The following is a 72089-nucleotide window of genomic DNA, read 5'->3' as shown; positions in this document are numbered from 1 at the left end:
CTCATTTTATCTTCCCTTGGACTTGTGTCGAAATCTGGTACGGATTGGAACCATATGTTCATCATGTTAATTCTCCTTAGGACTACAAATCCTAAACGGAATAATTGAACCATTGAACTATAAAAAACTGATAAAATAAAATGATTTATTCCTAAATCTAAAGATTGAAGTATAGAGGTATTTATTCCTAAATCTAATAATTGAAGTATAGAGGCGTTGCGGCTCCGTGGATAAGTCTTCGGACTTTGAACCACAAGGACCGGGGTTCAGATCCCACCGCAGCACTAGCGTCCTTTGGCAAGGCGTTTATCTACATTTGCCACTCTCGACCCAGGTGTAGTAAATGGGTACCCGGTAGGAAGGAATTCCTTGCATGCTCGATGCGCCCAAAGCCGGGGTAATAGTAATGCAGCGCTTAGAAACATTTGCATTAAGCGCTATATGAATGTTGCATATTATTATTATTTTCTGTATGGTAGTTTTGTGAATCAACGATGCATTGAATTTTTAAAATTCAAGGGTAATTCAGTTAATTAACATGAATCTGCATGCAACTTTAACATGGATTTTTTTTGAAATGTTTTCCTTGAATTCGAATTTGTTTTAATGAAAATTGATGCAGCATTGTTCGAGCGGATGACACAAGAGATGAAAGCACTTAAGATTTTCTCCTAGATGTAAGCAAGAGGGTGCATGATCCCTCCACCTTAGCATTTCAATGTTAACAATTTGCAACATTTCCGTTGTAGATCACTCGAACTTCCTGTCATTTAGATGTCAACAAAATGTCCATCTGAAAACCCTTTTTGAGGGAGAGTCTCTACTCTTTTCCAGCAAGCACCAAGTATTTTCATCGATGCCCATCCAAGTATAGCTCAAAGATAATGATGAGAAATGAAGACATTGCCGGGGGAATGATTCACTTTTTGTCATGCTATGTTCAAGATCATTATTCCACTTGTTCGTGATTCAGTGTAGGTTCGATGATTTCAAGGATATGGGCCCCGTTGCACAAATGTTTGGTTTGCACTCGAATGGCAATGGCCAATCAACAATAGTTTTGCATGTGTATTTTGTTCAGGATTCTGACTGAGGACCACTCGGGATCGTTCTTACATAATTATTGGCAATCCATCCCAACCCTTTGCGCTACAGGGGCTCTACTGTCTCATTGCAGATACTCTGTGCATACCAAAAAATACAAATTTTGCCCCACTTACACCAATAAAACCGACTCCAAACCGACCAATAATTGTTTGTCATTTTTAACGTGAAAACTTTTGTCGGTCTGGGTCCCGTAACACAAATGTTCGCAATCAATCGTACGCTTTTTTTTCACGGTGAATTGTACATTGTAGTCAATGCAATCAATCGTGGAAAATGTTCTACGATCATTGCTAAACTTTGTGTTACGGGCCCCTGCTATCGGTTCAGACGCTGTGACTGTAACATAGCGAAGCCCGAGAAGCAAAAAAAAAGCAAACGAAATGATTAGGTTGGCTTATAAAGCGGTTACCTCCCTTAAAACTCATGTTGTTGATACCCTTGATCTTGCTGATATCATAGTCTACGAACTACCAAGGGAGATCATTCCATCATGTCCACAGCCCCAGACTGGATGCATAAACTTTCCATGACTTCGACCTTCAATGGCAGTTTCTGTCCCATTTCCCAGATCGGCGACATCGGCTTGATCGGTGAATGACAAAACTCGGCCATCTTGACATCGGTTTTGCCCGTCATATACTTGACAGAATCGTGTATTCTTATTTCTCTTGACAGAATGAAACTCTGCCCACAGCATTGATAGAGTTCATTGGCCAATTTAAATTATAAGATGGAGTTCAGTGTCCATTCGCTTTTTGTGTTTTAATGTCTCACCGGGAAGCGAGAAGCAGAGGTCTTCAGCCGATGTGTCAAGTGTTTTTAGAAACAAACATATCACACCTCAACACAAGGTGATTAAGGGAGGTGGAAAAAGGGGAAACTTGTTTCTGATTTGTTGTCCAAATTGGAAGCATATTGACAAAAATCCCCGCCTTATTTTGCAGGAAGTGCTCGTCATAAAGAGAACAGCCTCTTTTTTTGCAGGTGGGTGCATGTGGTATCATATTAGGGATGATCAAAGACGATGCCGCACTACCAGCTTTGACCAAAATTAATAATAGGCAAATGCTAAACAGGAATAATCGTAAAGACCCTCAGACAACGGATGTAACCTTGAACTTGTACCTTTCAAAACCAACAAGCAGAGCTCATTTTTGGCTGCAACTATGAACACTAATAAGAAGTAATTCATACCTTTAATTTTACTCTATTAAGGTGCAGATTTATACCTGTAGAAAAAAAGACATCTTAGGGTGCATACTGGTATTTCCGTTGCAAACTAAAGGTGCCCCTTTTTACCCTTTTCCACTATGGTGCAAGATTCAACGCCAAAAGATGCCAATAACTTTGCATTTAAGGTGCAACCTTTAACCCTTTATTCTAAGTGTGTTCAACAAGAGAAAAGGGGTAAGTCAGTGGATGGAATTACTTTTGTAGAGCAGAAAGCTCACTTAACGGAGTTCAAGAAAAGACAAAACCCATGGGTATAGTTTAACAGCATTTGCACTTAGCCGTCACTTTGTGGACAGGGCTGAGTGCTGTAAGATCGAAAACATTTCCGAGCTGTCAAGCTGGACATAACCGCTAAACATCACCAGACGGTGAGTAAAAATTGACAAAACAAAGATGACCTACGTAATTCGCCTAAAATGTCTTGTTTCTTAACGGTCTCTATAGGTCCTTTATACAGACTGCTTGTAGCAGAAATAATTACACATGATTATGAATTTGTCAGCTTTGTGTTGTCTAGACAAACATCTGTTTTTTTTTCTAAGATGTCATCTTCTGATGAAGTAAAGAAAACATTACTCAGATTTATATTTTTTGGGGGGTCATATTCTTAACACTGGCGTACTGTATGCTTATTTTTGAAAGGGAAGGAGACTCCATTTTTTTTTTTACAAAAGTGATATTTTTGGTAAATCTTCATGAATAAAGTAGGCAATACAGTGTGGTAGATTCACTTTAAAATATCTTTGAATATCACACAATTCTTAATTTTCCAAACGCCAAACTAAAAGATAATAACTGTATAACCCACCCCACCCTCAAATTTTTCGGGTTCACAAGTTTCACTTACTCAGGAATTTGGCAGCACCATATACAATTCCGGCGCCCTCAATTTCTGGGGTCAGGCCCAGTAATGAGCCAAAGACTTTGAGAGGGCAAACTTGGCGGAGCGGAAATAATCTAAAAAGTTTGAGTAGTCGAAGCGAGCGATCCAAAAAAATTCTTTTTTGTACAAAAATCTAAATTTGTGATACATTTTGACATATTTGATAAAGATATTGTTATCATATTTCACCCTTTCCCTTTCCTCTTTCTTTTCCTGCCTGTTTTTTTCTTGTCATGTCACTGGTCATGGTCCCCAAGCCCCCTTTTTTACGCTAGTGGTCAAGCCTGGTATTCACAAACTAAGTCACGATGGATTTTGACCAGTAGACACTTTCAAGACGGAACTACACTTGATCTAGTTAAGAACTTTCCTCCCCTTCCATGACTTTTCAAAATCTTGATTCCAGGAGAAGTTCAAAAGATCAGTCGTAAATCCCAAATAAATGCACGCCTTTGATAGGTTAAAACTTAGTTGCGTTTGATTTCTCCTGTAGCGTGCTCCTGTCCAGTGAAATGTCAATGTGCTTCTGGTTTTGATTGTTGCAGTAATTCACTTCACGTTCGTCTCTCTGTCCATCGCACATTACTAGATAAATTACAAGGAGACTCCTTGTGAGATTCGATGACAGATGTATCGCACGAAATCTTTTTAAAAATGGAACGGAAAGTATTACAAAACTGTCATAAGTTCCTCCACTAGATACACATTTTGGCCTTTTAACAGTAATAACATCAATGCATTCAACGAGCCTTAACATTTTTTTTTCATCATGTGCACTTCTGAAGCACACTCGAATGAAACCGAGGTAGAGTCGAATTCAAAACATGATTTCTCAAATTCTCAGAGAATATGCTCTGTAATTCCATTATATCAGTGAATTAAGTTCTTACGATTTCCAATTAGTATTTTCCGTGAGGTGAAAATTTTAATCACATATTCCGGTTTGATTTCGATAAGCTTTAAGAAAGAAAAATAGAAGAGGAGGAAATGAGTGTACGATTCTTTATCAAGATGGAGATGGGTGCGATATATTTATAAATAAATCGAGTACAGTGAAGACATTTTCCCCAATTTGTTATTTTATAAAAAAAATCTCAAAGTATTTCTTCGCAAATATAAAATGAGATGAATGGGGAGTGAGGTACATGAAAGCTGCCCCCCTTTAATATCGTCCGTGAAGTTATGCAAAACAAAATGTAAAGAAATGTTAAATGAAAATAGCGTGCGATTATTATTATTATTATTATTATTATTATTTCTTTTTTTTGGGGGGGCACATATCTTATTCAGTTAGTCAAGACAATCCAGCTCCAACCCCATCCCCAAAAAAGGAAGGGGTAAAGTGTGTCAAAATTTAGAGGGGAGGAGGCGAATTGGTATAGAGATTTGATGTGTAGCCTGTCGTTGACCATGTAGTCCCATGGATGTACAATTTTGTAGGTGTCCCCGAGTGGCTATAGTATTGGACCGGCGTCGGGCACTGTAAGGGAGGACTCGGACCCTAATTAGGAACCCTTGGGAAAGGGGCAATTTCCGATATTAACAAACGAAAGGATTTCCTGAAGTAGGGTTAGAAATTTGGCCTCGGTTTGTTCTATTGCGGGCTGATGTAGTTTACGAAAGAGAGATTACTGGGCGAGAAGGGTAGATCTCGCGTTCTGTTAGAGTATGAGCCTCATATATAGTTATATTATAAAGTCGATATTTCTTTTCCTCCAAGCACATGTATAGGTCGGTCTACGTGTACGGTTATTAGCGGCACACTCTTAATATGCCCTGGCATCAGATGAAAATGTAAATAATTATGAAGATTTGCCTTTAGGCCATATGGCCATTGACAAAGAAAGCTAAGCCAAATTATACATAGGCTTGAAATCATTTCGTATGTTTGTCTCTAATACACCTGTCCTCGTTAAAAGATCTCGAGCTCGAAACTTATTCTCGCTATTACACTTTTTTTCTTCACATCCCCTTTTCTGGATTACATCGTGAAATAGCCATTATGAAGTTTTCGCATAGTGTGCAGGACGCTTTCAAGAACACAGTAAATACTTTGTCGAATGTCTTTCATGACAAAGTGCAACCAAGAAGTCTTTGTCGAATAGGTGAATCGAAACAACAGTTTCATAAAGCTGTTCGTTAGTTAAGAGTGACTTTAAGAACGACTGGTTGTCCTTTCTTGTTGTATATTGGTACACACCATTGGCGATGATTTAGCGTGCAAGAAAGGATCACCAGTCGTTCTTAAAGTCGCTCATAACTTGCGATCAGCTTTATGAAACGGCCCCCTGGTGGGTGTTTCATAAAGCTGTTCGTGAGTAAAGAGCGACCTTAAGAACGACTGGTGATCCTTTCTTGTGGTAAATGGTATAATCATTAGAGATGACTTTGCGAGTAAGAAAGGATCACCAGTCGTTCTTAAAGTCGCTCTAACTTACGATCAGCTTTATGAATCGGCCCTCTGGACTCTGGACAAACAGCATACAGTCAAAACTGTGTTAGTGGCCATCTGCCTATAGTGGCCACCTGTCTATAGCGATCACCTGTCTATAGTGACCACATGTCTTTAGTGACCACCTGTCTATAAAGGCCACATTCTGTGTTTCCCTTGGGTGGTCATTTTTTTCCATCAGCTACGAAAATTAGGACCAAACTGCTGTTCTTGTTCACTGATTTTCGATAAAGACTACTCAGCTGTTTTTGGTCATTTGACGGATACTTGTAATGCTTTACTCTGTTCTTGAATCCGATCTGCGTCGCGATGCATGCGAAAACTCACCATTTTTTTTATTATTATTGTTTTTACCAAAACTGATAATTCTCTGACTACTTTGTGTTTTCTCGATTGTAGTTCACACTTAAATACCTAAACCCGTATACATTCCCAATCAAAAGATCAATTCAAAGTAATCAACATCGGCTTCTTGTAACCTTTCTTGTTCCACCTATGCCCTTGAAAAAAAGTCCTTACTCATTGCTCAAAAGTTCACTGACCGTCCTCACAACTACGTCAGGCCAAGATTCCATTTAAAAAATCCAAAACGTCGTCAAATTCATATGATACAAGTTTCTGACGCAGCCGACACGTCTGATTGCGTATAATTTCCACTTTTTCTTCTCCCGCTTGCAGAAAAAATTTCATTAACCCCAACACAATTATTAATTGGTGAAGTAGGTGTAGCCCTTTTAAGGGGTCGCCTTTCTTTCATTAGGAGATATATGGGATTATTTCGGAGAGTCATCTTCATTATTAAGGTAATTTATTGCCAGAAGATTGTGATGGTAGTGGAAGTAGGAAAATAAAAAATAGATACTCTAAACTGTATTAAGAAAGGGACGCCTGATAACTACAAATCATAATTCCGATAACCTTTTCAACTTTGATTTGGGGAGCTTGATTTATTTTATTTTTCTTTAAAATTTAATGTCATTGGTGGTGCCAAGTATACTTTATTTGCCGTTAGGAATTAGGTGCCTGCGTAAATTCAGCGTAATCACATTTACTGAAACATGATTAAGCAACAACTTCAAGAAATGAAAATTAAGGTGTATTTTAGAATTGTGATACAATTATTGATTAACTTTAACATGCGTGATAAATAAATTTAACCGTGATTTTCTTTTTATATCAGCTTTTGTATGAAATATACTCAGCTACAGTTATTAGTAACATTTTTTTTAATACTTTATTTGGCGAAAGATACGGTAATTAACTGACTAAACAGATATTATTTTGGAATCGAAAAAAATAATGAATCTCTTTCATATTAAACTATGCATCGAAAAAATACAATGCTAAATAATATAATAATAATAACGTTTTATTTATCTAGGATAGCCACTTCAGTTAGGAAACTGCTCTACCAGCGGGCCCTGCATAACATAACATGTTATTGTTACCCTTCTCCAATCTAAATGCTGAGCGCCTAGCAAGAAGGCAGAAGGTCCCATTTTTATAAGTCTTTGGTATGACTCGGCCGAGGATCGAACCCACGACCTCCCGTTCATGAGACGGACGCTCTACCGCTAAGCCACCATGCCCGATATCACAATATAAACAAAACGTGAAAAAGGGATAAAGAAAAGAACAAAAAAGCACAAATATAACCCAGGTGGTCTAAAATGTATTGCATCGACATCATCTATGTATGAACTACAAAAAAAAACTCGTTTGTATGTCGCATAAGGTGAATGTCCTTTAGAAAACAAGAAAGCGCGTTTATGAATTGTGTAGAGAGATAAAAAAGAAGAAAAAAAAACTCTCTGAGAGGGGTCATCAGCAAGAACTCCTGTTTATTAGTACAATATCATAAGAGCATCGCCGCTCTTAATATAGGGTATTTCCTCAAAACAAAAATACTCGGGCGATATTTCATCGGTAGATAGCTTGTACTTCTCTTCCGAAGTTTCGAGCGCATCATTCATTTCCATATTATCTAAATACGATTGACTCTTTAGTCCTTATTATAGCCATCGCCGTAGGGCTATGGGACTATAGGAAATCATTTATTACAAGTGGGCGACGACCTTTTTTCATATTTACCATTATGTTTGAAGCAGCGGATTTGGTTGCAATGAAAAAGCGTTGCATATTTCAGGAAGCAATATGATTGAAGTAGTATAGCATTGCTTTCCGTTGTTAATTTCTCTACTCAAATAGGGGGCGGAGCAAGAGGTTACCATGGTACCAAAGAAGAATAACCATTGCCGAATATGAACTCTAAAACCACTATATTCAAATTTGGAAGAATGTCATATAATAGGGAAGGCAAATTGAGTTTAAATCAAAAGAATCAAGATTTGTGTCGAAATGAATAAGTTTTATTTGTTTTAAAAAAAGGGGTAAACTCTCATTGTTTGTGTGTTTAAAAAGCCATTCTAGAAATGTATATTTTAGATAACTACTAACAAACAGGGAATCAATTACACTATGATTTTATTTCTATAGAAAAACTAAAACATGTTAAGAATAAATGGACCCTTTTTCGCTTATAATAGACCAGTTCGTAGTTACTTCATGGACAGTTTTGGTCAAATGACCTTTCATTTCTTTCATTATGATAATCAGATTTAAAATCAAGATATTACGTAAGCATGTCTTACATAGCAGTATGAAGAAATTGAATAGACCAAGTGACTAGAATTGCACACCAATGAACACTTTATGAAGGTATTTGTTGCATTTCTGCTATGGGTGCAATAGCATGTTATATGAACGTACTTGGCCAACTGTGGAATACTAGTCGCTAATGGACACATTGTTTTTATGGATCTAATGAAAAACCAAATTCAAAAGAATATATGAATCAAAATAATATATGAATAATCAAGACATCAAAGTTGGTGCTTTTCTCATTAAATATCAAACCACCATGCCACTTTAGTACAAATTACCTTCTTCTGATCATGCGCAGAATGGAACTCCGAACTGGCCTGTCTTTTCGAAAAGAAACTTTTCATTGTCCTGTTCTAATCGAACTTTCTTTTAAGTGACTTTCTGACATGGTATTTATTTAAAATAAGAAGGTTAGTTTTCCCACTCTGCTGACATAACCAAGGTAGTATACCAAACGGTTACGGAATGACTTCTTTTTAAAGTATAATGGTTGATTTCCACTCTGTTTACTTTGTTACGGCTAACTTAATAAAAGGTTCTATGAGATAATGTCGGTGACAGACAAATAACAAAGAAGTATCAAATAGCAAAGAGTCAGACGTGTTGATTATTCTAACAAATGTAAGTTACAATACGTTCAACAATAGAAAGCTTTGTCTGGCAGGTCACAAAAAAGGTAAAGTCGCACTTTGAAATTGTCACTAACCTAACCTTAACATGTTGATTTAACGCTTAATTATCTAACAATCAAGTCAAGAACGTATCATCATACGTGTATGCTTCTGTTAACTGTATCAATTACAAGCAACATGCAAGGTGATGTAAATTACAATACTTGAACGTGACAGACGTAATTTATCATCATAAAGGAGTTTTCGTTCCAAGCCGCACGACGGATTCTAGAACATAGAAAATCTATTGTCAAATGCTCTTCATGACAATGGGCAACCAAGAGGTCTTTGTCAAAGATTGGTGAATCAAACCTTCTTTTTTCGTTCTCGAGACTTATTTTCGATTTTTGTTTTTTGGTCAGCTCCGAAACGTGAGACGAAACTGTTTTTCCTGCTCAGCAATTATCGACAAAGACCTCCCAGCTGTTTATTGTTATTTGACAGGCATTTTTAATACATTTACTGTGTTCTTTAATCCGTCGCACGTCGTCGAGCGAAAACCTCCTATCCTATTAATATGTCACGGTCACATAAATAAAAAAAACATAAATCAAACAGACCAAGTATATGCCATTGATCATAATCGTTTTTTAGTCGGTTTCGTTGGTGTAACTGACTGTGACAATATGCCTTTACGTGAAGGTGTCATATACAAACTCAGTTCATCAACCCGTCTGACACCAAATTACAGTTACTTGGTATCCATTTCCATCAAAGACAAATTCAAAGAAAAGGAAGAATAATTAGTTTGAGGTGAAATAATGTAAACTCCTCCTCAAAAATAAAGTTTAGAAACTTGAATTCGGTGGATAATTCTCCAATCTCAGTAGCAATGCATGCTTATTGAAATAGCCTGCTTGTATTAATTACCAGATAATTCTATTTTGTTAAGATCTGTGAGAGTATCATTTGTTATCACATTCCCATGTATTATAAATGGTGTCATATTTTTGTCTCACACTTCACCTGGAATTGACAAACTGAAACTTCTTGCAAAGGAAGTAAGATGGAACAAAATTAGGAAATGATTACCTCTCTCGACATGAAACACAACTTAAATGATAAGATTATCTTGGTAATTTATGGTGTTAGGACCACTCAAAAATATGAAGCAGCATCAAAGCAGCTCTTCTTATTTCACTACAATTTTATTTAATTAATGGTGTATTTTCTTTTTCCAACAATAAGTTTCATTTTAACTACATGAAATAAAATCAAATGATATGAAAATCAATAATAATTTGGAGTTTAATCATTAAGAAAAAAAGGCTTTAAAATTGTTTGAATATATGATTTATTCGTCAAAGGGTTTTTCAAAATAACGAGTCCATTATTACTTACGATTCATGGTCATTTCTTCAAGCATTATCTTAAAAAGAATTTTATTCCTATTGCAATCTATTAGTCTTGGAGATGTATAGGAAATGCCCATTATGACGAAGGTTTGTTTTGTTTTGCGTTGTGTAATTATTACCTTACTGTTAGAATTTACCAGAAAATTTCGCCTATGAAGGCAGCTAATGTTCGAGAAGAGAAAACCTCAAATTTCTGACAAATTGGTGAGCTATTTCTTTTACATGCATGTTTCTTTTCAAAGTTCCGAATCTCAATATAGGGATTTCATTTTCTTCAAACTTTTTTTATATTGAACCCAATTTTTTTCAAATTTTCACAATTTTTGTCTCATATATATCATAGATAGATCCATATTTTTCTCATATCTAACGAACTTCTAGTCTGGCTGCACACGAGGTGATTTAGCGTGGTTCAAGTAATTAGGTCATTGGGTTAATTAGCACTCGCTTGGTGACTGACAACCCCGAGGTACTGAAAACAGTGCACTATGACGTAACAATAACCCTATATTGACGTAACAAAAACCCAATTTAGTGAATTATGATACCTGACACAGTGCACTATGACGTAACAATAACTCTATATATTGACGTAACAAAAATCCAATGTTTAAAATTGTAGTGAATTACGACACCTGCAGTTCTCCATGGTTTGACTATAACACGACATGCCTGATACGACATGATAATTCGAAGGAACAGCTGGTAAAAATTTAATTGCAGTTATCAGATATCAAATAATCACGAAGAAAAAAAAATGTCAGGAAAAGCGAACCCCTAGACGTTCGGGCAATGAACTTTTTCTCTCTTAGCTACCAGCCCTGGGTGACTTTGCCTTTTAGTAGCCTCCATATGAGCTAGAGCGTTAATTTTTATCCTTGGGGGACTGATGTATCCCTGGGGTGCGCCCGGAGGCACTGTGCTCTGAATTGGGGCGCGAAGAGTCTTCAAATGTTATCAAAATCATGACGTATTGACTTGAGCATGCTGCATGCAAAAGACACGGCGAACCTCGCCCTAACACATGAGAGCACATTTAACTTTTTTGACAAGTTTTCCAGGAAACATTAAAAAGACATGCCTCGGTATTTTCAATGCGAAGGACATGATTGTGTGGGATTATTCTCAGGCTCGGAATTAGTTCTGCCCAATTTTAGCTGGTAGGCTAAATTTACCCCCTTGTATTTGACATACAACATTACATTCTTTATGCATTCCTTTCTATATATATTCTAAAGCTGCAACTTAACAATATTTGAAATAGATTATTTGGAATCTTTGAAAGCACATGCATTTTTTAATGAAAGATTTGTACAGCGACATGCACCCCTTTCATTAAGCATAAAACAATCTAATGGAAAGAAGGACCTCAATTTTCCTGTAAATAGAAGTGAGATTGAACAAAAAGAAGATGGCATAATGTCTTTTTGAATTATCATTCTATTGTTTCTAAGCACGATGTGTTTTAGAATTTCATCCGATGCCTGATATCATACCGTTTGCAATATTTGAGATCGAAATATTGCAATCTGATATTAAATAATGTCATTATACGACGATATATCTTCAGTTTTCAAACTACAAGTTATCAATTTCTACTCCTTGTTCATGTCATTATAGCATAAAAGCCATTTATCATCTGGATTGCTTCTACTCTCAATATGTTTGAAATAGCATATCAACATGCGTTATGATTCATTTACAATTGAGAGGAAAATGGATTTTGGATGGATTTCTCCCGCGTGAAGAATGATTCCATGTGAGACAGAAGAATAAATGGTAGAAAGGACAAATAATTCCGAAGATTAGTGGCCAATTCGATGTAATCCCAACTCCTTTGGTTATTTCACTCGTCTGACAACGGAAATCATTATTACAAGGATGATAGATCGGACGTATAGCGTTTGATTGACAAATCAGTGCGGTACGGTCACTAATGAAGACGATAGCATAGTATTAATTGGAAACGGTTGCAAGTTAATTCTATCAGAAGATGGTGAAATTAAGATATTTTCAAAACAAATAAATGAAAAAAAAAATACTTGTAAGCAATCAGGATCTCAAAATGAAATTCATTATGAATTACTTTTCCTGATATTATGAGTAGGGGGTTGAACATAATTTATTTCAAATTCTAGATCTTTGTGAGCATGATAACTTTACATACAGTAATGTTTGAAAGTCAATCCATATACATGTGCAATTATTACGTGTCACATCGTTGGACAGGTTTATTCCAAAAGGAGTGGAGAATGAACATGCATTTCAATGTGGGCATTCTCAATGCGACGAACATGGTAATTAGATTGAATACTGGGAAATATGCAGTTGCATTATCCGCCATAATTTTTCTAATTTATGCGGTGATCATTAATATTATTTTTCATTCGTAGAATGTGAGAATTTCCCATGAATAATCGCCATATTTAAAAAGGGGGTTGTTAAATTTCATATTTGCCTTTAGACGATTTTATTTAACTTCGTGTTCCCAAATAATGTTTTCGTGCATTTGATTTAAATTTCGCTAATGGACTATTCCCCATCTCAGTAAACTTCATGCAAATTTTCTGTCTTCCAAAAATCACCCAGTGTTATTTTCAATAACCTTATGTCACATGTATGCGTCTATATACATGTGTATATTCTTTATTTGTCTAGCTCAAAACAATTTATCAGACGTGGAATCTGAATCTATCAAAACGAGTATCACCAAGTCCTGAACTCAATCTATATGGGGACAAAGGACGGTATCATGTTCAAGTCAAAATTAACAAAAACCTGACAGAAATGCAGCAAATGTTTCTTTAAGACAAACAATTTAACCCATGCTTCTTTTGTTGTTGTTGCTTGTTTACAAATAGTCATTCGTCATCGTTCAAGACGAAGGACCCATTTCAATATATCAATATCAAGAAGACACATCGCATTGTATGAATAGCCCTTTTAAAGTTTATGATATGACGTCATCATAGACGTCATGGACATCATTCTATTCGATGCAACATTCATGGATCCTATTTATTACAGTCATTGCATAAAGATAGCCAAATAATAGCTGACAAGTGTAACGTTTTCATTGGATGACTTGATATAAAAAATAAAAAAAGAATAGAAGAAATTGTTTCACAAAGAGCAATCTCTGTGGATGTTTCGAAAAAAATATGGTTAACAAAAAAGCATTTGGGAGCGGTATCCAAAGGTCCACTTTTCTGGATGTTTTAATTTCCGAAATTACGGCTGAAGAAACTTATCGTTTGAAATTTGCTGGGATTGTGTCCATAAATAGTCTTGATTCGTATCATAGCTTATCACGTGATGTGTATGGTCACTTCTAGTTGCCATAGCAATGCAGCATTTTTTATCTGTAAATCTGATAGAACTTTTGATATACTCAGGTCTAATTGTCCCTTGCTCCCGGGAATAACTACTGACTTATCTTTCAAAGAAATAATAGTTTCAGAAGCATTTTATGTAGATCACGATACGGTAAATTACCGATTCCATAGCTTTAGGTTAACCGTTTAATTTCATTTTGGCAAATTTACGATACTGAGTAGAAGTCTATATTCTAATAAACTATTGAGTGAATCGCTATTATTTTTCGAGTGATTCTAATAATCAGATTTCTGTTCTTTTTGGCTGATTTTCAATAGTCTGTTTTTATAGTCTTTTTTTAAATTTTGAATTGCCACAAGTGTATGAATTCTGGGGGCCGTTTCATAAAGCTGTTCGTAAGTTAAGAGCGACTTTAAGAAAGAGACTGGTGATCCTTTCTTGTGTAAAATTATAATGTTCATTGGCGATGGTTGACGGGTAAGAAATGTTCACCAGTCGTTCTTAAAGTCGCTCTTAACTTACGAAGAGCTTTATAAAACACCCACCTGGAATATAAAAAGGGTAAGTTTGTGTGTATGACTGTTGCCTGTGTAGATGTATTTAAAGTATATACTGTTGATCATAATGATCATTCACAATTTTCTATGGCTTTACTGTTTATCCAATATTAAATCAGTTTGTATGAATATTACGTCATAATGTTGAAAATTCGTTTAGTATATTCAATTCCACTCTTGTTTTCTCGTTATTTTTGCATGCACCTACACGTATTATTGTGCCTTAACACATCTTACTTGATCTAACAATTCTTAAAAATCGTCGAAATACGACATTCCTGGGAGGGCGAGACATGAAGCAAATTAACTGAATTACAGTCAGAGGCTTCGTTTAATGGCGAACATTCTAAATGCTATCATTAAAATATGATTTTTTATCCTTTTCATCCATTTTTCGATGACAAAGGAAGAGTATTATTATTGGTCTATAATTATCCTTTGTTTTGTCTGAAAAATAATTTGAAACATTTGCTTCCGCTGGTAATTCCCTCATTTGGTTCGCATTTTAATTAATCCTACTACACTTCTCTATTACCATTATTAGGTTTATCACCGTCAATTACCCTCATATATACTCTAACGTATGAACAAAAATGTCAACCGCTTCTCCGTAGCTAGAGAAATTTTAAATAAACCATTGATCTGATGTGAGTCGATTACGTTTGTCTAATCATTTCCATTATTTAATATGTTGTGAGCCTCCTCGTAAAATTCGTTTGAGGGGTAAATAATTGAGAAAGAGGTTTTAATAAACTAATAATTTGCTAAGAGAGAAAATAAGGAAGAGGGAGAGGGGTAAAAGAAATCACTTTGAAGGAGGGACTGATAGTTCGTGTATATTTTAGGAGCTGTGTAGATTATTAAATGTAACTGCTGCTAAGGTACAATTAGAAAATATATTAATGAAAAGAATAAAGTAGCGAAAGAGAAAGGCAGAGCCATAGAAGTATACATGTAAGATGATATTCCTCCAGAAAATCAGTCCTTAGAAATACCAAAGTGTAAACTTTCAGATTGTGGCCATTTTGTAAGTTTCCACGTGTAAGACGTCTTGAAAAAGAAAAGGACTTGTCAGACTTTCAATCAAAGTCATATTTTCTCCGTCAGTTACCATAATACCATTGCTTGTCAGCCAATCAAAATCAAGGACAGTTGTCAGATCAGACAATTTGTCGGACAAATATGTTAATGAAACGCTGCCCAGATGTGTTGAAAGACAACCTTAAACACGGTAACATTCAATATCAATACTTCTCGTTAATTTTCTCTCTGCGAAGCAAGGCACTGTCGAGCAGTGTTCGCTTTCGCATTACTGTTGCACAAAACCAAAGAAGTATGATCTCAGGTCTGCACAGTCGCGAACTCACACTTCCCACACGCTCACGTACAGCACGCACTGCATAGAGCACGCACTCACTCCATCTACAGAAAGTTTTCAACCATCAGAGCGAGTCACTCGTTGATTTGTCCAATGTCGGCGAACATCAACCAATCACAGCCCTCGGGGCGTGGCTACAACCCTTCACATCGCTCATCTCAGACGTTCTGTCGTTACCAGTCGCGGTATAATACACAAGTGAATGATCTGTTTTGTGGAAGTAAGGTAAATGATATGCTACCCTAGATTCACTTATGTTGCAAGCAGGCTCGAGACAAGAGCTAATGTGGAAATACTTCATTTATAGGTCTTCCACTACAATGGAGTTGTAACAGGTTTATTATGTGAGCTCGAGTGTTCGGCCTATTGATCATTGTATATTGGACATTGTAACCCATTTTATTATTTCGATTTTGGACTATTACTCTTCAAGTTGTCACTGGTAAGTAACGTAGATTTTGATATACATGTAAACAATTTACATTTCTATTCATTCACATGTCTAGAGATTTGTATATCCAACTTTGCTTATAAGCATTCAAATTTCATGTACTATAAATATCAATGCGATATTTTGGTAATGAATGTTAATATTGTCATTTGTTAATTTAAATTGCAGTCAGAATTTGGTCACTGAAACATTATTATCATTCAATTTTTCTGACTTTTCTTCATGATAGGAATCGCAATCAAATATAAGTTAAGTTGCTCTAGAAATATGCGATTTATGTTATATGTACTGCTTGGAATCAGTTTACATCATAAGTCAATCTAAACATACTTTTAATATATGACTATTCATGTGTACTGTCGGATTTGCTAAGTGAAAGTATAATTGCACAGATGATGACAAGGATAATTATTTTTGTTGTAAATGTCGAGACTCATCTTTCAGGGTTAGTCCTAGATCTTATTCCAAACGTAATGTCACAGATTGTGTATGCTAACATTCATTTCAAGGAACACACGCATCATAATTGATTTGTCTCGTGGTATTTGGTTTTACAATATGTAATTCTCTTCATTCTCTTTAAACGGCTGATTTGAATATTTATGTTTTTCACATTCATGTTCGGAATATTCAGGGATCTTAGTTTCCTTATTGTCAGATTGTGTGCATCAACCATATTGTCCTAAGAATAATATCTTTAGTGTTAGAGAAGAATTATTTCAACCTCACTACGAAAAACACCTGTATCAAGCGCCTTACAAAAGTTATAATTATTAGTATTACAAGTACTTTATACAGCACATGGATTATACGAATTAAAACATTTTTTGCTGGTAACACTGTTTAATGTTTCTTTTCATGACATCAAAATATATTCATATAATGTGCCTTCCAATCTTGACAATGGATAATGTGGCTCAAAATAAATGCTGTTATAGATATTTTGTTTTTCTCGTTATTAAACATACAAATATGGGCTCTTATTTTCTGTATCCATTGACATGTACATATAGTGCATTTCATGACACAGATTTGGTGCAATTCATAACACATATTTTATAACACAGATTAAATCATGCTCAATATTTTAGGCTACATCAATTTTTTTGGTCATTATTTGACGTCCGCATTCCTTAATTTTGTTTTAATGACTTGAACATTTTCTATAGTTATAAAGACAATCATATAACGTCAGAAATAATAATGAACATGATGTATGGTACACTCTAAAAACAGATATTAAAAATTTAGCCAATATTGGGTAGATCGGGAACACGCATGTTTGCTGGGTAATTTTTCCCCCGAATATTCGGCAAAATGCATGTTTGAAGGGTAAAAAAAAGTATTTGGTGTCCCTTTACCCAATAAACATACGTGTTCCCATTTTACCAATTATTGGGTAAACCTTTTATAGAGTGTAAAGAAAAAGTAAGGCTAGAAAATCGAGAAAGAGAAAAATACATGTGGAATATCAATTAAAGATAAAGGGAAGGAATGGAAAGAATACGTGAATAGGTTCATAACAAGGGTGTGGAGAGGTCGTACTCTGGCCCAGTTACACGGGGAAAAACCCGCTTGTTTTACCCAGTTTTCACCTGCTGTTTCTTCATATCTTAACTCATTAAAATCAAATTAGTTTGGTCTTACCATTCCCAACATGAACCCAGGGTAATCTGGTATACCCCCAATTTCCGCCAGCTTTTCTCCACTCCTACAAAAGCTTCTTGTCGGTTGATGTCATTATAGCAGAAGAGTGCATACTTCCGAAAGAAAGAGGCGATTTCCTTTGCTTTTCGAACTGACGACGAACTCCTACAACATGCTCAATCAGTTCAGCTATGTAGAGTGTATTTAACATTACACTACTTCAATTAATACGTTTATTCCGTAATATATAGTATGAGCAAAACAAAAAAAAACAAAATCAAAATTTACATCACTGCAAAGAAAATTGATTATCCAAGCGTGAAGACATACCACATATGGTATCGAATCATTTAGAATATACTCTTTCCAGCCAGAATGCGTCCATGACATATTTTTTCCTTAAATTGGGGATATGTGAGGTGTCATTTTTTACTCACACGGTACTGTATGTAACCCTTCAATTTCCTTCTATACTTCGAGGGTTCTGAAATCCATATCGATTCAAATGTAAAAGTCATAGCTTATCATACCAACCAATGAAAGTGCGTAACTCCTCATCCATTTCACCACGACCTTAAACACGTACGCACATTCCACCCACCCCCACACACACTGACATAAAACATCTCACTACTCATACACACTCACAAAAATACACTCAAGCACATACACACACACACACACTATCTCCCTCTTCCTCTCTCTCCCTCTCCTTGCCTTTCTGTGTATTTTTGCATCCTTATTCATCTCAGATGCATATTGCTCACACTGAGGAAATCACAACGAACTTGTTCATAGGATTAAGATTAACGTTGAGAATAATCATATCTCTCCGAGGTCAGAAAAAAGTAACATCAAATTAAATTTTGGTAATCATTGACACCAGCTGATTTGAAGCTCATAAATATCATGTCGAATGAATTAGGATGAACGAGTAGAGATACTAAGAGGAAAATTAGAGACGAACAGCCCCATTGGATGACTTGAATTAAGCCAGGCATCATATTTTGTAAATTAGAACAAACGCTTCGGCCTATAAATTTGTTATAAACGTTTTAAATTTCATAAATGGAATGAACACAAAATATAAGAAGTATTTGTATATGTGTCTTTATTAGAACATCGACAAGACACCAAAATAACGGTCATGAAACAGCACTTATGGCAGGCATTGAACTGCCAAATTAGAATCGATGTACTTGTTTTAACAAGATGCAGAATTCCTTCTGTTTTAGATCTATGCTTTCTGCAAAGGTTAGTGTGACGCATAGTCCAAAAACATCGATACCCACAGATAGCAATTCTATTGGGGATATCCTATACGACCATACTTCTCCTAAATCAATGTTTACATAGAGGAGCCCCCGTTTCGACATGATATCTTCAACCCACGTTTTTGAGGCCCGACCTTTATAGAATGTCCAGGCCTGATATTAATAAAAAAAAATCTTTATCACGAGGGAGCTTGCGTCCTGGCCGTGGCGGCCAGTGAGGGCCTCCAAACACTGAGGCGAGAAGAAGTTGAAGGTTAATAAGGATTGGGAGGATGTTTAGAAGCAAGAGGAGAAGAAACTTGTAATCAAAGACAGAGGTGTTGGCGTGAGCATGAGTCATGGTCAAAAAAGAATAGTTTCCTCCATGTAGTTGAAGTCTATTTTAAGGAGCCATTATCTGTGTTAAGAGTCAAGAGGGCATCTTCCCCTGTGTTCGTTTGTTGAGATTGTTTTGTTTCAAAAACGCCTTTGCAATAACTAAGTCAAGACACATTTTCCCAAAATGTTCTAAAGTAGTTTTGAGCCATCGCTGTGTGGATTCGCTGGACCAAAACCTATTCAAGTAGCTGTATTGATTATTAAAGAAAAATGTTATCTAATCAGATTTTCATGACTTTAATGTAATGGCAATGAGGCCAGATATTGAATTATTTTGTTTAATTACGTGGCAGGGCAAATGTAGAGGTTTATAGTAACATATTTTTTTTACCTAAACGCAAAGTGAATATATGTTTTACTTAATGTGATTGCGAGTGTAAACTTTATAGAAATGGAGATGGATCTAAAAGTATTTAAAACTAAATATTTGAATGGATTTCAATAATTTTATCATGGAATTCACAACTTATGTACTTGACAAAGTTTTTCTATTATAATTAGTTGCTAAGTTTAATCTACGATATCACGTCGGATATTAATAGATGGGTTGATTGACAATTATTCTAAATGTTTGGATTAGGTTAGTCTAGCAAACACTCTTCTATCGGAGAAACAAAGCCGCCACTTTGCAGTAGATCAATTATCAATTACTGAACGTATGAAAATCAAAGCCATGACCGAGATCCATATCAGTTCATCCTTTGACAGAAATTTGAGGCATTTAATTATAAATGGAGGCATGATTAATATTAATTGACCGCGCCCGTTTAAAGTGACCCATTGGCATTATAAGGTAACACCAAACTTTTCCTCGTGTCACAGATAAATGAAAGATCAGCGCTAGTGTTCCAGATGAAAAATACAAATGGTCGCGGAGCTTCATACGATATTTCAAGAGGTCTGTAGCTTTTTTGGAGGGTGCAGGGTTCTGACAGAAGTTTAAATGAGACCGGAAGGCCGAAAATATTTCCTAAAAATAATAAAGGGCATGGTGTACGAAGCGGCAGTCTAAATTGCCCCACCTGGCGTCCTCACATCTAACCAGATTCATTACCTACAATGCAACATTCTGGGCAGCGTAGCAATGATAGGCGAATTGGAATGATAACATGTTTATTTACTATTGAAGACATTCATATCACAATTATGGTATTACCAGATAGCGAAACGTGAATCTTTCTTGCAAAAAAAGGGTAACATTTCTATACGCAATTAAAATCACAGGCCAATTTTTCCTCTGTGTTGCTAATATTGATCTAAAAAGGTATATTTTTAAGACTAATTCTTTATATTGGAGTCAATGAGAGACAACACACTATATTGGTCAATTCTCCCCCTTCAAAATTTACGACAGATTTCCATTGGGTTAGGGGTTGACCATGTAGTTTTATGGTAGCTTGAGTTAATTTGATTATGTATTCGTGGTTCCACGGATGTACTCATTTATCCCTGTTTGCATATATCATGAACTAAACATGATCATTTAAAATCTAAACATTGTAGGCTAAATATACCGGATGGAATTCAACAAAGTGGTTCTAATTACAAAATGTTATTTGAAATTTGGGGGGTGGACACGATAGCTATCAATCGTTTATATTCTATTTTAGTCTTTTTCCCCATCTCAGTCTGCATCTATCACAATCGTTAAATGTCACTTTGATAGTATGACAATTGATAACATTGTTTTTCTCATTCTATGTTGCTTTATACAATTGTTAATGGAATGTGTCACTTTATATTTTAGATTGTGTTTATTCATAGATTCTTATAATTCAAAACTTTTGAAAACATATTACACCCCAAAACAACAATAAAAATTATGTTGTGTAAAATATTACAAGTTGACTTCACTTCACAGAAGACCAGTTATCATTTTGTTTACGTTAAGTCTCAAATGCATCAAAATAAATACAAATATGAAAAACAGAGATTTCATTTAGTAAACATAAAGCCTTCACGTCATTCTTCACATTTCATGTCAGGCAAAAAAAAAAGATTTCATCAAAAACTATAGCATCGACAAAATAACACTTATATTCCATGAATTCACGATTTTCAACAAAAAATATTTACGCCTTATTTTTACAACTTGACGAAACAATAAAAACAGTATTAAGGAAGATATTACCCGCCAATTGATGATCGTCTCTCATAGACCTACGAATATTATCCTTGAATACCAATATTAAAGCCTTAAAATGGGTTAATTACCAAAGCTACCAGGCTGTTGTCGGAGATCAACTAGAGCATATCGTCTGCAAATGGCGCCACATACTTCCTTCGCCAAAAGATTACCCCTCTCGTTCTTATCCCCCTCTTTCCTCGTTAGTTCGAATTCGCCCCGTACAAACTGTATGTAAATGTATTAACGAAACGCGAATTATTTCCATAACAGCCGGGTTGCATGTTCTCTTCCTGGTATGCAAGCCTGCATGTATATTGTGGTGTATACTGCATTTATAGGCAAAAACTATAACAATATGCATGAAATTTTCTAGTTATCATTGCTAAATGGGCATTCTTGCCCAGGTTTAGAATGTTAAACTTTCATTGTTAAGGTGTCAGGAATGTTAATTACCATTTTTCAATAGTAAATTCATTCCTTCACTCACTGGCGGACGTGTATTTGCAATATCGATGACTGACTATAACCCACAACTGCTATATGATTGACCGAATCGTCTAAATTCATACCTTGCTTTTGTCGGATAGTTTATCGACATAAAACTAGGACAGAATAAATTTGATGATTCGGCTGAAAACGTGCACCCACAAAACCGTTTTGTATTGTCTTATGTATTTAGAGTTGGCTATTTATGTGGTATTTTTTCGGATCGAGTACATTGTAAGCTGTTCGTTTTTGCTTTTATTTTCTGTTCATCTATTCAACCTTAACTTGATTGAAGTATTTAAGTTTATCATTTTTTATAGGAAGGACATTCATGCTTGCGTAATGATATCTGAACATCTAGTGGTCATATCTAATTTCCTTAGAAGGGCCTTACAGGATATGTACAAATATGTTTGGAGGGGTGGCGCATATACGCTTATGTAATTTGTAGGCGAGGGATCGAAACGACCGAACTATTAGCATGGATTTCATGGCTCAATAATTCTGTATTCCCAACTGCGTACAGCCATTGGGCTGGTGTTGATAAATCGGACATAGACCAGACATACTAGTACAAGAACTTGTTTGTTACAAGAGCAGGTATAAGCCGAAAATATCACAATATTCCAAATAACCATGGGTGGGGGTCACAAATTACTAGCCAACTAATCTCGACTGTTTATTGATAACGAGTGGTCGTCATTGAACTGTGTTAGGTCAATAACTTTCACTAATCCCGTTATTGCTGTTTGAAGATATTCCTAGAGACAACTTAAACTTTAACCATCCGGCATCATTGAGGGGGCATCTAGATCTTCTTCCCTTAGAAGGGCAATCGCCGGATTCTATCCGGATTAGTTTGTAATACCCCGTGTCTCCTTGTATTTGGCAGACATACGCAGTGGATCATTATACATTGGTCTTTACTATATAGAGAGTTCATGACCGGTTGTTAGAGGGGCAGTAGTAAAACTTAAGACGACGGAATCGCAAGGAGGCCATTACAGCTGCTACTGAGATTAATTGACTCGTAAAGAGTGGATTAGCTAGATTCCCTTATAGAAATGAATTTTATAGTTTGATTTATGAATATTTTGTGGTATTTGTAATCATGACCTGATCACTAATTTATGGGATGGAAGATAACATAGTATAAATAATTCCTTATCAATATTGTTGAAGATTACCGTATTAGATTCATGTAGCCCATAATAGTAATAATGTGGAGCGTCGTGGCCCAGTGGATTAGTCTCCGGACTTTGAAACAGAGGGTCGTGGATTCAAATCCCAGCCATTGCGTAATTTCCTTCAGCAAGGAATTCATCCACAGTGTGCTGCAATCGACCCAGGTGAGGTAAATTGGGTACCGGCAGGAAGTATTTCCTCAAAAAGTTGTGTGCACCTGAATAGGTAGCCCATATAGCTTAGCCGGGTAGCATGGCCCGCTGGGAGAACAGTTTTCGGAACTGAAGTGGCTACCATGGGTAAATCTACCGTTATTATTATTATTATCATCATTATTAATATCACTGGTCTCTTTGAAATTGTAAAGATAGAAAAGTCACCTTTCGTATGAAATATAAGTGTTTTTCTTCGTGATTGAATTGGACATTGGTTACATAAAGGACTCAACTAATCAACTCTCACGTTATCTGAATTCCATTGCGTTAATTAATTATTAAACCAGGTAACTTAATATTTCCTACATTCTATTTAGCAATTAGCAGTTGTTAGCCGATGTGTGATTCAAATGATTTCCTTTCATGCTATAGTGAAAAACAAGATGAGTGTCAGGTGGTTGTGAGAATTAACACCATTTATGTTCATAAGGAAAGCAATTTATTTCTAATGAGGTGTATTCCAGCACGAGTTATCCTCCATTTTGAAACCCATCTTGTACACTTTGGAAATTGATTTGTGCTCTTAACAAAAAGTAGCTCATTTTACAATGCATGCTTTGTCCTAACTGAAAGACAGGAGCTTGGGTCTTCCGAAAACTTATTCAGCTTGCAATATTTTGTCGAAATCTCATGCACAATAATATTGATTTAAACAAATTGGAAATTTTACACAAAAGTTGCTGTTAGCAACCAAAAAAAAAACATTACCAGTAAGCAATACTTCTCGATGTTAATCTCGTGTTTTTTTTTTAATTTACTTTTACATTTTGATAACCTGTTTTACCTTATACCCATTTACTTTTCACATTACGTAAATGCCTATTCCGGGGGGGAGGGGCATAACTACACCCCTTATGAGATTCGGAGAGGTAATAAAGTCACATCCTATTACCCCTATTGGAGCTACCTGTCGTTCGTTAATCCATTAAATGGTTTCGGTGGTATCAATTGCGGTAGGCTAATTATCAGAGATTCCCCCTTAGCATGCCCAGCGTGTACCTGAAATTAACCGGTAAAAATTCATTAAAATGATTAAGGTATAGATGAGTGTTAAAAGGCAATATGTCCATCAGGTGCGAATAGAAACCACATGACACAGGTCGATATTGAGTACGTTATATAAAATAAGTCATTTGTTCTGACAAAGAGTCATTCTCATGATTTATTTTTTTATACGCCCTTTTAAAAAGTGGCGTTTCTTCCGCGTCTTTAAGTTTTAAGACAATGATACGATTATTTAACGGCATTTGTATACTACACTTGTTCAAGATCAACCTTTAGTAAAGGAATTCCTGTTTAAAGCAATATGGTCTTTAAGCATGTTTAGAGTGCCAAATTTAACTGAAATAGTTTGAAAACCAAATTACAATGAACGACAGTCAACCGATGAACTTCAAGCCCCCAAGAGAAGGGAAAGGGGGTCCCAGAATTCAATGTTCCAAAAGCTGTGCACTTCTTTTCAAACGTATCGTTCTTGTCATATTTCTTGATAGAAGAACACTGTACAAAATGTGGTGTTAATACTGACATCAATTGGTGTTAATAGAGGACCACACCCTGAGGTGTTAAAATTACACCCTTAAGATTGAACATAACACCTATGGTGTAAAACTATCACCACCAATTTAAAACCGGTGTAAAATAACTGGTGTGGTCCTCTATGTACACCGGTTAACACGACAGTTTTTGCTGTGTGAGATTAAAATAAATATTTGGGGAATTCCATTCTAGTCTCCAAGGCAGTTTGTAATGAGAAACAATAAACGCCCTTTTAAGGTTTCTTAAACAGCTTTTCAAGGTTTCCATCTTTAAAAAATAATTAATGAAAATTTTCAGCTCTTTTGTTTTGTGTTATTAAATGCAACACTATTGTATTTTGTCCATGTATTCGTAAATCAATGTCATGTAGACACTACCACTACATAACTCACTTAAATAAGACCAAAAGAGTTATTGCGTTTTAATAATACGTCATATGTCCATTTGGAATTGGGTCACTTTGTCTCAGTGCGGCGTGGCCTGGGTAGTTCTCCATTTAAAAATGCATATAAATCTCTTATTTCTATAAATGGTATCAATTAATTAATTAACACTAATCGTCGAAATAAATGTTTTCTTGGTCTTATCAGTGCACCTTACAAACTTGGGCCCCGTTTACGAGTAAGTACGATACAGGCTGATAACTATTTTGGTTAATGATCGGGAAGGGATATGGGGTCGGTACGAGTTTATCTAAACGTTCTAATTTCAGTTTCCCCTCCATATCTTGCTCCACGGGTGTAAACTATAATATCCTTGTGTTATGTAATCAATAACTATGTCATGTTCGTCTTTTAGTGGTAATTAATTGAAGGATATTGATTGGAAGATCTCATGTAGTCAAGCTGTTAGTTTAATTTCGGATTATAACTAAAGCCCTTTTCTTCCACGGTTAATTGTAATTGTAATCTTTGAATGTGTTGAGAAAAGCAAGAAAATGAGGAACAAACGACTATCCACAAAGACAGGAGTCTTTTTCATACACCTCACTAAAAATCTAATGCAGTCAACTTGGATAACAAGTTCTTTCAATCAATATCTTTCAATTAATTACCACGAAGGGATAAACATGGCATAGATATTGATCACATAACACAAGGATTTAACTGTGCTATAAACTATCGAAGTTGAGGTATTTGATAAACTGGGGAAATCTTTGGCATCGAAATTTAATGAATAAAAATGTTAGGAAGATTTTTCCAATACAAGAGGATTGTCGGCATTACTACACATGCATAGCTAAAGAAAGCTGATCAGTGATATTGTCATAAGTGCTATGCGATCTACTTAAGTCTGATACAATATCATCAATTTATTGATAGCTAACTTACGAACAATAATTTCGCAATCATGTTAAGAGACCAAATAACGTGAATAAAGTTAGATCGTCTGATGATAGAAAATATGAGGAACGTTCAATTTTTAGGAATGAATTGTAAAGAAATGATTCATTTGGATTTAAATCAGATGACATTATTCTAAAATCTATTCCCAACCAGTGAAATTTTGTAGAGATTCAGAAATGCTATCTTCTGAAGACAAGAATGAAATCGTCCACTTCTTAGAGTTGTTTTTATATACATTTTTTTTTTCATTTTTCGTCGAGGGAGGGCAAAAGCTTCTAAAAAAAGTAGATCTTCGGTGACACGATACGGCCTTGTAAACCTCCCTGAACTGTGCGACCTAGTCCAGAAATACACCAGACATTTAGTCCCATCAATCACATTAGACTGATCGAATTAGGCCAAAAGGGGGCCATTTTAGGCTGACCCCTGGCTTATCTCAAATATTAACTCAAACTGTGATGATGGGATCTAGCATTTGGGTTAGCATGTCATCACACCGTGCACCCCAAAAAGGCGCCTAATCAATACGTTCAACTGCAGTGCCGCAGTCAGACAAACGAAACCATCCTTAAATCGGAAATTGTATTCCACATTGGATATAACGTATTATATTTGGTCGGTCTGGGGTCTGATTGACCGGTGTGACTGGGGCATATCTCTCTCCCACGGCTTTCCATGGCATCATGCTGACGTTGCCATGGAAAAGATGACACCTGTCTTTTGCATTATACAAATTATCTTTTTATCAATGAAGGCTTCCCGTTTGTGCGCCGCTGCGTCCTTTTTCTCTACATATGTTTATTGAATAAAAATATTGTAATGACTTTTATCCCATGTTTGTATATTTCTGTAGACTAAAATAGCATTCTGTATCCCAAGCTGATATAAAGAACAACCTGTTTTATTTACTGCTTGATTATTTAAATCATAGATAAAACTGGTTATATTACTTCAGATGTACATCATCGAGGTCAATTTTTTAATGAAAAACGCAAAATAATTCTACATCTTGGCAACTTTGAAAGCAACGAATGGATATATTTTCCAACATGTAAAATCCCATGTAGATTATGTCAATAGCCTCTAGCGTGAACGGAGTGTCATTTAAACACGTCTTTGGAAATATATATCCAGTTTCATTTTTCTCTGATTTATATTTGGAAGATATCTTGCACGAAACGTCCAAATAAAACAAACACTTTAAAATGAATTTATACACTCATGAACAATATCCTGTAGGCCTCCCGCTTTCTTAGTATAGAAGTGATTTTCAAATGAAAATAATAATTTTTTTTCTTAGCTGCTAAAGAGAGAAAATAATAACAGCATAGAGTCATTTGAGCTCCTCATTAAAAGAAATGTAAATAAAGTACAAGAAACACTATGATTATAAAACTTCTAATTAAGAGTCAGCAAAATGTAGATCAATTTTAAACATACGATTACATTATAACTAGAAATGACATGCAACGAGTCAAATGAATATGCAATCTTTTAAGAACCATTTAGAAGGGGAAAGTTTATTGGAAAGGTCTTACTTCTAGCTGATGTTAATTTGAAAGGTTTCGATTTGATGTCTGACATGAATATCAATTTTGTACAACAGAGACACGTGGAGTACATTTGATTGATGTCAACCTCTTGATCGTGACTTTACAGTCAAACCCCTACTCACAAAATCAAAAGAACATGGACCCCGAACCATATCTTTCTGACGCCAGACCACTCTTGGGAAATGCTGTTCATGTTCGAGTCGTAAAAATGTCCAAATGCCAATTATCAGATCATTTTCGTAGCAAACAATCTTTAAACAGCAAAGGAACGTGACATTAACCTGAAAGTTAATTATCGAAACCATATTAACTAGTTTGTTTTAAGGGGACATTTGAAAAAGATAATATCATTTAAGCCTGAAATAGATTTTGAAACTGTGCAAAGGTTCGTTTTACGGGAAAGTTCGAAAAGAATACAATTAATGGACACTAAAATAGATTTAAGACCATGTAAGGTAATTTGTTTTACGAGAAAGTTTGAAAAAGATACTCTCAACTAACATTAATAGCTACGGCTTTAAAATATACGTATACAGCCAAACCATTTTGTTTGGTTGATGTACTGTATTATGTTTTATTAATATATTTTTTAGATTGAATAAATTAAAATTGAAATTAAATTTTGAAACCGTGTAAACTAGCTCGTTCTACTGGGAGATCCCTGTAGAGAACCATCAAATTTCAGTAGGGCAACCGATTAAGTTATAATACATTCTCTTTCACTATAATCTTCAAAATTCTCTCGATATGGAATTGAATGAATTTATATTTTCGGGGATAGGGTTCGTAGACTTGGAATTATGACCAAAAATCTTCATAAGCATGACACAATCCAAACACTCGTTATGGTATCTCAAACGTGACACTATCATGAAAGTAAATCATTTACCTAACATCGCAGACGAGCATTAGTATGACTCACAAACATACGTTCCAAAAACGAGCGTATTCATACTGTTGCAATGAAGGAAAGCGACTCAGAGCATCAGCAGCTGACACAAAATACTTTCATTTTATTCCTAGTTCTGGTGATCGTTTTGGGGACTCTATTTCTGTCATTTGTCGACCTTTATTTACAATCTTTAGATATTGGGCAACACACTGTCCACACTACAATTGGTTTAAAAAGTTATCAAACTCTAGGATTTTTTCAACCAATATTGTGTAGTTTTCAACTAGAGCACACATTATTTGTTTAAAAAAAAACAAGAATTGGATAAAGTTTTTACCAATTTTGTGTGGACAGTTTGTTGCCCAACATTTTTAAGAGTGTATGTTAGTGCAGCTCATTGTAATGTGCTGTATCGATGCTGATCGTTGAAATTCAAATACACATGTAGCTATTTGTTATGTTTTATAAATAATATGTACCTTGAAATAATACTTAATGAGAGTTATATGCTGTCACTGATGAGACGATCACACCGGTGGAACCGACTTCAATCCGATCAAAGATCGTTTCCAATGACATACCATTGATCGGTTTGGAGCCGGTATCGTTGATGAGACTGTGATATGAATTATTCAAACCAGTCATGCATACTGCAAATTTAAGGGATCAGATGATAGGGTGTCATTGATTTTGTAAATTCATGCTGTCTTAGTTGATATTAATATTACCTTTCATTTTTGTCATTCTGTAATAGATCTACCGTCAGATGGCGGCACACAGAAGCAGAGAGGTTCTTCTTGCCGTTCTTCTGGTCTTGGCATGGGACATCGTCAACGGCCAAAGACCCTGCACGGCTTCCTGCGTCTTCACCAGGGAAACTGGAAAGACCGACTGCGAGAGTCGACAGCTGACATGCATCCCCCTGAACTATCCCGGCAGCGTGGTCCTCATGCTGGCACAGAACTCACTGCAGATGGTGCCCAGACAGAGCTTTGCCAATTATAGAATGCTGAAACAGCTGGACCTGTCCAACAACGCCATATACAGCATAGAGGATAATGCCTTTAATGGTCTTGGTGGCGTCTCAACGCTGAATTTAGCGAACAACCGCATCACGCAGTTGACCGCGAACACCTTCCGTGGGTTGCGTGCGGTCCAGACGCTGCATCTTCAAGGGAACGCCATCAATGCCGTTGCTGCCGGGACATTTCGCGAAATGACAAATATCATCGAGCTAAATCTATCAGGGAATAGATTGTCGATACTACCCCATGGCCTCTTCTCGCAAATGCTTTCCCTGAGACGTCTGTTCCTGCAAGAGAATCAACTGACTACGGACCCTAACATGCCATTCCTTGATGGCCTGTCAAACCTGGTTGAGCTTGATTTAGATGGAAACAGGTTTACCAATATTCCCAGCATGAATGGTCTGATGCGACTTACTGACCTGGATATCACAGACACGCACATAAAGTACATCGGCAACAATTCCTTTTCAGATCTTAGCAGTGTCAGGGACATCATCCTGAACAATAACATGATATCAGTGATAGAACCAGGAGCGTTTAGCGGACTCGGTGTACTTTCAGAACTAGATATTTCCTTCAATGTAATATCAGAATTAGACGCTGGGGTTTTCCAGCCCCTGTACAACGTCGAACGTCTACAGCTGCAGAACAACCAACTTCGAAGACTGACGACGCAGCATTTTGCATCCATGACGAGATTGACATCATTGAACCTTGAAGGAAACCAGATAACCGTGTTTCCGCCCATGCCAAATCTTCGTATGCTAAACACTCTCAATCTCCGTTCAAACCAATTGGATACCTTTGCACCGCAGACAATGCAGTCAATGCCTATGCTAAAACGAATTCTGTTAGTTGGAAACCCTATTCAGTGTGACTGTAGGGTCCTAAGACTACGCGAGTATTTTCTTTTGCCGTCTCATGCAACTCCGTACCATCCGAACGAAATTCCTACATGTAATGCGATGCAGCCACGTCACTTGCGTGGTACTCGTTTAACGGCTGTTCAGACTTCTGACCTTCAATGTCATGCTCCTGTGTTGCGTCCATTTTCGCGAATGATCTCTACGAGATCGGGTGGAAACGCAACACTCGCTTGTGCTAGCTCCGGATTCCCAGTGCCCAAAGTTACGTGGGTAGCGCCGAACGGTTTGCGATTAAGACCGGCTGGTAATCAACATCAAAACCGAAGGATAAGGGTAACTGAGGACGGGATGATGTTGATAGCTTACGCCACGCAGGCTGATCAAGGTCAGTACTCTTGTATCATGGGTAACCCTGCAGGACAGGTGCAAGGTGCTGTCCGTTTGCTAGTGCAGCCCTCTCCAGCTGCACCCCCCGAACCCCCTGTTACCAACTCAACAATGTCGAAGGTAAATCCTCCGAGAAAGCCCTCTACACACAATCCCATGTCTCCGCCTATCACCACGAATACCCAAGAAATCCCAATAAATGGAGACCCGTACGTATCTACAACGATCCCAGACTCTACAGTTAATGGACAAACGTGGCCTGGGGTTCACAACAGTGGCGGGCATTTTCCACACCAAAATCCGCACTTTAATCACACAAGCACCCAGCTTAACCCAACGATAGTCATTGGAGGTGATGTGGACAAACCAGTCGATGAGTCCCCGGACTCGACAACTCCTCGTTGTTCCAACAATATGGGGTCGAGGGATGTAGTCGCTGCCGTATTACTGACATTCCTGTTTACAGCGTCATTAATTGCTATCATTTTCTTCCTTTGGTACAGAAGATGGCTTCCGCGTGTACTTTTGTCTGGAAAACGAAGAGCTATTCTCACTTTATCGGGAAGAAGGCGTATGTCGTCGAAAGTACCGCGACCCACCCAGATACCACATGCACGGCGTCTCCGTAGCTACGAGCGCGTTGATGAAAGTCGCGGTGCCTCCAGTTACTTCAGCGACAGCGAAGATACACTCAGTACATCGAGTAGTTATGATAGTGCTAGGTATGTGATTACTGACAATAGTGTTGCCGACCCGGACAGCATTAGGATTCGACAGATTAAATTGGCTGCTGTTAGTGCAAAAGCCCCGCAGGTACCTCGTTCACCTCCCAAGGAATCATCTAAAACCAAGGGTGGCAAAGATGAGGCGCCCCCTACGGTAGCTCGTTCACCCGCGTCGAAAAACTCATCGGTGTCGACGTCCGCGGTAAAATTACCTGGACCTTTAGCAGCACTAAAGAACAAAGCAATGGGAAGAAAAACTCACATATATCAAAATGCGGATATGGTTGTCCATGATCCAAACTATTCGGCCTTATGGCCAGGACCAAAACAAGACCAGTACCAGTACCCAAGGAAGCACAGTGGTGAAAGCAGAATTTACATTGATTTGAGCTGACCCATTCGTGAGATTGATAAATCATAAATGGACTAAAGAGTATTTATAAATTAAATGACTGTTGTGATTCGTGCATTGATGATGTTGATGTTACATTTTCGATTTAAGACACAAGTCTGCAATACTAGTATGCAATACTTGTGTGTAGAATGATTTGGTGACGAAATGAATGGTTTGCGTTTTTTCTTATTCCTTTATACCAAGTTCCCACTGTGGCGAATGGCGTAACAACCGAATTGTGGTCTAAATTGTCAAGTTATCGTATTGATCGTGTCAGATCTTGAGGTCAGTTGTTTTGAGTGCAGAAATTGTTGCCAACGAATCAAACAGCAGTGGGAACGAGGTATTAATTCTTATGAAACAAAAAACCTCTTTATTAATCTTCTTTTCGAAAATAACATTCCAGTGGACATTTAAAGAGATTTTAAGGTGGAGTCGAGAAATTTATCTATTTTTGAATTTATGTTGCTTTTGGAATGCATTACAAAGATTCCTAAAGATTCACACCCCTCGTATTTAGCATATCAATGAAGAATAATACAATAGAATTTCTATGTTCATCAATTTATTGACAAATTAACTACTGAATTCTGTCATTCCAGTTGACTTTGTACACGGATCATCTGGTTCCAGTAGCCAATTGGGTTAATAAAAACTCGTATTAGTAAGTTTTTAAATTATAGAGGGCGAACATGGTACTGATCTAGGGCATTTATGACATTTTTTTTTATTTTAAGGAATACAAAGGGCATTGTTGAGTGTTGTAAAATAAAATTATTGACTGAGATTTGTTCAGTAGCGATGTATTTATATGTGTCTTTGCAAATTTAAAGATGAATGTACTTGACTTTTACGTTGTGAAGAAAGATACCCAAAAGTGTGTAGAACCTAGACATTGAACTACGCATAATTTTACTGCTTGTAAATGTAACACAGCAATTCACTTTGCTGTAAACTGTAAATTACTTTTTTGTACACTTGTGTAAATGTCTATAAATAGCCTCCCAGTTTCATATTTGAAACTGGACAATAAATTGTTATTCATATCAAATTTATGAGATGTATGTTTCCATTCATTTCTCGACCACCGATTAATAGGCATTAACGCACGCAGATAATATCATTTGGCACTGTTTTTTTTCCCGCCGCGCTTTCTATGGGCTTAACCTAAATATTCGTACCCCAATTCTATGTTTGCAAACTTACCTTTGACGTTGATAAAAAAATATCCCCATATCATGATTGGAGAGTCATTGACATATTAGTTTAAATTGACCTGCAGCCTAAACCTAGATAAAGGCAATGAAGGTGGTGATGATTGTGTAGGTGGTGTTGGTGGTGGTAGCGGTAGTGGCGAAGGTGGCGATGATGATACTGATGATGGTGGTTGTTATGATAATGGTAATAACAGAAGCCCCAAATTTCCAGAAATATATTTATATTGAACTTTCTGCTCCTGTCAGGTAAGCAATGTTTTTAGATGTCGATGAGACGAAACAAAACCTACTCTCCCCCATTTTTGTAACTTTCTTTTATCATTTGAAACTGTTGAACATACCATAGCACAAAGGAAATGCAAATTAGAAAACATGATGGCAAGTGGGCTATCATTTTGAATACTTCAAAGAGGCGATAAAGCAGAAGGCTGTTTTTGTTATGTTTATTTATTTTTTTAAAGGCCAAGTGTCTGTTTTTTTGCAAACAAACATATATGTTTTCTTATTTCATATTTTTTTGTATATTAGACATGTTTTTTATATGCCAACGTCATCTGAACTTTTATATGTGATCCATTATATCATGAATGTTTTGTTATGTATATTTTGATGAAAAGGATGAATAAAACATGAATTACCAAAAAAAAATAATAGTGATGATGATGAGAGTTGATGTTGGTGATAATGACGATGATGATGGTGGTGGTAGTGGTGATGATGGTGATGATGATGAGGAGGAAGGGCATTTTGCTTCTTCATAAAAGTGACCTTGGCAGCTCCATATTTACATTTATCTGCTTAGCTCATATTCAACAAATAAAAATAATTGTTAAGTCACATTTCTTAAATATTCTCTATTTTGACCGTACTTAATCTGACGCGGCAAACTCATCGACATTTTCCCCACTGATTTTTCACAAATGAAATTGTAACTTTTGACGACATCTTGCCTCAAATAGATTTATATAAGAAACACCTGGAAACCAGGGCATTCTTTGATTAGTTGGTTTCGATTGAACTGGACTTGCCTAATCCACTGCAATAAGAAAAGGTGACAGTGCAGAACGATTTCCACAAACTATTTCCTCTGTTTTGACAACAATAATTCTGAAAGGTGAAAGACCCTATCCAACTGTTCCTGTAAAGTGGATTTAGATATACCTGTTGTAATTTTGTTTCTAATTAATACAATATTGGCAGTATATCAACCACATGTAACCCTGAAGACGTATCTCGTATAATGAATTATGTGAAGAAAAAAAATCGGCGAAGAGGGTTCCCTAATAGATCGATGTAGCAATCGGGTAAAAAGCCAAATCATCGAATTGGCGAATGCATAAAATTAAGTAAGACTTTTGCCTAAGTATGAGTTCAAGCTGGAGCTTGTGTCTTCCAAATTAATGCGAACACAAACATGCAATTGCTTGATGAACCGACATTTGCTTTCAAATTATGTCCACGAAGTTTGCATTTGCTTTCGATTTCTTTTGAAATTCTTGTCACAGAAACTTTAATAGCTTTTGCTTAACATTGAGTGTGGCATTTAAAAACCATTGAACGGCGGGGGGGGGGGGGTGTTCCACATAAAAAAAACTATTTCAATAGATCAGGCAATGATACAGATACCTACTATCCAAAGTTATTTTGGTTAGGCATATGGGGGCGTATGTGAAACCTCCAGTTAGAAATTACCATCCAAATCAGCACTCACTGGGACCAAACAGAAGATTATGAAATCTAAAGTTATGCAATATTGATTGATTGATTCTTTTCTAATCATCAATTTGCACTTGGGGGTTTGTTTTATGAAACGCCTGTGTAGTAGGTCCATGTTGTAGAAACGAGAACATGTAGTAGGTCTCTCCATGCGGACAGGGTTCCTAGTATTGTAGATTTTAGGAAATTTTCAACCTCATACAGATTCCCTTAATAGAAACGTTAGAGAGATATCACGCAGCGGCGTACGGAGCGTTCAATAAGACAGTGAATGTATTGAAATGTCCGTTAAATGACAAAGGAAAGCTAAGAGGTCTTTGTCGAAAATTGGTGAACAGAAACAGAGAAATTGCAAATATGTCGTTTGTCGAACCTCATGGAAGAACCTGCTGTTTTGATTCACAAGTTTTCAACAAAGACTTCTCGGATGTTCTTTGTGACTGTCGTGAAGACAATACATATTCTCTGTTCTTAAACCCGTCGTGCGTAGCATAGCGAAAGATCCCTACTCAGAAAATTGAACCACTAAATATTATACATGCCTATTTTCTTAGCCAAGAAGGATTTGTATTTAGCTCTTGATTGGCGATCTCACAGTGCCAGGTTAGCGGTTTGCCCCCCAAAGTTGGCTGCAATCTGAGGCCTTTATTATGACATTTCAAAGTTATATTAGACATGTGTTGATTGCATCCAACTTGGGGGGGGGGGCACTGTCGTCGTGAACCGCCGTCTAAACCGACAATGTGAGATTGTCCCTTTAACTTCGTCGGCCAATAGACCAGTTCGTATTTACTTCACAGACAATTTTGGTCAAATGACCTTTCATTTCTTTCATTATGATAGGCAGATTTCAAAGCAAGATATTACGTAAGCTTGCCTTACATAGCAGGATGAAGAAATTGCATAGACCAGATGACTAGAATAGCATACCAATGAACACTTTATGAAAGGTATTCGTTGCATTCCTACTTTAAATGCATATCATAGCATGTTGCACAATGTACTTGGCAAACTGTGAAATACCAGTCGTTCGTGGACGCATTGTTGTTTTTTGTGGATGTAGATGAAAACCACAATTCAAAAGAAAATATGAATAATCAAGATATCAAATTTGGTGCTTATCTCATTAGAACTTAAACCACCTTGTCACTTTATTACAAATGACCTTCCTCTGATCATGCTCAGAATCGTTTGATAATGCGCAGAAAGGAACTACGAACTGGCAGGTTTGGGTGGTGTTTTTAGGGTTGGTGGTTCAAAGTATGCCGAAACAAGAAAATCATTTATGCACTGACCTAGCAACGCATCTTGATCATTCAACCCTTTTGCATTACCCTTTGAAAGCATTTTTGCTCTTCTTTCTTTTCAACTTGGATAGCTGTAACAAAAGAAATTAATTGTATACCACACAGTTAAGAAACTTGAGCACTGTGCATTTCAACTACAAACCAATTCCATTTGGGTGACGTATTTTAAGGTCATTCATAACATAGAAATACACCAAGATCATTGCGTAATCGATTAAAAGGGCTTTCGTTCTTCTTTTGGACCATCCCCCCCCAAAAAAAAAAAAATAATAATAATAATAAAAACTCAGGACATAGAGGCCATGAAATGTGTGTTTGAAATCGGACATATCTTCATATTACTCGAGGAAGGTGATTCTGAAATGGAAATGAACTGTCACAAAAAATCCATAATTTTATTTTATCATGGACCGACTAGGTCCATGATTTTATTCATCACTCTTACTGCTGTTCCAATGGAGTCGTTCGGAAATGGAGAAACAACTGGAATTGATCGTTGGATCTTGCAGACTCACTCTTTTCCCGCCACGTGAGATGGGTAACGTGCATGCACAACAATGCGATTGTCTGCTCTGGCTCTCTCTGGCGCCTTGACTTCCGAAATGGCAGTTTTCTCAACGTGTTTTGAGGATGGTTAGGCAAGAAACGTGATACAGCTGTTGTGAAGAATAAGCGGATGGCGGAATAAAGGTAAGAAGGAAAGGAAGAACGCAGGGAGAGAGAGAGGGTACGAGGGAGAGAAGGATTAAAAAGATATATATAGAAATTTCGATACAGAAAGATGGACAGATAGGCTAGAAAGGTAGATAGATAGATAGATACATGTAGACAGATAGATAGATAGATGGATAGATAGATAGACAGATAGATAGATAGATAGATAATGTAGATAAATTAATAGATGGATACTGAGCAAAAGAAAGTGAGAGGGGGTTGAATTGATTCTTTTAAGATAAAGCAGAAGTGAGAGTAAGGAAGGAAAACGTAATCAAAGAAATTGAAAACAACCGAAAAATATTGAGAGGAAAATAGAGAGAGCTTGGATCAGCCTGGAAGCGTTTGGAGAGACAGAAAAAGAAATAATTTTGCCATTGAGGGGTTTGATAAAAATCCATTTACCTTTATTATTTATGGGTTTTTTTCGACCTCTACTTTTTTTGCCTTTTCTGTTGATCTACATTCTTAAACCCCTAGCTCACCCACACACCCTTCCCCTCCCCCTCCCCTGAAAAATATATCACTCAATCTAGATGACAAGAACAATAGACAAACACAAAATACAAAACATCCCAAAACCATGAAAAATATCCCGTTAGATAGAATTACGCACTTATTACGTATACACCCATCCCATAACATGACCGACTTTTTGCCTTTATTCCTTTTATAAGACCCGTTCAACAACCACAATAATTTAATTTCCTAGATATTTCCCGCTACTGTATCCGACACCGATATTACGACTATGTAATGATATTTGGAGCCATCGCAATGAAAGACTCCGGAAAGACTTAATCCGAAAATGGCGTGTATGGAATTATTTCGGATTGAATAGAGATGTATGTAATGTCATGTTTTAACTCTGGGCGTTATGTGCCGCCGATTTAAACGATTTTCGGAAAACTAGGGTGTGTGTTATGGTGGCCTCGATTTAGGAATATGATATCTGGTAGATTATGAAAATAGGAGTTTGTATGATGGCTGTGAAATGGAGACAATGAAGCTAGTATGATCACTCCGACATGTAAACATAAAGCTGTTAAGATTTTAATTTGATAAACTCTTTAACCAATCGTTGGACAGTACATTTTGATCAAAAAATTGTTTTAACTAAAAAATATATTAAAAAATACACACACTTGGGTCATTCGCAAAGAAGGCTGGTATTCATTATTATAATGTCGACTGTTTTTCTCCTGCTCCTTTTAAATTTCTGTTTGTATTTAGCCAAACAATGATAATCACATAAAAACATCACCCATTTAATGCCTTTCAAATTAGGCCTATATGGCGGTGATTTTTTATTATTATCAATATCACGACAAAAAAATATTGTGGGTATAATGAGATCATGATAATCGATGGAAATATTTTTCTTCCACCTACTACCAAATTTTACATATGTGTTACATTGAACATAAATATAATTCTCAAAAGGGTGATGAAAGTGCAACGAGACCAAAAGCGTCTCGATTATACTGAGCCCAAAGACTATCTCATCTACCTCATCCTATCAAAAGCAGGATAAATCTCAGACCAGAGGCTCATGTTTTGACACATCAATGTTAATCAATTTCATCCTCAATTAGAAACGAAACTACCACAAAAGCAGCCATCCTTCACGGTCAGTTACGGAGCGTTTAATGGATTAAGCCGATAGTATGAGCACGTGGATTTTCTCTTGGATATCTACCCCCAACTATCTGGATATTCCAAATTGAAGCACCTTCGGGAATTTTTTGGTGATTTTTCCGGGAATTGTTCATATCTTGACCCGGAATTCACAGATGTAATTACGTCGCTGAGATAATGAAATTAACTTGTGAGGTAATGTAACCACTGATTAAATAGTTATGCTGCCGTAAATAAAAGACAATAGAGATTGGGCAGATTACCTTTTAAATTAGTAACTAAAAATGTTTTTGACAAGCTCAATGACCTAAGGTTGGCTGTTGATCTAGTTTTTTTTTCTAGGTTGTGGGTGTAAACACTTATTCAGTTGGGTTATATTGATCGAAATGAAGATTTGGGTTGAATGCAGTTCAATGTCAGCCCAAATGCCCCGCTTAAAACTTTGGTAACAAAAATTTCATCAAATTAAATAAAGTCAATTCAGGCACGGATCCGGGGGCGGAAGGTGATTTAAATTGCCCTCCCCCCAAAAAAAAAGTCGCGAAGAACCAAATACTTTTTGCTTGTCAACTTACTCTGGATACAAATGATGATTTTTTTTTACTGCTAAGTCTTACACAAACGTGTACAAAATGTATTTACAATTTGATTGTATTTTTGCATGGTCACCCCCCCCCCCTTCAAAACAGTCACATAGACCCTGATACCCCGGCTTTACCCTCGCTGCTTCAAAGACTCTCGGTCCATTCAAGAATTAATTTTGCCATATATACCTTTCACCTCACCTCGGTTGAATGCAGTCGGTGGCGTACCGTCCATGATCACGGCATGGGGGACATAGTGGGCGCAAAGCCCTCATTTGCCAGGCATACTGACCTAATAGAGACATTTTAAGGACTGTGCCATTAGAAGGATATGTATCTAAATGATGAAACAATGCTATGGCGAAGCGCGAGCTAAAAAAATGATATTCAGCCTTAAAAAGGGGCATTATAAGCAATTAAGAAATAATATTACGTGCTAATTTCACCAAACTAAGTGGGCTCTAACCCCGGGCTGAATTTTTTCTATGTATTGACCCCAACTAGGGACGATGAAAGGACATTCATGAAGGGCATGCATATCTCACATGGTCATCTAATTAGAGCTCCAAGCGCTTGCTGATTTTGTAAGAATTACACCAAAACATAATTATGCAGCACATTTGCAGACATTGTAATCATGAACAAGACACGACGTACCGAATCTCACCATGTTGCTAGCTCGAAGAGCGAGCTGATTTTTTTTTAATTCAGGCCTAAAGAGAGGCATTCTAAGGCTTGTTTGTAGGAATTCACTGAGACCATACGTATTTCAGTAATGTAATGATTCGAGCGCGAAGCGCGAGCTGATTTTTTTTTTATATTCAGACCTGTCCAGAAAGTGACATTTTAAGGACTGTTTTTAGTAATTCATGAAGATCAGACATATATCACCAATTCACTATTGCGAACGTAAACACGGACTGTGAATATCGTATATTCAGATCTTGAAAAGGGGGAATCATTTTAAGTAGTCATGAAAAAGAAGCATATGTCACTACATATTAAAGTAAATACTCGAAGTGCCACTTAAAATATATATTTGGTGTATATTGACTAGAAAACGGGAGTTTTTAGTACAACAGGATTATATATCTCATTAAATAGACAATGCGAGCACCAGGAATGAACAAGTAAAAAATGTTTCATAAATTTATGAGAAAAAAATTATTGTGTAATATTATATAGTATATTTAAAATAATATAATGTAGTGCAACATAATATAATGTATAATAATTTTTTCTTCCCATCTACGTTTTTCTTTCTTTCTCCTCCCCCTTTTATTTTTTGCCAGCCGATGGGGGGGGGGCGTGTTACGCCACTGAGATTACGTTATTATCAATGTGTGAATTCATTCACCTCTGTCCTAGTACGTTATTCATGACGCCAACATCGGATGAATTAAGCGACACAATGAGAGGTAGATATTACAGATGTCGAACTTGTAATCCTTCATCATTATTCTATATTTGTAAACTTGGCCAGGGGAATGACAAATAAGGGGTCTGAATATAATTTCCTCGTTTCTTCCCATCTTTAAAGGTCAGAACTGGCAAAATATGCAAAGTTTGCTCTGCCAAAGAAACTGTTATCGCGAGGCAATTTGTATCCTCTTCCCCTAAAAATGTCATGCTATTGTCTTGCAATATTTGTTATAATTGTTAATCTAAAAGTGGACATGAGAATGAAAATAAAACTTTACACGAAATTGGGTCTACTATTCAAAAAGGTATAAAATGAATTATGAGAATCATAATTGATTCTTTTTATTATTATCTTTTTAAACCGCACGTACGTAGAATAGATCTTAATTCCATAGCACTGTATATACTCCTGAACAATTCTACAAGTACGATGATACACCAACATGGTGGACTGTACTTTAACGGATGATGATGAGAATCAGCATGTTTATCATGATCATCTAGTACTCCTTACGGGACTCCTTATATATTTGTCATATGATTGATCGTATCATTATGTTCGACCGTAAATTACTGGGGGGATGATATCAAAGCCCCTCCCAACCTGAAATATGGGGGGGTGGTACATTCCACCCCCCCCCCCCCGTGATCTTACACACATGCCCTTGGAAGGCTTCCCATGCTCCAGTTCATTCAAGAAGGGATGTCAGCTATGATGGATAGAAAGATTTTACGAAATCATTTTCAGCGGGCGCTTTTGTACACAAACACCCGTATTCTGATGTTCATATAACCCCTCAAAAAAGTTTGGAAATCTGAGTTTGGCCATTAATTTCTCCAAACTCCCGATTTTACACAATACATATTTGATATCATTCGCAAGATAATTTAATATTCTTCAAAATGATACCATGATTGTTATGATCTTGCCATCATGACAAGAGCAAGATTCAAAAGTATTGGATGAGGTCTGAATTGAAAAGCTGCATAACGAACAGAAATAGTCATGAATGGTCAATACAGAACTTGATTCTTTTGTCTGTGTCAATAGAAATGAACATCCATTCAAATAAAAAATGTCAAATCTTTCTAATTTTACATCCGTTTTTGGTGAAATTTTCAGTGTTATGCGCGTTTAATTTTTCTCTTTTTATTTAAACCAATTTTTTTTTTGAGGTGGACTGTCCTTTAAATATGGAATACTGTGGACTTCTGTGGACCCCATAAACATTTTTTTCAAATAACAAACTCAATTCCATCTTCTCTACATAAATAACTGAAAATATTGACAGACATTTCCAATAGACACAAATGACTTAAGTTTAATATATCAACATATTCGGTTTCTAAATCATCATAACTGATCTGGGAATGATCAATCAAATAGTTCTCTTCATCACCAAGGCATGAGGAATGATACAATGTAAAAAAAATTTTGATAGGACTTCCCATAAAACCCAGACCATGGCCCAGTTAAACTGGTCTTCTGATTACAGACCAAAGAATTTTTCAAGGACAACAAATATTTGGCACAGGTAGGAATTATACATTTGTCTAAAAAGTGGGAGGGGGGGGAGGTGTTTCAACTCCCATATTTTTCAATAAACATACATGTATAAAATATAACGACCATCTGATTTTGTTTTTGCATTGACCATCCCCCCCTGGCCCCTAATATACAAAAAATATAGCATGAATATTTGGTTTTCCTTTTAGGGGTAAGTGAATTCTTATGCCCGTATACGTTGTGGATAATCCAACTGTCATGGTCCCTATAACTTAAACAAGTGAAATGCCTCTGGCCGTCTCACCTGCATCACGTGGTTCAATATAGCAGCAGTGCTGACTTTGAATACTACTCTAACTCGCACAAGATGTTCAGTGATACATGGTTACTCTTATGTCCACTTTTTATGAACTAGACCAATAAACTTACAGAGATATGATGGTTATTCAACAAAAAACCCCAACATGGCCAAAGTTCATTGACCTTACATGACCTTTGACCTTGATCATGTGACCTGAAACTCGAACAGGATGTTCAGTGATACTTGATTACTCTTATGTACAAGTTTCATGAATCAGATCCATAAACTTTCAAAGTTATGATGGTAATTCAACAGATACCCCCAATTCGGCCAAAGTTCATTGACCCTAAATGACCTTTGACCTTAATCATGAGACCTCAAACTTGCACAAAATTTTCAGTGATGCTTGATTACTATTATGTCCAAGTTTCATGAATCAGATCCATAAACTTTCAAAGTTATGATGGGAATTCAACAGATATCCCCAATTCGGCCAAAGTTCATTGACCCTAAATGACCTTTGCCCTTGGTCATGTGACGTGAAACTCATGTAGGATGTTCAGTGATACTTGATTAACCTTATGTCCAAGTTTCATGAACTAGGTCCATATATTTTCTAAGTTATGATGACATTTCAAAAACTTAACCTCAGGTTAAGATTTTGATGTTGATTCCTCCAACATGGTCTAAGTTCATTGACCCTAAATGACCTTTGACCTTGGTCATGTGACATGGACCTCTAATAGGATGTTCAGTAATACTTGATTAACCTTATGGCCAAGTTTTATTAACTAGGTCCATATACTTTCTAAGTTATGACGTCATTTCAAAAACTTAACCTCAGGTTAAGATTTGATGTTGACGCCGCCGCCGCCGTCGGAAAAGCGGCGCCTATAGTCTCACTTTGCTTCGCAGGTGAGACAAAAATAAGAGTTTCAGATATTATATGCCAGAAACTAAATGTATTGTTTCCTATCAAACTCTACATATATTGAATAATACAAAGAATAAAGAAAGTTTGAAAATATAATTTTATTAAATTTCAAAAATCAAGTATCAATACAGCCTTTCTTTCATCAAATGGACATCACAAGTACAAACTCTTCTGAAGAGATGTGCAACAATTATAAAGTGATTATAAAAAAGTATGACTTGACATTTGCTCCAGCGTCAATTGCTCCGCAATAAATTCCACATACAAATCAAATGACTCAGTTCACACCAAGATTTAACATCTATATCACACCCTAAACCAAACGTAAAACCCTATTGAACCATAACCCTAAACCCAGTGGCGGACCGTGACCCGGAGGAGACAAAGCATTGGAGGGGTACTGTATTGTATGTGAACAATGCTGTGCCCCTCCAATGCCTTGTCTCCTCCGGGTCATGGTCTGCCACTGCCTAAACCTAACTCTAACCCGAAGTTAGACGAAATAGAGCCCGGAGCAATTGTCGCAGGAGCGTCATGCCATGTCGCCTAACAGAGTAGTGTTACATTTACATTGCACAAGTAATTTGTTTACAAATTAGAAGGCAGCCACAAGCATACAGGTAAATCTCAAGTCGACCATCACAAAGTCAATCAACTTAGAGGATATAATTTTTCAGATCAGGGACTAAATTCATAGAGACTAATATAGTAATTACCATGGAAACCATTGCGATTGGCTGCTGAGCCTTGTTACCATGGTACCTGCCGTAATCACAAACTTACCATTGTTTTGACAGGGCCCTCAACATGCAAGGCATTCCTTGAAAATTTTACTACAGTGTTGTAGTTTACATCCGGCGCACATTCATGCGTGGAATTTCTTTGCAGTGATCGTGCCATTGGCAGTCCAGATTCAAAGGATATGGTAAAAAAATGGTCTGCAAGTACCTGGTCTAAAATAGCCAAGTTAAAATAGAGTCAAGAAAAAGAAATGCTGATTTTCATGCAAATACAAGTATGAAAATTAACTAAACAAAATGGAAGCAGGCCTTTGGGGAAATGGTATTCTATAATAAAACTTGACCTTTTTACAGCAGCTCAAGTTTCTAATTAAGCCTCCATACTTACTACAAGAATAACATATTTTGGAGGGTTTATCAAAATACTAATACATGTTCAAGGGGTCCAGGGGTTTTGGATATAGATAATATAATATAGTTGTGATGATACATGTAAATTCCAGCGAGTACTACGATATGTTGGAAATTAAATTCTGAGCTTACTGTCAATGTCAAAACTTGAAACATGAAATACATAACAAAATCAAAATACGTCATGAAAAGAATATTGTCACACAAAAATAATGGACTGAAAGAAAGAATAGTTTTATGGCATACATGGGAGTCTTGGAGCTTAACTTCAAAGTATGGCCTCAAATGACCTATACACCAAGTGATTCTATAAGTTCCAAAATTAGTTGCAATGTTATATGTCATTATAGTCATACATCTATAAAAGTCTTGCTGGTAAACTTCAAAGTATGATCTCAAATGGTAATTTTTTTGCGGGGAACTCTCCGCATAATAGCAAGTTTTTGCAATCGCAATGGGGACGGATTCTACAATACAGACAATCTATTGAAAATGACTGTCTAAACCCAATTAACAGCAGAGAGGTCTTTGTCGAAAATTGGTGAACCAGACTGGTGATCCTCGTAAGATTCTGAGTTAACGATAATTGCAAATGTGTCGTTTGTCCAGAGTTAATGACGAAACTGTTATTTTTATGCACTGATTTTTTTACAAAGACTGTTTTTTTATAAAGGGCTTTTGACAATAGATAATCTATGTTGCAGAATCCATCCCAGCCCAGACTGCGAATACTCCTGAATATTCATTCACAGGAAGGGAAATCTTAATCTTCCCCATGAATGGCTTTGAACGAAGCCTACATACATGTATAACCCTCCATCTTTAGATTTCACATATCGTCGCATGCACCACAGACCGTCCTCTCTGCGCACTTTGATAGTTTTTTAAAAACCAGCAATAAGTGCACCTACAAGGAGAGCAAATTATTTACCAGTGTTCAGGTTCCAAAGTTTCATCCCGTATCTTTATATTTTCTTGAAGATAATTATTTACGCCACAGTGGGCAACGTAACAGAGAGGACGGTTCGTGGAATAGATACAGTGCGCTTAACTTTCACATCGAAGTGCGCAGAGAGGACGGTTCGTTGTGCGTGCGACGATATTTTAGCCAAGTCTGAACCACTCTTGCTCAAGTACATGTCACAAAATTTTCAATAAAACATGAGAATCTGAAGCAATTTTCATTCACCCTGGCAGAGGAATCAGATATCCAAGACGACATCTCCACCCCACTACTAGACGATATATTTAATAAGGTTAAGAACGAATAATAATGATATGCACTTATATATTTCATTAATGTTTTAAAAATATTGTTTCTTTTTACTGCTGCATATAATTACTCTCCCCCAGCTTTTATAGCTAAATTCAATTCAAGATTATACAACAAAAAGAATGCAAGCCAATTAGTTGATGTGGTATGTGCATGATTGAATGACTAGCTCCATGTTCATTATAGACATGAGCGCATGGTTGTGGTACACCCACGCTCAATTAAAATGGCTGCACTGCAGCAGAGGTTATAATACATGGGAGTGCTAAAATTTGCAAACTTGTATACTTTGGGGCTTGGACGTCAGAGCGGATGAATATCTTTTGTATGGGGGGGACGCAGCAATAGATGCACCCCTCCCCCCATGAACAAAGGATAATCCTCTCCGCCAGCGAACCATCTCTTCTAAAGTTGCCCCAAAAATCTGCCACAAACATAATTCAAGAACATTTAGAAAATCAATCATCCACATACAGCATAATAATGAAATAAGCTTTAACAGTTTAATTGCTCTTTGAGCAAAAAAGTAGCCCTTGAAATGAAAAGTCAGTAATTGCCCCAATGTGGCAAACAATATCCCCTAACAAACAAAAAATTATCTCCAACACTGCCTGATTGCCAATTTACTTCTCACTCTTATCCTTAATTTCGTAAAGATCTGGTCTTTTCTGATGCATTATGGGTATCTGGGTTCGCATTTTCTCTATAGCTGCGATGTCAATGTCAGCATAGATGATCTCCTCCTCTGATCCTGCCTTACTTATTGGTTCTCCCCTGTAGATTGGGACAAAAAAAAGGAAATTAATTAAATTTTTATTTGAACAGACTCCTTTAAATCGGAGGCACTCATATAATATGGTGCATTCATACAGATAAAAAGAAAACAATATATATGCAATCGTTAAAAACAAGCAATTAAAACAACATAAAAACCAAATTATCAATCCCTTTACCCCAAATATAACACACTATTTAGACAAGGCTGGAACAGAGAAGGGGACAGCATCCCCCACCTCTATTCGACTGTGGGAAGTTGCTCAAACAAAATACAAGAACCAAATCATTAATCCCATTACATGACATAACTACCATGTGGAAAATATATATATATATACCTAATAATAATATACCACTTTTATATAGCGATTAATACATGGGCACATCTCTAAGCACTTTACAGATCTACTGATGACCGGTGTGTTATCTCAGTTGGTAGAGCATCCGTCTCACAACCGGGAGGTCGGGGGTTCAAACCACGGCCGCATTAGACCAAAAGACGTTAAGATGGGAGTTGCTGCTACCCTGATTGCATCATGCTTGTGCATCTTTATTAACACCTCTGTGCTGAGTGGCAAAGGGTTCATGGCAGTATGCAAAATGTATTTTCCAAGGATCGGGGGGGGGCGGGAATGGCTATACAATATATATAAAAAAATGCAAAGAAACTAAAACACAAGAGTGAGGCAACCGAGCTTGTCAGTGGGGCACTAATATATTTTCTTAAGTAAAATTGAAAGATTTCATGCACACTTTGGTTGACATTTGTGAGCATTTACAGTAAAACATATGAGGTTCTCAATTTTTTTTATTGGGGGGGGGCTGCCCCTGCCCCCCACTCCGTATGGCCATGAAAGTGAAGACTGATGTAGTTGACTCATGAAGTCTGGCCAGTGATTCTTACTTACCACCTTGCTCTTAGCCATTCAGTAGCTTATAAAAGTTGTCAGTGAAAAAAACTGACAAATCTCTTCATGAGATACAAATGACCTCTACGATTCCCCCCCCCCTGCTGCTTAATGTTACTTGCAGAGTAAACATTGTGTGTGTTTTATGCATGGAACGACGAATATGTGTCCACATAGAATTTGTACCACAATAAAACTGATGAACCTGTGGACTTGATCACAGGCTAAAGCAATCTCAGATGCAAGATGGATATTGTCCTTTTATTGGGGGGTAAGTGGGTGTTTCATGAAGCTGTTCATAAGTTAAGAGCGACTTCAAGAACGAGTGGTGATCCTTCCTTGTGGTCAAAGCTATATGCCATGTTCATTGGTGATGGGTTAGCACGTAAGAAAGAATCACCAGTCGCTCTTTAACTTACGAACAGCTTATGAAACGGCTACCAGTCATGCTTTTGGGACAAAGATTGGTTTACCAAATACCAAGGACTCACATCACTGTCTTATATTCATATTAATACATATCATTTTGAGGTGGCCTTAGAATAATTGGACACACTTGTTACCTTCGAAACAAACCAAAATTCTGTTCCAACTTGTTCCAAAGACACTTCATGCATTTCAATCATCTAATCAAGTTTGGGAGTATATTCCTGAGATCCATGGACAAGTTCTCTCCATTCACGTTATTTCATGCATTTAATCACAGGGCTGTCCATCTCAGTATGTGGAGCGTTGTGGCCCAGTGGATTTGTCCTCTGACTTTCTAATGGAGGGTCATGTGTTCGAATCCCAGGCGTGGCTTAATTTCCTTCAGCAAGAAATTCATCCACATTGTGCTGCAGTCAACCCAGTTGAGGTGAATGGGTACCCGGTAGGAAGAAATTCCTTGAATGCATGAGCACCTAGGCAGCTCAGCTACAGCCAGGGTAATAATAATAGCAGGGCCCGCTGGGAGAACAGTTTTCAGAACTGAAGTGGCTTCCCTGGGTAAATATACCTATATTATTATTACTATACGTTGCTGTTGTTGCTATTTTAAGTGTTTTTTGTTTGTGAATTTGACTATGTAAGGTTTTTATGGATTTTAGGAGTAAACAAATTGAAATTGAAAAAAATGAATTCGATTCTTACATATGCTCTAGATGTGTGTCGTGTGTGCCATTGAGCCTTTGAACTTACCATGGGTTAACCGCTGTACTGTGACCCCATGCAACATAGCTTGCTTTTTCGTCTCTAGCTGGAGAAACAGTCGCAACATACAGTTCATTGTCAAGGGCCCTGTACAGAAATAAAGAAATCAAAATTATACCCCTATTGTACAATCCCTGTTTTTCCAAGATACTGAAAATGGAAACATTTCACAGAATTCATGAACAGGGGGGTAGAACGTTTTTCAGAGGGGGCAATGGGGGGTGGCTGACCATGCAAAAAATCACAATCAGAGGGTCATTTTTTTGTTTTTATGTTTTTGTACATGTTTTTGGAAAAAAAGTGGGGGATGGATTTAAACCTACGAAGAACTTTTGTCCAACAGGCAGGTGGCTCTACCGACTTAGCCACTGCCCTCACTGAACGGATGTAGACCAACCATACTAAATAAAATTGACTTCATCTCATCAAAGGTTGATTTTACTGATCTGTGAATACTGAGGAAAGACATGAATATGATCTAACCTTGCTCGTTGGAGGAGCTCCCAGTGGGCGGGGCCTGTCGTCATATTGAATGCTCCTGGATACAGCAATAGGTGGCAGCCTATAGGGGTCAAAAGTTGAATAAAAAATTAGTTTACCACTTTAAAATTCTAGCACACATCACTTACTCTATCAGAGGGCTAAAGTGCTCTACAATAATGCAACATTATTTATTACCCTGGCTTTAGCAGAGCAGTTTTTTATACACATAATAATTTTGGCCAAGTTCCCATTACCTCTCTGCAGCATGCTGTGGATGCCTCATAATTCAAAATATGACCAAACAAATCCAAGATATTCAATTTCATTTAATTATTTTCTGTGTGACTTCGGACTCTCTGTGGATTGAATTGTGAAATATTAAATTGTGACTCAAAGAATCATATGATCAATTTCTGATCGCTTCTGAAATCTCACTCTGTACAATAATTCTTCAGTAAATCATTAAGATGTCTTGTCATCTCCTCTCTCTTTCTGTTTTTTTTTCTTCTGTCTTGCGCAACATATCCTTTACAATGAAGACCTCGTTGTGTGAAAAGCTTTGCATTTGTTCAGTAATTATATTTGCATCAATATGATTTCTTTTCTCTTTTTCTTTCCTGTAATACATACATGTACGCATATAATAATAAGTCGACTACACTTTCTTCATTTCCAAGGGGGATCTACACTTTTACATGCTTTGCTTTTTAGTGGATCCCCTCATTTCCATTTATGCTCTATATTATACTGTTTTTTAGGTTTTTTAATCCAACCAAAATGAAAACTTGTTTTTATAAGAAAAAGAAAAATCAGACAAGTTGATAGGTGAAAGTTTGAACAACATTGGACAAATAACAAGAAAGTTATGAATTTTTTAAAGTTGTAAATATTGGTAATCACTATACCCATGGAGACTTCAAATTGGCCGCTTATGTGATGTCATAGTGATGTAAGGCAAGGACTACTCTTCCATGTACTCCAATACATATTATGGCTAAAATGTCATTTTTCCCAAAAGTTTTATTTCAAATTATATTTTTCTTTGACAAGCCCCCATAACCTGGGTTATATTTAGATTACTGGCCCAGGGGAATGGATATACTTAGGAGAAAACCACAAATCCCTGATAATAAAGTACATGGCCTAAGGGAAAGTTGTCCTTGCCCCTTGTCATAATTTACTTACCCAGTTGCCAATATGAAATGGACATGGTATTAGTGATCTCAATTTTAAAGCAGCTATATTTTTCTTATTGCTTGTCCGATTTCTTTCAAACTTTCACCATTCTGTTTAATTCATTTTTCTCCTTCCCAACACAACATTCTATGGCCAAGGCTGGATTCCCCTTTAAGAAGTAGGAATGCCCTTCTGTAAAATTGTACTTGATTTGTTTTACTTCATATTACTTTGTATTATGCTTTGAATGGAAATGAAATAAAGAATTGAATTGAAAAAAAAATTGTAGATTTTCTTCCACAATTACACCTCAAGACCAGAACTAATAATGTATATCATGAAACTATAAAAGATTCAGCCCTATTCTACTTTACCTCTTTTGCAATACAGTTGAGCCAACTCTGCAAATCTCATATCATAACAGATCCCAACACCAACTTTTACATTTTCTGAAATAAAAGAAAGCAAGATGAACGAAATATTATCATGAAAGCACAATATTATCGCAAGAAAAGAAATTGACGTACTAAAAAGTAGCCATACGCAATGTATTAGATTGTGTTCCTTGAATTTTATCCGATTTTGGAACAACTCGCATTTTGCTCATTTTCTGAAAATGTGAATGGAACATATCATTTTATTTGAGCTTTATATTCATTTAAAAATAACCATTTAGAAAGATTGCAAGCCTTTACCTCGGAGTAAAGGCCAAATTAGTTTCAAATCGTAGCTAATCGTACGACTGCTATGACATCATTACGACTAGATATTAAATTTGCTTTTATTCTAAAAAGGATGAAAGCATAGTCACAGATTTGAACATAGGTATTCCTTCGATGATTTAGAACATTACACAGTAAGATATTCCAAGTCTCAATATTAGCATCAAATTCTACTACGTTTATTCTGAAATCGGGTCGCACACCAATCGTAAGGTGTGCGGTAGCCTTTAGATGGTTTGTTTGGACAAGATAAACAAAATATATTTTTTAACTTTTCAATTTCATAAAGCTAACTAATTGCATTTCATGATATTTGATTTTTAAATTTTATATCAGGCTTGAAACACGGTATCACAAATCATTTCATACCAAAGGAGATATTGAAGTAAATTCAGTGTGAGTTATTAGGGAAAGTGGATGGGTAGGGTAATATTATCAAAATGCTCTGCCTATTCTTTGTCTGACGTCAAGGATTTCCACTATGATTGACTAAGCATTTTAATCAGCGATTTTCAATACAGGACAAAGTTATTTCCAGCCTCGCCATCTTAAGATTTATTTCTACTATTTGTCATAAGTATATAAGTTTATAAAAAAAGACATGGAACATTAAATGCAGCTATACCTGCAGTGAATGTAGTCAGGTCTGATCCTGGGCTAAGCACATCAGATTCTTTAAAAGTAATTCCTCCAGGCACGTCAATGTCAAACAAATGGATCTATTCAACAAAAGAAAAATGAGAACAAAATATTTATGAAAATGAGAAAGATAAATGTAGGTTGGGAGGCCCGATGTAATATCAATAATCTGGATATCGATATAACACATTTACGACATACATCGTACCTTTCTATTAAAACGATTACAGATTGATAACTACCAAGTCATCCAATTCAATCGTTCATTCCTGCACACGATGTACATGTATGCATATCCTCCACTCCCTGGGTAGTACTCCAGCCACTCGCCATTGGGGCACACACAATACTGGACAAGCTACAATTACTTCCGCATCCTACTGGGTACCTTTGTAGCACCTGGGTCGAGAGTGGCAAATTGTGGATTAACTCCTTGCCAAATGATGCTTGGTCGTTGTGGGATATACACACAACCCTCTGATCACAAGGCGAGAGTCAGAACCACCACCAAACAGGGGACCATTTCATGTAAGTTGTCATTACTGACAAGTTGTCTTTCTCCGACAGTTACCATAGCAACAGTCGGAGGCCAGTGATTCTTAGCCAATCCAAACCACTGAAATAGTTAGCACTGACAATTTAGTCAGTGCTGACAATTTGATGAAACTCCTCTCAAAATCCAAGATACCTACATTTGAGCAGATTCACATCATCCGCTGCTCAGATGGGGTGTTCTTGAAATTCATGCATTGAATAGCACCAATATGTCTGACATAAATTCCAATCAATTTGAAATATTAGTTTTAAAGTTATTGGAACTGACGAGATTACACATTGTCCACCTTGGAACATTTATTTAAGCATGACTACTGTTTTGGTTAATGTAACTCCCACATGGAACAATTTCTATAACAAGTAAACTATCAGCCAATCAAATTGAATGATTTCAGTAGCTTTTAACTGTTATTGCACATTTGTAATTATAATTGTGATTCATTGATGAAACGGGTACCAGGGTTTCATAACACAAAGGTTTGTGATGAATTGCAAACATGAAAGAACCGCACTGATTGGTCCCAGGTCAGCATTTCAAACCTACGTAACATTGATGTTGATTGGTCTTTTCATTTAGTGATTGATCGCTAAAATCTTTGTGTTACAGAGCCCAGGACCCCGTCTTACAGAGTTGCGATTGATCCAATCAATCTCAACTGTATGGAAATCCATCCAAACCATAATTTTTTTCTTCAGGAAATTTGCACAATCTCATTATAACAAAGAGAATCACACTGAATCTTCAAGAGAAAGATGAATGTACCATTACACATCATATCTAGAAAATAGTTTGAGCAAATGTGAATTTTAGATGTTGACGTTGCTGGCCGTCCATAGTTGTGATTGACTGGATCATTCACAACTTTTTGTAAGACGGGGCCTTGATCTTACTTTTCTATGTTTAGCTATGCAGGTTCCTGATGGGTCATAGACGGTGCATGTGTTATAGACCTTACCATCCTCGCTTTCCTCAGGGATGGAACCTGGAAAGGAACAAAGATATTCAAAGATTAAACAAAAACTAAACAAAGAATCAAAGCAAAGTAGTCTACAGTTGCAGCAAACAACATTTTATTTGAAAGTCTTTGAAATCATAGTTAATTGTCACCATATGATCATAGATCTTAATCCAGAAGTTTACAACAGAAAAGTTAAACTATGAAATTGTATCAAGCTGAAAATAATCACACTGAAGGTAGCCAACACATGTGGGATATCGTATTATTTTGATTGCTTTGAAAAAGACCCAGCACCTAGTTGGAATGCCATGATTTAATAATTTGCTCAAATTTCTCAGCAACAATATATATGATTTTCTACTAGAATCATTTGGCAGATATGTTTAATTTATATTTTATTAGATTAAAAAAAAATCAATAAGAGATGTTTACCCCAACTTGGCAATTCCATAAAATAATCAACCTTTTGGACATCCCCCCCCCCCCCCATTTTCTCAATTCTTACTTCACTTCATCAACTGACCAAGTCATGGTCATTTGAGAGAATTACAGGCTGTCTGTCATAAGAAACAGAAATCAGTGACAGAAATTTTCATGAAGTCGGACATACATATTTTATGGAATTGCCCACCTGTCATTTACCTTGAATGCCCTTATCTCAAATATGGAAAGTCAAAGCTCAACATACATGATAAGTGGGGCGACCAACCCCATGATCTTTTCAAGAAGTGCACAAAAGAGTTAAAGAAGAAAAAGAAGAGAAGAAAGAAGGGCATGAAACAAATAGAAAAAGGTTGTTTTGCCCCCCCCCCCCCCTCCCAATCAAAATATCATAGCTCTGCCTCTGTACATACACCCTGTTATTATGTTGAACAGATACATACCTCCTACCACAAATATTTTATTTTCTTTGGCAGCTTCAGCAAGTGTTTGGGTTGAGTTGCCTGGGATTTTCTCTGCGTATTCCGCGAAGAACTGGGTGCCGTATGGACAATTGAAACATTCCTGTTATAGAAGATTAAATCAAGAAAAATGGTCAGAGCACATTTTCTCTATATTATTGGTATGTGGATAGATTTACAAAACAAACATTGTTTATTATACTTGTAAAAAATTATAAACTAAGCCAAATTTTAAAATGTCAGTTATCCTGATTTCTTTAATTTTTCTTTGTTATGCATGCTTGTCATTTTTTTCAAATTAAAGTCACTCAAATCAATTTGCTGTATGATTAAATTGACCATATCGACTAGGAGTTAATGACATTTGCTCAGGCACAGATTGCTCCGCATAATTTCTGCACACCAACAAAATGACTGAAATAAAACCCTTGGAGCAATTGTCGAAGGAGCAAATGTAATGTTACTTTATACTGGAGCTATACTTACAGGAAGTGTAACAATCTTAGCCCCGGCCTTGGCAGCCTCACCAATCATCTTTACAGCTCGACTGAGATTCTCACTCTTGTTAGCCGATACGGCCATCTGCACCAGGGCCAGCTTTAATACTGTTCATTGAAAAGATGTAAAAAAAAATGTCAATTGCAAGTCAAAGATATATCTCAAATTAGGGCTAGATCTGACTTCAGAAAGAAAGTATAGAAATCTCAGGGACGAAAGTTTCAGGTTTTTCGGTGGTACACGGAAATGAATAGAAAGGAAGACCTGGCTTCGTTGAGAGTAACCTTACGTTAGTAAATGATTTTTACTCTCTAGAACTCAAAGAACTAGAAATTTGGCGTGTCCATACTCCCATAGGACAACTTTGACTTTTTCCAGGAGAGGTTCCGGAAATGAAAAAAATTCCAGGAAATTTCGGGAAATCCGAAAATTACAATTAAACAACAAATAATTGTACAAACTATCAATGTTGATTATGTCCAGGTTACTTTTAAATGATTTTTTTACATCCATATGTAGCATTTTGTAATTTGTTCCTATTTTTAAAGAGGGTGTGAACAAAAAATGCAAAATTCCTTGATTTGGGCCACCTACGCCAAATTTAGGCTCACTATGTTATTGACCGATTTTTGTTTACAATCAAACTTGAAAATTCCAGGAAATATCTAGGCCTATGAATTTCGGGAAATTTGGGATTCAGTTTCGGGAAATTTATTTTGGAGCTATGGAAACATTGGGCCTATGAGTATGAATGATTACTGCGGCAGCCCGAACACGTACTGTGTGGAGACGGTGTCGAGGTCCCCGGGCCAGGGCAAGGCCTATACTCTATAGTAGCCTATAGGCCTACATGGCCTAATAATATATGCTAGACCATGCATATAGACCAAAAGCTTCAGTCTCTGTATTTTGGTTGTTCCGCTGAACTGCGTTGGCTCACTCACCAATACGTAGCCTATGAGTAGGCCTATTATGACAACTCCAATTCATCCAAAACACAGTCAAGAGAATTTGAAAATTGGATCTAGGCCTAGCCTAGGCCTAACTAAATTTAAAACTGAGAAAGATATTTACCGCACCTGATTTTGAAGACATGTTTGTTGCTAATCAAAGTTGGAGCCAGATGGAATTTGTAAATAATAAATCTTGTCGATCAGGCTCAAATAAAATCAGGGCAAAGCCAAAGGCAAAATCCCACGACGTTAAACTCTTGTTGTAGCCTAGATTGACTCAAAATTCCGGGTGATCGTCCGTCCCCGTATACGTACCGTCGCAACGTCGCAGCGCGGCCGGCCCGGCGGCCGGCGCGGGCATGTGCTTCACACAGTGTTGATGCCAGCTTCATAGCTCGGGAAGTTTTGACTTTTGAGTTTGACGGCCGGCGGGATATTCAGACTTGAGAAATACCAATTCATTTGCTTTCAACTTGTTTCTTTGGTAGTATCGATTTTAGTGCTTCGAAGCTTTCCATCGAGGAAAAATGGGTGACAGAGCATCAGTAGATTTATTAAAGGTAATATTAGGAGGGGGCGTGAGAAATGTCTGGGTGTGTCCCATTCGTTGAATTTGATGTTGTTACACGTCGATGTCGGGTGGTGATGTATTGTCGGGGCTTCACAGGCCTAATTCATTTCTCATACCCGAGTCATAGACTCGTGTGTTAAAGTGGCATTTAAAAGAATTCATAAGAAATAAAGAGAAAATTCGAGGGTTGAATGTTTACTACTAGTGGATAGAATGAATGTCTGACATTCCGTATCTGACCAGAGCTCAGAGAAGGTCTCGACTCTCGAGCTCACCGCCTCATTTTAAAAATAAATCAGCATTTATATGAGGACACACCTGACGGGACCAAATTCATCACTTGAGAGAGTAAAATGACCCTAATTCTTCCGACAGTAAAAATATAGTTCCATAGTGGTGATATATTTTTCAATTTGGAAAAAGTAAGTTCAGTAGGTACCCTCCCTAGAATCAGTGTTGATTCTCAGTCATATTCATTCATTTTTGTCAATCAGCAATATCAAATTTTAAATTGATCAATGGGTTTTGTCAAATGAATATCTTTTGTCTGCCAGTTTTGATTAGGCCCGTGCAACCTTTGCGGTTTAAAAAGTTAGAAGTTATGTCAAGTCTACCTGGATCATGGGAAAGGTCCGAGTATAAAAAGTTAGATGGGTCAGTATTTCAGAGGGGGTCTGAATATTGTGCTCAATACCTACCCTCCCTAAATAAAGGGTCTAGTTTTTTTCCCCCAACCTTTTTATAGGTGTAAAACTTTTTCTTCAAATTCTAAATTTGGCACAACACTTGTCTGGAGATCCTCAGATTGATGTCATATTTTTAGAAGTAAAACTAAGTAAGCTTTTTCAATATACCGGTATTAGTAATACCGTTCGGTATGAAAGTCATACCGGTATGGATACCGCCGTTGAAATTTCAATACCGAAATACCGTCATACCAAAAGTTGAAAATATCATACCGGTATTTTCTTCTGTATTGTCGTTTATGGGTATTTTTACAGTAAAATTAAGCCAAAACAAGAAGTTCTTTGGCTCTCTCAACGTATTTAATGAAATCAGAATCCAATAATCTAACCTCGAAATGAATACTAGCTCCGTTAGCCGCTGCATAAGGCCTCGGCCCCACCACTACTGATACTGGTCTGGGGTGCATGTCGGCTCAGCTAGCTCCATGCACTCGTGTACATAGCTACAGTAAACAAACGAAGCCGATCGAGACAGAGAGCATTTCATGAAGAGTTTTTTCAGTGGTTTCAACAACAGATTTGCTTTCTGCCAATCACATGCGAGGGTTTCCTAGCTTGTAACATCCCTCTACACAAACAAAATCACTGACAAAACTCTTTTTGAAACACTCCCTAGCCTGCCTTTTGACCACGTGGTGTATTGCGGGCTTCAACGAAGTATCAACCTTGGCTTGGGGCGTTGACAGACAAACCACAGGGATTAACACTTGTTTTTTCTTTATGCAAGTTTTTTTTTTCTCGGACTGCTCTTAACTTGAATCAATGGGAATGTCCACTGAGTTTTTTTTTGGGGGGGGATGCTGTGCATTGACAGACAATTAAACCACAGGGATTAACACTTTTTTTCTTTATGCAATGTTTTTTTTCTGGACTACTCTTGACTTCTTTCAATTATGACAAGTTTACTTTTATACTATAAGCCTGCTACAAAAATCGTATGACCCCCCAAAAAAAAATAATAATAAATAAATACATAAAGAAAAAAATAATACATTAATGAATAAATTAATTAAATATGAAAATAAAAAAGACAGAAAATGTTGATGACATTAACAGGAAAAAAATGTTACGCCATCCCTCTTTGTTTATTTTGATCTGTGAAGTGATCGTAAATGGAAGAAAGTGGCTGAGAATATTTGTGTGATTTGTGCTGGGTGTTGTATCCGTTTTGTGCATGTGCGGTCATGAATGAAATAAAATAAACTAATGGATTGATTGTATGATGGTCTCGTGGCGTGATAAGATGTTGATCAACTAAAATTTGGCATGTGTGAAAGATGATATTGACAAAAAAGAGGGGAAGATCGAGATTCGGAGAAGAGGAGGATGTTGATTGTTCGTGGTAAGAGAGGGGTGGTGACAGAGAGAGAAAGGGCCGATGGGATCGAAAGAGAGAGTGAAGAATTAAGGGGCTGGGGAGATAAAGAAAAACAAAAGCATGAAAAAATGAGTGAGAAAGAGGCAGCCGGGGGGGGTAAGAAGTTTAGGGGGGGTTACTTTTAGACAACGTGGAGATTCACAAGAGGGGGGGGGTCAACATAATAAACATTTATAAGAAAAGTTATTTACGAGACGTCAAAATTTGAGGTCAACAAACTTTGAACCTTCGACGAACACGTGTTGATGTGAGTGGTAAACAAGAGGGGCGAATCTGAATGTGAATGAGTGGGGCCAGATCGGTGAAGGGAAAATCACGCATATATCCCTGACAGTTTTAGCAGGGAATTTTGGTGCTTGGAAGTTAGGGCATGTACACACGTTTAGCAAAGTAAGTAGCAGTGAGTTTGTGCGGTGTAGCATTTGGCAACTTGACTTATTGATTTCGTACCATGTACTTGCTGAGATAATTTTGCACACTGACATGCACAGGTAATTCACAGCTCTCGTTGGGGAGAGAGCATGATCGTATAACTTTTGGTAAAGAAAGAGAAAGTTTTTGTCAATGAGAATGGTCCATGCTGAACATTCCTCAGCTGACCACAATCATCCACTCTTTATCCGAGGCCATATCAGGGCTAAACAAACATTGGACACTGTTTGCACAATGAATTGGGAATTTACTCGGTATTAGTCGGTATACCGGTATTGAAGCTATTAGTAATACCGGTATTGAAAATATCAATACCGAAAAAGCTTAAAACTAAGTAGGCTAAATCATTAATTGTTTGTATATTAAAGGAGTATGACTATGGCCATACCTGGAGTTCAATTGCTTGCTAGAGTTATTATGATTTTTTGCTTTAGTTCTTGGTGTATTAGAACATAAAAACTTAAAAAGTCACCCTGAACTGTAGGTCTATTGAGAAGTAGAAAAAAAATGTGTTTAGTATCATTTGTTATATTAATCGAGTACCGCTATCAAGATTCTAGGAACATGTTATTTAGCATGAAGAGGCCACTTTGCCCAAAACAACTCAGGCCAAGGGTTTGGGGAAAGAAATATTAATATTTTTAGTTTGACTGAATTACATCATTTTACAAAGTCAAATATTTGATTGAGTAATTATCAATTTTCTCTTTTTTTCTCTATGCAGATCCTGTGTATCCATGGCTACAGGTAAGAATTTTTTGTTAATTCTAGAATTATTCACTTCTCAGTTCGCTTGAGAAAGGAATTGATTTACGAATTTGTATTTTTAACTAGACCAGCATGTACATATATGGAGAGATGGTTGAGTGTGATTTTGAGATTGGATGATTCCCAAATTAAACCAAGTATTACATGTATTACCTGTATAAAACATAATTCAGCAGTCAGTGTAGTTATTTCAAGATCAAAGGAGGAAAATGGTTAAAATATCTTGAAAATTTACATATATTTTTTTACTTTTTTCCCACTACTTTTATTTTGACTTCTTGACAGGCTTGCAATGAGCATTTGGTGTGCACCATCATGCAACCAGTTATTCTGGAAAGAGAATGATACATGTAGCTAGAGAATATGTGTAGAAATTTTGAATGAGTGGAAATAAAATTAAGGACCTAGATTGTGGCGGAAAACATTGCAAAATGTAAAGGACTGGCAAAAGATTCCACGTTTGGTTATTTACATACAATTTACAGTTCCTGTGTATGTGTTGCGTAACTGTTAGAGACTGGTTTTCAAAATTCAATGAAGTCCATAAATTGAACAATATAGAAGAGTATGATTCTATTCTGATTACTTTTTGTCATTCAACAGACAGACTGGTAAAACTTTCCGAGAGAAGACTGGATCTTTGAGAAAGGCTCTTAAGAAAAATGCAGAGTTTGGTAAGTAAAAGAAGACTGGTACATGTACTAGGTTCGTACTGGATATAAGAAACAATACATATGCAGAACAAAAAAAATTGTATAACAGTCTTCAGTGATAATAGTCAAACAACAGCAGAAATGATTAAACAACAAATTAAGAATAATCACTTTAAATACCATAATCTCTGAGCATTAAAGAATACAAGAGCCAAGTGGTATTCTACTGCTAACTTTTTGTAAGATATTATGAGAATATCATATTGAACCACTATTTTAACATGATGCCAATTGTTCGTATTATATTTTAATTGATTCTATATTGGTAGCATGTTGAAATAACGAATCACTCATCAGAAATAAAAGGACGTGTGATGAAGATATTGTCTTATCAACATTCAAGATTCATTTAATATACTATTCATTAAAAACACACACATAAAAAATGCAGGTTTGCTTATACTGTTTAAAAGAGAAATAAAGATGTGATGAAGTGAGCATTGAAACCACGATGCATTTTCTGCTTTTATCACTTGCCAGTACAACTTAAAGGTCTTGATTGATTTCTAATTGGGTCTAGCCTAAGGTCTTTAAAACCCTTGCCTGCTTTCTGATTTTTGTTTCTAGATGAAGAGCAGTGAATAGCAATCTCTGCATTCTATTTCTAGTTGATATTCAAAGAGCCAAGTCATAGGAAACATTGCTCTTTCTGCTTTCTAGTTAATAATCCAAGAGACAAAGCAAAGTGAACATCGCTGTCTCTGCTTTCTAGTTGATATTCCAAGAGACAAAGCAGAGTGAACATCGCTGTCTCTGCTTTCTAGTTGATATTCCAAGAGACTAAGCAAAGTGAACATCGCTGTCTCTGCTTTCTAGTTGATATTCCAAGAGACTAAGCAAAGTGAACATTGCTCTTTTTGCTTTCTAGTTAATATTCCAAGAGACAAAGCAAAGTGAACATCGCTGTCTCTGCTTTCTAGTTGATATTCCAAGAGACAAAGCAAAGTGAACATCGCTGTCTCTGCTTTCTAGTTGATATTCCAAGAGACAAAGCAAAGTGAACATCGCTGTCTCTGCTTTCTAGTTGATATTCCAAGAGACAAAGCAAAGTGAACATCGCTGTCTGTGCTTTCTAGTTGATATTTCAAGAGACAAAGCAAAGTGAACATCGCTGTCTCTGCGTTCTAGTTGATATTCCAAGAGACTAAGCAAATTGATCATCGCTGTCTCTGCTTTCTAGTTGATATTCCAAGAGACAAGTAAACATCGCTGTCTGTGCTTTCTAGTTGATATTCCAAGAGACTAAGCAAAGTGAACATCGCTGTCTCTGCTTTCTAGTTGATATTCCAAGAGACTAAGCAAAGTGAACATCGCTGTCTCTGCTTTCTAGTTGATATTCCAAGAGACTAAGCAAAGTGAACATCGCTGTCTCTGCTTTCTAGTTGATATTCCAAGAGACAAAGCAAAGTGAACATCGCTGTCTCTGCTTTCTAGTTGATATTCCAAGAGACAAAGCAAAGTGAACATCGCTGTCTCTGCGTTCTAGTTGATATTCCAAGAGACAAGCAAAGTGAACATCGCTGTCTCTGCTTTCTAGTTGATATTCCAAGAGACAAGCAAAGTAAACATCGCTGTCTGTGCTTTCTAGTTGATATTCCAAGAGACAAAGCAAAGTGAATATCGCTTTCTCTGCTTTCTAGTTGATATTCCAAGAGATGAGCAAAGTTAACATCTCTGTCTCTGCTTTCTAGTTGATATTCCAAGAGACTAAGCAAAGTGAACATCGCTGTCTCTGCTTTCTAGTTGATATTCCAAGAGATGAGCAAAGTGAACATCTCTGTCTCTGCTTTCTAGTTGATATTCCAAGAGACTAAGCAAAGTGAACATCGCTGTCTCTGCTTTCTAGTTGATATTCCAAGAGATGAGCAAACTGAACATCTCTGTCTCTGCTTTCTAGTTGATATTACCGGAGACAAAGCAAAGTGAACATCGCTGTCTGTACTTTCTAGTTGATATTCCAAGAGACAAAGCAAAGTGAAAATCACTGTCTCTGCTTTCTGGTTGATATTCGAAGAGACAGAGCAAAGTGAACATCGTTGGCTCTGCTTTTTGGTGGATATTCCAAGAGATAAAGCAAAGTGAACATCGCTGTCTCTGCTTTCTAGTTCGTTTGATGTCTTTGCATTCTGCAAAGGTCTGAAATTTTGTTTTGAAGAGGCAAATCAATATAAAGGGAACATGTTTTTGATGGTGAGAAGTGAACAACGCTGTCTCTGCTTTCTAGTTGATATTCCAAGAGACTAAGCAAAGTGAACATCGCTGTCTGTGCTTTCTAGTTGATATTCCAAGAAACTAAGCAAAGCGAACAACGCTGTCTCTGCTTTCTAGTTGATATTCCAAGAGACTAAGCAAAGTGAACATCGCTGTCTGTGCTTTCTAGTTGATATTCCAAGAGACTAAGCAAAGCGAACAACGCTGTCTCTGCTTTCTAGTTGATATTCCAAGAGACTAAGCAAAGTGAACATCGCTGTCTGTGCTTTCTAGTTGATATTCCAAGAGACTAAGCAAAGTGAACATTACTGTCTCTGCGTTCTAGTTGATATTCCAAGAGACAAAGCAAAGTGAACATTGCTGTCTCTGCGTTCTAGTTGATATTCCAAGAGACAAAGCAAAGTGAACATTGCTGTCTCTGCTTTATGGTTAATATTCCAAGAGACTAAGCAAAGTGAACATCGCTGTCTCTGCTTTCTAGTTGATATTCCAAGAGACAAAGCAAAGTGAACATTGCTGTCTCTGCTTTCTAGTTGATATTCCAAGAGACTAAGCAAAGTGATCATCGCTGTCTCTGCTTTCTAGTTGATATTCCAAGAGACTAAGCAAAGTGAACATCGCTGTCTCTGCTTTCTAGTTGATATTCCAAGAGACAAAGCAAAGTGAACATTGCTGTCTCTGCTTTCTAGTTGATATTCCAAGAGACTAAGCAAAGTGATCATCGCTGTCTCTGCTTTCTAGTTGATATTCCAAGAGACTAAGCAAAGTGAACATTACTGTCTCTGCGTTCTAGTTGATATTCCAAGAGACAAAGCAAAGTGAACATTGCTGTCTCTGCTTTATGGTTAATATTCCAAGAGACTAAGCAAAGTGAACATCGCTGTCTCTGCTTTCTAGTTGATATTCCAAGAGACAAAGCAAAGTGAACATTGCTGTCTCTGCTTTCTAGTTGATATTCCAAGAGACTAAGCAAATTGATCATCGCTGTCTCTGCTTTCTAGTTGATATTCCAAGAGACAAAGCAAAGTGAACATCGCTGTCTCTGTTTTCTAGTTGATATTCCAAGAGACAAAGCAAAGTGAACATCGCTGTCTCTGCTTTCTAGTTGATATTCCAAGAGACAAAGCAAAGTGAACATCGCTGTCTTTACTGTCTAGTTGATATTCCAAGAGACAAAGCAAAGTGAACATCGCTGTTTCTGCTTTCTAGTTGATATTCCAAGAGATGAAGCAAAGTGAATATCACTGTCTCTGCTTTCTGGTTAATATAAAGGGTAAAGCAAATCAAAGGAAATAATGTTATGTCTTTGCATTCTGCACCTGTAATTGTTTTTTGAAGGGGCAAAGCATTATAAAGGGAACATGTTTTTCTCCCCCCAAAAATGCATATGAATGCTTGCTTTATTTGTTTGATTATTTAATGATGTGAAATGGGCATTAAAACAAATGAAACATGAATAAATCACCCACATATTATGCGAAAGATATAGCATGATGGTACTTGTCTAGACTATAAAATAGATATACACATCATTCTGCACAATTTTTTTTTTTCATGAAGATTAAATTATGGTTAAAATTGGGTTTCAAGAATGATAGGGTACACTGCTATTCACTAGAGTATTTAGAATGCCATGAGCTTTTGGCTGCTGGTAAATTGTTTGCAAACAAGCTTTCATTCTCTCTTTAATAGCTGTCAGGTAACGTAACCACCACTTATAGTGTTCATTCATGGTTTCAAATAGTAGTTGGGAAGGTGATTCTCATTTTGAACTCTGGACCCAATTGCTCACTGTCTTTAACACTAGAATTATTTTTTTCTTTTGTTTTTTTTTCAGTTTACATCGATGCTCCTAATCTAATCAAAAGTACGAGTGATGAGGGTCCTGCAACCAATGAAGAGAGAGGCTGGTGGTTTTCAGACAATGAGGGCAGTTTCCGTGCAGTGCAGAAAACAGATGTCAATCCAGGCTACAATGAATCTTTGGAGACTATTGCACAAGCTCTGAAAGAACAGGGTCCTTTTGATGGTGAGAAGTTTGTAAGATGCTTGAAGAATTGTCTTGATATTGCTTTAAATGTAAACTGTAAACGCAAGCCTGATGATTCTTTTTTTTTTTCATTACGAGATATTGTTTTTTCATTATTGATCATTCACCTGCTACCTTGACTTTAACAGATAAGATATTTCAGAATTCAGAATTGTCCATACTTTGATTAACTTCACCATTATATAACGAAGGTACAACTCAATTGTAGTCTTCTAAATATTGTGGTGTAGCAGTTCTTGCCTTGTACTCAGGTTGTGTGTTCAATTACTACCGCAACTTTTCGGCCATTAGCAAGGTGACAATCCATGCTTGTCACTCTGCAGGTTGTTATAGGTTGCCAGTAAGATGAAATAGCCTATGTAGCATGCCTAGAAATTTGGTTGGGAAATTCTTGCTGAAATGCTCCACAGGGAGTGGAGAAAGTTCAAGCTTTGTCTGCAAGCTTGCTAGAAAATCATTGACCGTGGTAATAATGTATATCTGTAAATTGCTGAGATTTGGTTCAGATATAAGCGTTGTACAAAAGCAGAAGACTTTTCTTATCAACCTGTCTAAGAAAACCACTTGGCATTGTGGTGTGTGCCTGTAATCCAAGCTACTTGTGGTGGGGGGGTTACAAATACACGTAGACCTATGTGGAGCGTTGTGGCCCAGTGGATTAGTCTTCGGACTTCGAAACAAGAGGGTCGTGGGTTCGAATCCCAGCCATGGAGTAATTTCTTTCAGCAAGAAACTGATCCATGATGTGCTGCACTCAACCCAGGTGAGATAAAATGGGTACCGGTAGGAAGTAATTTCTTGAAAAGCTTTGTGCGCTATGAACGCCTAGCTTAGCCTGGTAATATAGGAGCGCCTTGAGCACCAAACAAGGTGGATATGTGCGCGATATAAATACCCTATATTATGCAGAGGTCCGAGCCCTGGTAACTTATTTCCAATGGGGCTATTAAAGGTCAATCCCAGTAATATCTGACTGATGCACATCTGTGAACACACACCACTCACATGTCTTCTCTTCTCTCATTAGAATGGTCTTTATACATAGGCTCAATTACAACAGTTTATGATAAGTTTTTTGTTTGTTTTCTTTGTGTAGGTGTTCTCGCATTCAGCCAAGGGGCGGCCATGCTTGCCTTGATATGTGGCCTAAAACAACAGGGCGGTGAGTAGATTTAGGGTTAAATATGTTGTAGATAAATTCAATTCTGGATATAAAAACCACTAAAGGGATACAAAAAAGCAGTCTTTATAAACATGTTAGGTATATGGACAGGTCCCTACAATACATGTATCATCGGGGAAACCAAAGTAGTGATATTTCTGTGAAGATGGTTGCTCAAGCAGGTCTGAATTTTTTTTCTATTATGAATTTCACTAACTTGAAATTAAAAAAAGGTTGCAGAAATTCAGAATTTGAACATTAACAAGAAGGGGGATATGAGTTATATTTTCGTTTAACTTTTATTCTTTTTACGAGGCAAAAGGAGAGTATAAAGTTCATGTATTGTATGTTTTATTTTGTGTTTCATAATTATTTGGTCTAATGATTACATGAACAAACATGGTTATACCATTCCTATGTTTTGTAAGATATTTGAGGTAACTTCTCCACTTTTCAAATTTTATTTCATAAATGTACCAAATATATTAAAACTTGTTTTCATTTGTTTTGTATTGCCTCCTCCCCTCTTTTTTTGTTTTCCTTTCCTCCACAGATACGAGGTTCCCATTCAATTTTGCAATTTTAGTGGCAGGCTTTAGGAGTCTCAGTTCTGGTCACGATCATTGCTTCAAAGAGAAAATCACTTGCCCAACACTTCATGTGTTTGGAGACACTGACCAAGTCATACCTAAAGGTTAGTCGATTTGACCCATTTGTGCATGTTCGAAATGTGACATTTGCTTTAAAGACAAATGCTCCTCTGCTGTCTGAAGATAAAATGGCAGGGTTAGGCTTGTGATAGGGTTTTTGGTTCAGAATCATGTGATTATTAGGATTATTAAAAATTAAAGGGAGATTTAAAGGCCTGGCCTAGAGTATATGAAACATGTATGCGAAGAGCACACGATGCCAACCAAGCAGGATGTACGATTTTATCGTATTTAGTACGATAAAACAAGTAAAATACGACAGTACGATTTTGGCCATCAAAAATACGATTTCCCGACTTTCTGTCATAGTCCCGTTTTTGTCCCATGTGTTGTGTATGTATGCGCCCGCCCGTGAGTGAGCGGTGAAGCCATATCATACATGTAATTTAAATATCTGAAAAGCCAAAATCAAGTAACTTTCAATTTACGATAAGCACAGTTTCAAATTGCCAAGTGCGTGTTTTTTTCAGTACCATAAAAAGTGAGCTACGTCCGTCTTTTTTTTTTCTGTAATACATGTACGCGCGTGCTTCCAATAGCGGTAACAGTTTTTCCCAACTTCACCATGTGCAATTTCTAATGCACACATTTCCAGTCAGGATATCACAATTCTGTGATATAGTAATTTGAATTGCACAGGAGATAAATCCCCGTTCACAACACAGGATATGCGAGTCTTGTATCCTCACAGTCGCCGACTTTGCTTGTCAAATCGGAGCCTTATTAATCCAAAGTCAATAGTTGTGAATTATAGCTTTTTAATTTCTTTCTTGGTGAGGGGTAAATATCAGACAATAAATCATCAAACAAGGCTCCATCTATAAAAAAAAATAGGAGGAATCCGTGCATGCGAGTGTGGTACTTGGATGCTGTTAGCTAGCCAGTTTGAGCTCATATTCTCTGCCAGAGCTCTGGGTGAGAATTCTATCAGTAATGGCCTAAGTGATGGCGATTTTCTGTTTCAGATTGAGTTTAGATTTCATGTTAATTTTTGAAAACTGTAAAAAAAACTTCATGATTTCTTCATTGTGATGAATATTTAAGTTATTAATGAATACATTTTGTCTCACCTGCGAAGCAGAGTGAGACCATAGGCGCCGCTTTTCCGACGGCGGCGGCGGCGTCAACATCAAATCTTAACCTGAGGTTAAGTTTTTGAAATGACGTCATAACTTAGAAAGTATATGGACCTAGTTAATAAAACTTGACCATAAGGTTAATCAAGTATTACTAAACATCCTATTAGAGTTTCATGTCACATGACCAAGGTCAAAGGTCATTTAGGGTCAATGAACTTTGGCCGAATTGGGGATATCTGTTGAATTCCCATCATAACTTTGAAAGTTTATGGATCTGATTCATGAAACTTGGACATAATAGTAATCAAGCATCACTGAACATTTTGTGCAAGTTTCAGGTGTCATGATTAAGGTCAAAGGTCATTTAGGGTCAATGAACTTTGGCCGAATCAGGGGTATCTGTTGAATTACCATCATAACTTTGAAAGTTTATTGGTCTAGTTCATTAAACTTGGACATTAGAGTAATCAAGTATCTCTGAACATCCTGTGCGCGTTTCAGGTCACATGACCAAGGTCAAAGGTCAATGAACTTTGGCCGAATTGGGTGTTTCTGTTGAATTACCATCATAACTTTGAAAGTTTATGGATCTGATTCATGAAACTTGTACATAAGAGTAATCAAGTATCACTGAACATCCTGTGCGAGTTTCAGGTCACACGATTAAGGGCAAAGGTCATGTAAGGTCAATGAACTTTGGCCATGTTGGGTTTTTTTGTTGAATAACCATCATATCTCTGTAAGTTTATTGGTCTAGTTCATAAAAAGTGGACAAAAGAGTAACCATGTATCACTAAACATCTTGTGCGAGTTAGAGTAGTATTCAAAGTCAGCACTGCTGCTATATTGAACCGCGTGATGCAGGTGAGACGGCCAGAGGCATTCCACTTGTTACAGAATTTAGACTCTCCCAGAATGAAAGGCATTTTCTGTGAAGATCTGCGTTTTCAAATAACTTGTGAAAAACTTAAGGTACATGAACCTACAATACATGTACATTTAAAAATTTACATGTAGCCTGTGGGCTGTGGCTATGTGCTGGAATTTGAATAGACTGAGTTAGATATTGATTTAATTTCTTCATTTCTTTAACATAATTTATATGCAATCCAAGTGCACCTCACAGTCACAATCATACACAAACACTCACCCACACCCGTGATTCTAACCATGAAAAAAACCCTTAAATTTTTTTTTTGTAAATTTATTATTTGATCTGAATTCTCTCTTTTTTATATGTTTATTTTTTTTATTTTTTTTGGGGGGGTTCATTGTTTGTGGTTCATTAAAGAGGAAAAGTAAATATAAGCCCTGCATGTAAAGGGGATGTGGAGTGAGGGTGTAAAAACACACTTAAACATTTAAATCTGATTTCTTAGTTGTTTGAATAAGCCTATTACTTAGCATGCTATTTCTGTACTAATTGAAAATTGCAGGAGCTGCGCTTACTATAAACAAATTTGGAGGGTGGTTCACAGTTATATTCTTTTTTTTTAATTGCCCCTTGTTCCAGAAAATTGCCCCCCCCCCCCCCCCCCCCCCGGTTCCTGTAAAACGCTCGCGAGCCGGGGGCAATTTTTTTTTTAAATTGCCCCCGGCCTGCAGCTGCTTAATTCAAGGCTTGCACTGGTCATATTGAGTTTTTGTGAAAATCTGATTTTTCACTAAAAAATATGATTTTTGAGGATATTCAGTCTGATTTTTTGTGTCAAGAGGTTGGCATCTCTGGAAGAGTACACAATGGATGGCAACATTCTTTTCCGTTTTACATCCTCTTTGTAGTGGGACTGGGCCTTATCTATGTTTGGCTCAATGTATGCATTTTAAATGGGAGTAATATTGTAAGAAGATAATGTCATAGGACTGTATATGTTTGTACAGCAATATGGTTCAGTGCCCCCCCCCCCCCAGTATATTACCATCAGAAAAAAAGGAAAGATATATATTTTTTTTCTCTCCTCAGAATCAAGTGAGGCTATGCTACAGTACTTCACAGACCCGGTAATACTGCAACACACAGGAGGTAAGTAATTGTATTCAAACTTTTTTTTCCCTCCCTCTCTGGATATTAACCGGCTATCATTCCAAATCAGGGTTAAAACTCTCTGTATGCTATTTATTCTCTTTCTCTTTTCCTATATCTTCCTTTATAGTTTTTCTTTTGTCCTTCTCACAATGTCCCTTATGCAATTTCCCTCACTCTAGGGACATTAAATATTCTAGTAAAAAGCAGATATGAAAAGTGAAATATCTTCATGTAGATTATATACATATAAATCATTCATTTATTCAAACTCTTTGTGCAATATTGTTTGGCAGTTGATAATTGTGAATCATCAAAGAAATATATGTTTTGATGCAATTCCCATGATTTCCATTCATCTTGTAAGTATGTAATTATTATTCATCTTTTCTTTTATAGGTCACTATGTACCAGCAACATCGTCAGAAAAGAAAGTGTACATCCCTTTCCTCCAAGAGCAAGACAGGAAAAAGAAAGAACAGCCGGATCCAGCATCATGACCTCAACAAATGTGATCTTCCATGAACAAGTTGTTTTTAGTTATTTTCCGGGCCCAGTGACACATGTAAAATAATGATTGATTTTAGAGTAAGAAAGTGTGACATCAACTTTCCATTTTTGCATTTCATATTGTCTCGCCTGCATAGCAGTGCGAGACTATAGGCGCTGCTTTTCAGACGGCAGCGTCTTGATAATCATAATACTTATGGAGGATATTTATTAAGCGCATAATAACTAGTGTAGTCCTCTATGTGCTGTAAACAAAACATGAATGTACATAAGGCAATAAAACTACCGGGTACCCATTTAGCACCTAAGTCGAGAGTGGCAAAGTGTGGATTAATGCCTTGCCAAAGGAGGCTAGACCACGGTGGGATTCAAACACATGACCCTCTGTTTACAAGGTGAGAGTCAGAACCACAACACCATGGCTCTTCCTCTATTCTACACTTTCTAATTTTTTGAGATCTTTGTCATGTAAGCCAAATAAGAGTGCATTACAGCAGTCAATCCTTGACACAAGATATTCAGATATTCAAAATTCATTGTCGTGCCCAAAATAAAAAGAAATTACATTGGCATGAAAATCATATTCCGGCTGTTGGTAAACAAAGGTACAATGGATAACATATAATAAATATGTAAAAAAAAATAATGGCATTAGATAAAATGCAATGGAAAAATTACACTGACATAATACTAACCCAAAACAATCTATAGTGCGCTGCAAGGGCAGCTGCTCTGAAACTCCAGCTGGTGCCATGGGGGGAACACCCCAAGCACGGTGCAGGTCCAACACATCCATGGGCCCCGGTTCGACATCTAGCAATCACAAACACCACGTCACAACACATCACACTCCAAAAACCCACCCATACCATACCATAATAATAAACACATTAGAAAAATTCCACACCAAAAACACACCCCATACCACACATTACAAAAACACATCACACTGCAACACAACTCACAACACATTATACCAATCCACATTACACACCACTCAAATTCATCAACAACACTGATGTCGAACAGCACCCATCCAGTGCTGATAACCACGCCCGGCGGTCCTCCCATAGGACCAAGCAGCATAGCCTCAGCACAGACGCCCCTGCAACTTATAAAAGTAATATAGCATGACAATTAAGTTTATAAAAAAAAATCAATTAATTTGAAATACATGTTGGAGTAGGTACTTGTCGGTATTTCGTCCCAATTTGAAGCGTATTGCCCACTAACAAACAGTATTGCACATGACATAGATTTAGGGGGGGGGTCATCGTTCAAACTCTGCATTGTAAAGAACCATTGCATTTGTGAGGAAAGAACATCTGAACCTGCTAGTCCTTATTCTTGGTAACCGTTTGCGCCTAGACCTATTAAAACTATAAATTAGTAAGAGATGCGTATCGTCTCTAATGATATTATGTAGCTTGTCAAAGACTGCTACATGTATGTAAGCTATGTCTTCTTACTGGGTTATTGGCAAACCTATCACTTTACTGGAAGTTTTTATTGCCTTGCTCAGCCTATCCTTATTCTGGGAAGTTAGACCCAAAAAACAGAAAGTATACTCTCTGGTTCGCCTTTGAGACAATTTTTTTGTCTCACCTGCATAGCAGAGTTAGACTATAGGCGCCGCTTTTCAGACTGCGGCGGCGTCAACATCAAATCTTAACCTAAGATTAAGTTTTTGAAATGACAGCATAACTTAGAAAGTATATGGACCTAGTTCATAAAACTTGGCCATAAGGTTAATCAAGTATTACTGAACATCCTGCCTAAGTTTCATGTCACATGACCAAGGTCAAAGGCCACTTAGGGTCAATGAACTTAGACCATGTTGGGGGAATCGACATCAAAATCTTAACCTAAAGTTAAGTTTTTGAAATGTCATCATAACTTAGAAAATATATGGACCTAGTTCATGAAACTTGGACATAAGGTTAATCAAGTATCCCTATACATCCTGCCTGAGTTTCATGTCACATGACCAAGGTCAAAGGTCATCTAGGGTCAATGAACTTTGGCTGAATTGGAGGTATCTTTTGTATTACCATCATAACTTTGAAAGTTTATGGATCT

At 36.9% G+C, this 72089-nt stretch overlaps 3 protein-coding genes across 5 annotated transcripts; 2 read left to right on the top strand and 1 right to left on the bottom strand.

Moving 5' to 3' along the window:
* The first annotated feature begins 14252 nt into the window (after positions 1 to 14252).
* LOC121426148 (leucine-rich repeat and immunoglobulin-like domain-containing nogo receptor-interacting protein 3) lies at positions 14253 to 33216 on the top strand. Of its 3 annotated transcripts, none has more exons than XM_041622327.1 (2): positions 14253 to 14262; positions 29497 to 33216. In XM_041622327.1, exon 2 carries the CDS (start codon positions 29497 to 29499, stop codon positions 32128 to 32130), a length of 2634 nt encoding a protein of 877 aa, XP_041478261.1. In that variant the 5' UTR covers positions 14253 to 14262; the 3' UTR covers positions 32131 to 33216. The 3 variants fall into 3 exon arrangements, with proteins under 3 accessions (XP_041478261.1, XP_041478260.1, XP_041478259.1); XM_041622326.1 differs by lacking the exon at positions 14253 to 14262 and adding an exon at positions 15725 to 16078 and having other exon boundaries at positions 29485 to 33216; XM_041622325.1 differs by lacking the exon at positions 14253 to 14262 and adding an exon at positions 15726 to 16078.
* Positions 33217 to 45648: 12432 nt separating this feature from the next.
* Positions 45649 to 55917, bottom strand: LOC121426279 (omega-amidase NIT2-like). Its single transcript, XM_041622517.1, has 9 exons — positions 55784 to 55917; positions 54693 to 54811; positions 54189 to 54309; positions 53237 to 53328; positions 51777 to 51870; positions 50804 to 50878; positions 49254 to 49332; positions 48759 to 48857; positions 45649 to 46668 (listed from the first exon to the last, which is right to left on the bottom strand). The coding sequence occupies exons 1-9, from the start codon at positions 55797 to 55799 to the stop codon at positions 46518 to 46520; spliced, it is 846 nt and encodes a 281-aa protein (XP_041478451.1). The 5' UTR covers positions 55800 to 55917; the 3' UTR covers positions 45649 to 46517.
* A 134-nt stretch (positions 55918 to 56051) lies between these two features.
* LOC121426280 (esterase OVCA2-like) lies at positions 56052 to 71672 on the top strand. The gene is made up of 8 exons (XM_041622518.1): positions 56052 to 56217; positions 59509 to 59531; positions 60156 to 60226; positions 64314 to 64505; positions 65623 to 65688; positions 66242 to 66382; positions 69441 to 69500; positions 69900 to 71672. The coding sequence occupies exons 1-8, from the start codon at positions 56185 to 56187 to the stop codon at positions 69998 to 70000; spliced, it is 687 nt and encodes a 228-aa protein (XP_041478452.1). The 5' UTR covers positions 56052 to 56184; the 3' UTR covers positions 70001 to 71672.
* Positions 71673 to 72089: the final 417 nt, after the last annotated feature.

Source organism: Lytechinus variegatus, chromosome 13 (assembly GCF_018143015.1).
Source record: "Lytechinus variegatus isolate NC3 chromosome 13, Lvar_3.0, whole genome shotgun sequence".
NCBI classification, from domain to species: Eukaryota; Metazoa; Echinodermata; class Echinoidea; order Temnopleuroida; family Toxopneustidae; genus Lytechinus; species Lytechinus variegatus.
This window is presented reverse-complemented; position numbering and strand designations above follow the sequence as displayed.

Excerpts from the sequence above, each read along its gene's own strand:
- LOC121426148 (XM_041622327.1), top strand. The coding sequence starts at position 29,497 with ATGGCGGCACACAGAAGCAGAGAGGTTCTTCTTGCCGTTCTTCTGGTC.
- LOC121426280 (XM_041622518.1), top strand. The coding sequence starts at position 56,185 with ATGGGTGACAGAGCATCAGTAGATTTATTAAAG. Across the intron at positions 59,532-60,155 it reads CTGTGTATCCATGGCTACAG|ACAGACTGGTAAAACTTTCC; the intron begins GTAAGAATTTTT and ends GTCATTCAACAG. Across the intron at positions 64,506-65,622 it reads AGAACAGGGTCCTTTTGATG|GTGTTCTCGCATTCAGCCAA; the intron begins GTGAGAAGTTTG and ends TTCTTTGTGTAG.
- LOC121426279 (XM_041622517.1), bottom strand. Across the intron at positions 53,329-54,188 it reads TAAAATATTTGTGGTAGGAG|GTTCCATCCCTGAGGAAAGC; the intron begins GTATGTATCTGT and ends GTTCCTTTCCAG. Across the intron at positions 49,333-50,803 it reads TCAACTGTATTGCAAAAGAG|GCTGCCACCTATTGCTGTAT; the intron begins GTAAAGTAGAAT and ends TGACCCCTATAG.